The sequence below is a fragment of the Petaurus breviceps genome, unplaced genomic scaffold, assembly GCF_028583685.1.
Source record: "Petaurus breviceps papuanus isolate PSGF00001 unplaced genomic scaffold, PetGlider_PUasm1.0 181, whole genome shotgun sequence".
NCBI classification, from domain to species: domain Eukaryota; kingdom Metazoa; phylum Chordata; class Mammalia; order Diprotodontia; family Petauridae; genus Petaurus; species Petaurus breviceps.
The window spans coordinates 27,407,009-27,479,097 of NW_027185784.1; the positions used below are offsets into that span (position 1 = coordinate 27,407,009).

The following is a 72,089-nucleotide window of genomic DNA, read 5'->3' on the forward strand; positions in this document are numbered from 1 at the left end:
AGCATATGAAAGAAGCACAAAAGAATATTAAAAAATATATATTTGTAACAAGAATATAAATAAGGAAAGAGGATAAGGTCAGTGGCTATGGCTAGAGTGAACTGGTCATTAGAGTTGGAGGTAGAAACTCATGTTAAAGTGAGGACTAGATACTTGGACAAGTCACTTAGGCTCTCTGTGCCTTATCTGAAAAATAAAGGAGTTGAATATGATAGTCTAGGGTCACTATTCATTCTGAGTCCATGATCCTATGACATAATGCGATGTCCTGGGCCTGGAGGCAAGAGGACTCATGTTTCTGAGTTCAAATCTGGCCTCAGACACTTCCTAGTTATGTGATCCTGGGCAAGTCACTTAACCCTGTTTGCCTCAGTTTCCTCATCTGTAAAATGAACTGCAGAAAGAAATGGCAAACTACTCCAGTATCTTTGCCAAGAAAAACCCAAATGGGGTCATTCAAGTCAGACATGATTGAAAAGATTCAGCTACTCAGTTCCAATATTTATTCTCTCATTTCTATCAAGGACAATCTCCAAATTGGAAAATGTAGAACTAGCAGTGTAGTGTAATCAATAAGCATTTAAGTCAGCCCCAGGGAAACAAAGAAGGGGGAGGAAACAACTCCGGCCCTCCAGGAGCTCATATTCTAATGCAGTAGAATGAGTGATAAATTTGAAAGCAGTGAAACCCAGATTTGAATCTTGGTTCTCACAAGCCTCTAAGTTCCAGACTCTATTATTTCTCCTTTTTTTCATCAAGGCAACATTTGTCATTTGACATTGGATGGTACCTCTTCTGTTCTCCACAGTCTTTCAAATATCACTGACAATGGCTCAGAAATGACATTTGTGTTTGATCATTAATCTAAAAATGTAATTCATCTGGGTCAGGTGACTTGAGTTCATTAGAGACAACTGGGTGTTCTCTCAATATCTAATTACTTAATTAGCTGCCTCTTCAAGCTTTTTGCATTATTCTTTTTAGTCCAAAGATAATTTTCCTTAGTAGACATCATAATTTCCATGGTGATTTATCATAATTCCATTCCTTTTCCCCAATAGAGCTTTAAAAACCTCCCCCACCCCCAATATTCTTTGCCCACCACAACTCATTCTGAGCATAGTAAGAGGTGCTAGTTTTGTGTAGATTGTGAGTCAAGCACTCCCTGGGCATCTTTCACTGAAGATGCCAGACTGAACCACCTGTCTACACACCACTTTGGGGGGAGTTGTGTTTGCTGCCCTGAATGGCACAGGTCTGGAGTTCCTTCTCCCTCTGCCCCATCACTCTTCCTTCTCCTTTTTTTTCAATATGGATCATCCTCCCTAAAATTCTATATATTGAACAGTCCCTCCAGCAGCAGGTGAGAGATGCCTTGATCTTTTAAGGTGGTGGGCATTTGACTTTGACACTTGAAGCAAAAGAAGCCCAAGCTGGGGAGAAACTTGTGTCAGACAATATTGTGCCATACAAGCATCTACAGCCTCAGGGATGCTCTCCTGCCTTCCCAACCTGGTAATTATTAAGGGGTTGGTTTTATATCCTTTTAACTTTTTTTTTTTTTTAAGCAATCGGGGTTAAGGAACTTGCTCAAGGTTACACGGCCAGTTATTTCTGGGTGTGGTGCTGAGCGCCTGAGCCTGGGATTCGATCTCCAGGTCGTCCCAACACTGGAGCCAGTGCTCTTACTCGCTGAACCACCTGGTATATCCTTTTAACTTTAAAGTTAACTCTTTTAACCGCTTGTTAACAGCAACTGTTTTATTTGTATTTTATGATTCCCAAGTACCTTATTATATTTTGGCCTCCAATCCTGAATTATTAGACTTATTAAAATTATTGGACTAGATTAGGCCTTACCCAGAATACTGAGCTTTTGTAAGTCTGGCACTATCCTTATAATCCAAGTGTTTCTGGGTTAATACTCAATTCCCTATTGTAGAAATTAGAATTCTACACATTTCTTTTTAAAGTCTAAGTTGGTCTACAACTTCTCAGTTCATCAACATCATAGGATCATAGATCGGGAGATAGAATATCCTAAGAGACCATCTAGTCCAAACGCTCATTTTACAGATGAGGAAACTGAGGCCCAGTAAGATTAAATGACTTGCCCAGGGGCACACAACCAATAAGCCTCAGAGGTGGGATTTAAACCTAGGTCTCCCTGACTTCAAGTATAACATTCTATCCATTGTGCCACACTACCATTCCTTTTCTTTCTTCCTTTCTTTCTCTCCTTCCTTTTTCTTTCTTCCTTCCCCCTCCTTTCCTTCTTTACTTTTTTCTTTCTTTCATTTTCCTTTCTTTTCTTTTTTCTCTTCCTCCCTCCCTCTGTTCTTCCTTTCTTTCTCCCTTCTTCCCTTCCTCCTTCTCTTCCTTCCTCTCTCTCTTCCTTCCCTTCTTTTCGTATCTCCAGTACTCAGCAAAATACCTCGCATATAGTAGGTAATTAATCAGTAATTGTTGGTTGACTAACTACCACACTGTTACTTATAACTATTTTCTGTCCTCATCACAACCTTCAGGAACCGTATCCATCTATGCTTTCCCTGAAAATCATCCCTGCTTTGACCTCAATCTCCTCTTCCCCAAATCTTGATCCTTCAGTTAACTAGTTCAACTTTACAGTGGCCTCTGCACTCGAATCCCTTGTCACATTGTCCTATCAGTCCTTATCCCTTTCCAAATCTCAGTTTTGATCTACTGCCACCATTTGCCTTCCAGAGGTAGTGCGGCACAGTATACAGGGTTGAGTCAAGAAGACATTAGTTTGATTCCCACCCCAGACACTTGAATGTCTGTGCGACTCTAGGTAAGCCAACAATGTCTTTTAGGCTCAGTCCTCTCAGCTGTCAAACAGGAATAACAGCACTTTTCTTACAGAGCTGGTATAAAAATCAAATGAGATAATATATGTATTTTGCAAATGTTAAAGCTATATAAATGTGAGCTGTTATTGCTTCATTCTTCTTCTTTTTGGTTATAATGAAATAAACTCAGCTATTCCCCAGTTCATCTCAGCTATTTCCCAATACCCATTCCCTCCATTTCCAATTCTTTACTACCATGAAAAGAGCTACTATGAATATCTTGGTACATGTAGGTCCTTTCCTTCTTTCTTTGATCTTTTTGGGGCTTAGGCCTAGTAATAATACAGCTGAGACAAAGGACATGCAGTGTAGTGATGTTTGAGGCATGATTCCAAATTGCTTTCCAGAACGGCTAGACCAAGTCATGGCTCCAACAGTGCATCAAAATGCCTATTTTCCCAAAGTCCTACCAACTTTTGTCACTTTTTTTTAAAATTAGCTTTGCCAGTCTGATGAGTGTGAGGAGGAAGATTAGAGCTCCTTTGATTTGAATTTTTCTAACTATTAGTGATTTTGAACATTTTTCCACATAGCTATTAATAATTTGAGTTTCTTTCCTTGAAAACTACCTGTTCATATCCTTTGACCAATTAAGAATTGGGGGATGGCTCACACTCATACATATACAATTCCTTATATATGGAATGGAAATAAAAAATCAGAAATGAGATTTTTTCTGAAAAACTTGCTACAAAGATTTTTTTTACTAGCTAACAATTTCCTTCTAATTTTAGCAATATTGTATAAAAATTTTTTATTTTATGTAATAAAAATCACCCATTTTATCTTTTACAATCCTGTTTATTCCTTGTTTGGTTACGAATTCCTCCCCTTTCCACAGATCTGAAAGGTAACATGTTCCTTGTTTCTCTAAATTGCCTATGATGTGATCTTTTATACCTGAGCTTCATATACATTTGAAGCTTAAATGCTACAAAGAATCTGTATTTCTTTTACTTACCTTCTATTTTTCCCCAATGAGAAAGGGGAGATGGAAAAAAAAATAAATGCTTGATAACTGAAAAAAAAACTTTTTTTAATTATCTTCTGTAGCAGCAAGCACCTTAGCATATCCAGGATGGCTACTAGCACAGATTCTTAGATCTGCTTTTCTAAAGGAAAGCAACTGAAAATGGGTTAACAATCTTACTTTAATCGATCAAACATATATCATTTACCTAGTTCAGGGCAAAAAGTCAGCACCCTGAACTTCAGAGAACAAAAACAAAACATCCATACCTAGTGTTATCAGAGAGGGAAGCATCAACATCTGGGTTTTCAAAGCCAGGGGGCTCAATTGCTCCCCAAGATTCTTATCTGGCCAAATCACACAGCTCTTCCCAAAGTGAGCCCCAAAGAAAAACCTCACATCAGGGTATATATAGCCTTCTCCTGGGTCAGACACCATCAGACCCACTGACCAATCACAAACAAGGTGTGCGCATTCCTGAAAAAACAAGCCTCTCGCCACAGGCTCTATGTAACCACATTCAGCCTATTAGGGGGCAAAGTATATTTTCGAATCAGGGAAGGTTCTCAGATTCACTTAAGCCTATCAAGGGGCCAAGGGGCAGGGAAGATCTTCAGATTCCCATTACATCTTCTTATAAAAAAAAAATAAGTCTACTCTCTTATTATCCTTTAAAATAAAGGATCTCTACCTTCGTTAGCAGACTGTGATAAGGAAAACAGTTTTTTAGGTAGTCGTATTTCACAATAGGGAGGAAAATTGAAGTATCAAAGCAAAGTATAGGGAGAATCTACTTTTCCCCACTCTACCAAAATGTCCTACATAGGAAGGTGGGGAAGGAAGAGATAATGGAAAGGATGGAGGACAACAAGGGAGACACTTGATTGGGAATATGACTAGCTGTGATTTTAAGAAATGAAAAGTACAAAAGACGCTTTTCCATGATGCGGAGTTAACTCACAGTCATAGCTGGAACTAAGGGGAAAAAGAACATTCATCTTGGTTTTAGCTCATGTGGCACAAGGGATCACACAGAGCACAAGGGTTTGTAATCGAATGTGAAGATCTTCCCCATCTGTTAAGAGGCCTATGTGACCACATGAGTTCAATCACAGATCTCTTACTGCTTTAAGCTCCAGCCCAGCTGTGATACATCCTGAGTCACATAGAGCATATTGGAGGAACTTATCTAAAGTGAAACCTGCTTATGGAGAGGCTTGCTTGTAGGAAGACTTTCACTCCTTTTGGTACTAAGCTAATTAGGCACTGAGTCGGGAGGATTGTGATGCCTTCTGGCTTTCAGCCTATTAGCCAAAAGTGTATATATACTGAGGTGAGATTTTTCTTTGAGAGCTCACTCATGAGAAGGACCTTTTGATTCCCTGGAAAGGATTCTGAGTAGCTGTTTGTTAAGAGCCTCTGACCTTTCAGATGTTGGTTCTCTCACGGTCTGGTGGTGAATATAGGTGGTTGTATTACTTTTTTCAGACAGTTGATGCCCTGTCTGTTGGATCCCTATATTAATTTCTCTATGTTTCTCTGCTCGTATTTTCTCTACATTCAGGGTGCTGACCCTTGCCCTGAATTACTGAATGACTTATATATGTTTAATTAAAGTGAGATTCTTGACCCTTTTGAAACTTTCCTTTGGAAAAGCAGATCAAAGAACCTGTGCTAGCAGGCCATCCTGGGTATGTTAGGGTGCTTGCTAATACAGGGTTCAAATAAGCAAACCTTTTACTAAAAAGCATATTTACACACTCTCATGTAAAAGTATTGCCCACAGCAGTTCAGGAAAATAAAAACAGGTGAAGTGTATAAGCAAAGATTCCCTGGGGTTTAAGGAGTTCCCTGACAAAGTCCTAAAAGCTTTTATATTCTTCTTGCCCAAAGTGTTCAAAGTTGGGTCCCAGATCAGTCCACCTTGGGGCAAAATTAATTCCAACTGCCTGAGGTTTGCACTACAATTTCCTAGCTCACAAGAGTCCTGTCTGGTGTTATAGGAGAATGGAGGGTTAATTCATATCTGTCAAACTTCACTAGCATCTTTGCCCACAATGATGTAATTCTATGTGGAGGTAAGGAGATAGGTCAATTAAATTATCTTGGCTTTCATGGTCTTACTTAGCTCAAGAACTCCTTTATTCTAAGAAATAAGGAAGAACAATGTCTCCTCCCTCTGTGGTTTTGTTGCATACACTATTTTTGTTGGCCTATTGACTTTTCCTACAGAAATAGAAAGCTGGTGGCAGGTCCCAAATTGTCAAATGACCTTTGGGGAACCTAATTATTGCCCTCTTTTCCTGTTCTTGTCAGAAATCGTTGCCTAGTACTATAGAATATGCTGCTACTGGCTTCCTCAGTCTCCCTAAAACCAGACAAATGGGTAGACGAGATGCTGAGGACACTAGTAACTAACTCCTAGAGATCTAAATAAACTTCAAAACTTGATTTAGCACAGGGAATCTCCATTCGTGAATGTGTGCATTTTGTTTGTGAATAAATGTCCGGGTACATCCTAAATGACCTGGGACCTAAAGACCTAAAGATGAGGGAAGAAAGTCACTCCAGCTTCCTTCCTACATACCTATACTATGACCCCAAACCACCCCCTCTTTATATTTGCACTGATCTGGGGAAAACAAAAAGAGACAGAGGAAAAATTCATCTTCCACTCCAACAAGTTCTCCTTCCCATCCTGAAGCTCTGATTTCTTATGAGGAAGGTTCATGAACTAGAAGTTAGGGTTAAAGTTGCTTCATGAGACAGTAGTTCAAAGACCCAGATTTGCTTCTCTGATTTCTTTAGAAGAATGGAATTTAACAGGGGGAAGGAGAGTAGGGATCCCATAGACATCTGTCAAGAATAGAAAAATGAGTCTGAAATAATATCCTGCTGCAGTGGATTGATAGAGAAGAAGGAGTTTAAAATTCTGTCTAATTCTATGCAATAATTTGGTCTGAAAGCCAAAAAACCCTTCCCCCCAGATAAACCACAGTTGATATTGGCACCCAAAATATGTAAAAGGCATTTCAAAGTGACCCAGGGAAGTTCCATGTAAATAAGGAACACTTTTTATTCAAGACTTACCCTCATCAATGGGTAGTTCTGAAAATCATAAGGATGCAGGTGGAGAATATCTTAAAACCAAGGGTGCAAAACAGTCTTGTTCGGGCAGTAACTGGTTAATGTGTGGCTATGTTAGTGTGTCAGAGGCCCTGAGCACTGAGTGCAGCACTTTGGGGATGTGGGACCAGCATGGCAGGGCACAAATGTGTATCTGCCACTAGAATTAAGGGATCAAGCAAAAGCTATAGAGTATCATAGATTTAGAGCCCAGAGAGGACATAGAAGTTATTTAGTCTAATTTCTTCATTTTACAGATGAGGAAAGTTCTTTTTTTGCCAGAATCCACATAAGGTCATCATGGTCCTCTGAACCATATTTACTCATAATCCCCCAAAGCCTAGAAAGACAGGGTTTAAAAACAAACAAAACAAAACAAAATGAAGAATGAAACAGACAGATATTCTATGTTTCTGTCCTCAAAAAAGGACAGGCCTCTCTCTGACTCTGCTTCTCTGTCTCTATGCCTTTGTCTGTCTGTCTATCTGTCTGTCTGTCTATCTGTCTGTCTGTCTGTATGTCTCTATGTCTCTCTGACTTTGTCTTTCTGCCTCTGTCTTTCTCTGTGTCTGTCTCTCTGTTTCTATCTGTGTACTCTGTCTATATCTGGCTCTGTCTATCTCTGTCTTTGTTTTTCTCTGTCTCTCTCATTCTGTCACTCTTTCTCTCTCCCTCTTTTCCCCCTTTCTCTCTTCTTCCTGATATCCATCCTCTATCACTATCTCCAAAGATAAAAGAACAGGTAAAAAAGCAAATGAATGAAGGATAACATGGAGAGAATACCCTCTCCTCTTGCTCTTTGTCAGTGCTGTTCCTAATTCCCCCAATTAACATTCAATTTAAAATGAGGTGAAAATGAACATTAGGAGCAGCCTTCTAAGGAGATATGTCATCAAATGATACCATGTAGCTCCAGGGAAATGTGCAGAAGAGCTGAATCTGGGGGTTTGGGGGGCACCTCCTTCCTCCCTGGCTGTCTCAAAGTCACTGTCCAGTCAACTGATTCCCATAATGGGGTGGAGCTTCCAAAGATAGGGGAATAAGTAGCCATTCCTAGAAATGGTTCCATGTTGGGCAATCTGCCACCCGAGATATATGCAAAAGAGTCTGGCATGTAGAGTTGCTAAAGAGATTGAACCCAGAGATGCAAAACATCAGCTCATTTCCCATGGTCACTGCCTTTAAAAGTATGAAATGTCCCCGTCATCCTCCCAAGAACAACAAATAAAACATTAGTTAGCTTCTATTTACTTTTATCTATGCTAAGCATGGGGAATAGAAGGATAAAAATGAAAGAGTGTCTACCTTAGGGAACTTAAGTATACTCAGGAGCCATAGCATGTCCAGAAATAATACAAGGAGAACTGAGGAGAGAGAACGCACCCAAACAAGTAAAGAATCAGGGAAGGCTCCAGAGGAGGGGCCGCCTGACTTGAGTCTTGGTTCAAGGCAAGTATTCCAAGAAGCAAAAATGATGATGTGATGCTTTCCAGACATGGAGAAATTATTTGTGAAACTGAACAAAGCCAAGAGAGGGAATATTGAGCTAAGGGAATAGTTCACAGACCATTTTCATTAAAAGGTAGATTTGGTAAAGAAGAGTAACATAAGGTAAGACTTGAAGGGGGAAGGGGAGCCTTCCTACTGTTTTTGTTCAGGTGTTTTAGTCATGTCTGACTCTGTGACCCCATTTGGGGTTTTCTTGGCAAATATACTGAAGTGATTTGTTGTTTCCTTCTTTAGCTCATTTCACAGAGGAGGAACTAAACAAGGTGAAGTGACTTGCCCAGGGTCACCCAGCTAGTAAGTATCTGAGACTGGATTTGAACTCAGGAAGATGAGTCTTCCTAGCTTCAGGTCTGGTATTCTATCCACTGTGCTGCCCTCTATGGAGGGATTTAAATGCTAATCTAAGAAGTTAAAATTTTATCCTGTAGTTAATAAGGAGCCACTGAAGAATTTTGAGTATGTGAATGACATGGTGAAATCTGTATTTATGAAGATTATTTGGCAACCGGTAGAGGATGGATTGGAGAGTGGTGGGATTTGAAAGAGGAAGACCAGTAAGGAGATGATTACATTAGTGCCAGTGAGAACCCTGAACCCGAGAAATGGCGACATGAGAGGAAAGAAGGAGATAGATGAGAGGACCTGTTGGAGATAGAACTGAGAAGCCTTGATGATGATGAATATGACTTTTTATATCAAAGGAAATCCAGAAGGAATGGTCAGTCAGGTAGAAGTAAAACCAGGAGAAAGTAATTTCATGCAGGGCAAAGGAGAAAAAAGTATCCAAGAGGAAGGGTAGTCAATAGTATCCAAAGCTCCAAGGAGTCAGGGAGTATGAGGACTGAGGACTACACACACACACACACACACACCAATATAAAGCCTAACGTGACAAGGACTTTAAAATAGCAGACAATATGTTTAAATAAATGGGTTATCAACATTGTCTTATGTTGTATAGTGGTCAAAGAAAACAAAATCTAAGAAAAAGCTATGGGATCATCAAGTTAGAAACCTATTGGTGACCTTTGAAAAGGCAACTACAGTTGAGTTGTCAAGGCAAATTATGAGGGGTTGCAGAGTGGAGAAGTTAATATACTTTATGCCCTCCAGAATTCATCAATCAGAAAATGGCTAAACAAATAATGAGAAATTGATATAACAGAAGATTACTATGCCATGAGGAACTGTGAATATGAAGAATTCAGAAGAGCATAGCAAGACATATTAACTGATAGAGAGTGAAGTAGGCAAAACCTGAGATAACTATATATGCAGTGACTAAAACAATGTTAGTGGAAAGGACAAAAATATTATGCTAGATGCTTTCTAATTATAATGTCCAAGCTTTCCCACATCCCAGGAAAAGATGAGAAAATTCATCTCATTCCTTTACAAAGGTAGGTATAGAACAATGAAGAGGACACTGGATTTGAAGTCAGAAAACTTGAGTTGAAATCTCATCTCTTACACTTACTAGCTAAGTAACCCTGGAAAAAGTCACTTAACTGCTCTGTGACTCAGTCTCTTCAACTGTCATATTTGGTCTTTTTTTTAATTTTGTGGAACTGTTTTTTCCCTCTTTTGTGGGGGTTAGGAAAGAGGGAAAATATATTTTGAAGCAAAGGTAATATAAAAAGAGAAGAAGAAGAATTAAATGTAATAATAATTAAAACAAAGAATAACGTTTGGGGTTTTTTTTTAAGGAAGTAAGGGATGGATGGGTGGGTATATTGAATCCTTTCAGCATTGTATAAAAAGACTTACCTGCATAGATTTCAGTTTGGACTGAGACATATAAAGACTTTCATATAAATTAGAGGCACAAAGAAGAAAATTAATTTCCCCTTCTACCTTAAGAATATGACAAATCTGAGTTCCAGAATACCAAGTGAAATATTACCACCCTAACCTAAAACCTGTCTTTTTTAACTAACTCCCATGTTCTGAATCATTGCTTCATTCCATCCTTACAGCTGGTCCACTATGCAGTCATTAGTCAGTCTATTACAAGGGATGGAGGCATTCAGAACAGAAAATCAGGCACTAAAATTGCTCAATTTATCCAGCTGATGAATGAAAACACAGCTTCTTCAATGAATTTGTGAACTCATCAACACAGATTACAAACCATTCATGCCTTCTCCTCTATGATTTTTGTCCATGTTCTTCAGATCTTCCACAGAAGCTCCAACTTCCTCTTGGCCTTTTTACATTTCCTGGGTACAAGTGCAGATGCTATCTATCTGTTTTCAATCATTCTTGTCATGTGACTGACCCACTTACTTCTCCAATCACATAGTTTTCTGTGATATAACTCACATCACCCCTTGTTCATTGTTTGTCCTTCATTTTTTTCATCACAGGGAGATGTCTTGGCTTGCAAGTGAATTGGATTTAAGGGAGGCAGAGTTGGTTAAGTTATCAGTCTCATTCTCTCTTCTGGAGTCATTGAAGTGCAGTCACAAGACAAAAGTCAAGATAACCGATGATGGCTCAGGATGCAGTGGATGACCTTGGCATCTTCAATGTCTGACCAAGCTCTAAGCATTCACAGTGCCTGTTTCAGTCACTTTCATGGCCATTGAAAAAAAATTCATTCTCATCTGCCCATTCCACTAGAAAAGTTTTTACATGCTTGATCTTGCTTGTAGGTCATCATTGGATATGTTCTGCAGTCTTTGGGAGCCTTCCATATTTCTCTATATTGCTCTTTAGGTCTCCTGAAATCTTGATTCATCAAATGCCACAGTAATCCAAAGTATGAACCATACAACCTTGCCTGGAGAGTTTTTCTGTTCAAAAGATGTCAGGTAATAGTAATCAAACATAGTAATAACATAGTAATTTAAGAAGAAACTCTACCAAAATCTTTTGTAGCATTGCAAACTTTGTGCTTCCACTATTTAGTGATAATGAATGACAGTGTACCAAGAAAAATTTGAGGGAGATGCAATGACATCTTTTAGCTTCCTGGTCAAGAGTAAGGAGAAATTTAATCAAAATATTTCATATCTCTGCCAAAGAACTGCATCCATAATTGACTGTGGCAGTTCCTTCTGACTTTATTTATTATAAAACTTCTGTTAGGGACATAGTGTTGAATACTGCAGAGGGCACAGGACTTAGAGCCAGGAAAATCTGGGTTCAAATCCCACTCATACATTTACTAACTACATAAACCTGGGAAAGTCACTTAACTTCACTGTAACTAAGCTTTTTCATATACAAATTGAGAAGATTGAAGTCAATGGCTTCCAAGATCTCTGCCACTCCTAAAGCTATGGTGTCTTTATCATTTCTTCCTCTTTCATCAGTAAAATCTTTTTTTTTTACTTTTTATTGGTGCTTTTTGGCTTTTATACCAATCCTATTTCAGTATTACCCTTCCTACTCCTCTACCATATATACCAATTAAACATTCCCTTGTAACAAAGAAACACAGTTAAGCAAAATCAACTATGATGACAGAGTATGTCACATTTCAATTCCATGGTCCCTTATCTCTCTCTCTCTCTCTCTCGAAGAGTTACTCCAAAAAGAATGATGATGGAAAGAGATATTCACATCCAGAGGAAGAGCTGTGGAGTCTGAATGCAGATTTAAACAAACTACTTGCTCTGTTTCTTTTTCTCATTTTGTTTTGTTTCTTCTTTCCCACTGATCATTCCATCGGTTATAATCCTTTTTTACAACCTGACTAATGATCAATGTGAAGGTATTTGTAGATCCTGTATTTGATTGCATACTGCCGGGGCGGGGGGGGGGGGGGGAAGGGGGGGGGGGGAGAAAAATTTGAAACTCAAGGGACTGTGGAACTGAATGTTATAAACTAAAAGTAAATACACAAATTATTTTTTTAAAAAAGAGAAGAGAGTTATGTATCATCAGTATCTTGTTGCCCCCAAAGACTGGGCATTCACCCATGGTTTTAGCATATTCCTTACATCTCTCCTTATATTTTATAGGACTATGGAACTGGAATTGGAAGTGAATTTGGAAATCATCTTGTCCAACCCTATCATTGTATAACTGAGGAAAGAGAAGCCCAGACAGGTAGGATCACTGAGGTAGTAAGTGTCAGAGGCAGGATTTCAGTTCTGGTCATCTGACTCCAAAGCCAGTTCTCTGCCTACTATGCCACACTTTCTAGGACCATGATTGACAATTACAATTGTTCAACTGCTCCTAGTTCCTGTTGAGCAGTCCTCTCCAGGTCACTCTTACTGACCAATCTGATCTCATCTCTCCCCACCTTCTTGCATACTCCATCTCTCCACAGAGCTTTTCTTTTTACCTATGTGGTTTCTCTGTGGAAGGAAGTTCTTTTCCCAGGTCAAAAAACTTAAGAAATACTGGTTAAAATGTATAGGAATAAACACTCCTGCTGAATCATCTGCATGGCAACATTCATATGGGAAGAGTTAAAATAAGAATGATGTAAGTATTTTAATGGGTAGCTAGGTGTTACAGTGAAAAGAATGCTGGGCCTGAAGTCAGGAAGACTCATCTCCCTGTTCAAATCTGGCCTCAGACACTTACTAGTTGTGTGACCTTGGACAAGTCATTCCACCCTGTTTGCCTCAGTTTCTCATCTGTAAAATGAGTTAGAGAAGGAAATGGCAAACCACTCCAATATCTATGCCAAATGGGATAACAAAGAATCAGATGTGACTGAAATGACTGAACAATGCTTCACCCCATTTTTATTTTGTGTGTCTTTATTTTTAAGATAAACTTATCTACAGAAAAAAAAATATAGGGTTTTGTTTTCTCACCCATTCTAAATTCTCCTTCTTTTTATTGGAGACTTTTACATTTAAATTTATAATTCAATTCTTTTGTATTATTTCTCCCTATCCCTCTTCTTTAAAAAAATATAGCACTTGATTTCTTTGATTATCTGTGTTTATACTAATTTCATGCCATTCTTCTCCCATAGGCACTTTCCATGCTGGAAAGCATGAAATCCCTGCTAGGGTCAGAGGGTAGGGGATCGTTACTATTTTTTTATAAGCCTAAGAAAATATAGTGGACTTTACTCAGGTGCGTGGGATGGAGGATGGAGAGGGAATCTCCTCTCTAAAGCCCTATAATGATAACGGAATTGGAAAATCTTCCCTGCCCCTTAATGGGCCTCACTTGGAGCCCAGCAAGAGAAGCTTGCTTAGGAGAGGCTTGTTTTTAGGGAAGGCCCAATTTTTGCTAATTTGTAATTAGGCAGTGGGTCACAATAGTTGTAATGTCTTCTGATACTGGTGCTTCTCTCTCTGGAAACTATGTAGGTATGCGATGGTAAGATAGCCAGAAGCCGTGTCTATTGGTCTGCTGAATTTTGTTATTTTTTCTATCTGTATTTTTTTGTCTGCTTGTAACTTCTATTTGTATTTCCTCTGAAGTTCAGGGTGCTGATTTTTTCCCTTGAACTAGGTAAATGATATATGATTGATTAAAGTAAGATTGTTAACCCTTTTTGAGTTGCTTTCCTTTAGAAAAGCAGATCAAAGAACCTGTGCTAGTAGCCATCCTGGGTATGCTAGGGTGCTTGCTGTTACAAGCCCTAAACTGAGGAGCCTAAGAAACTTCCCACTGTTGTGAGAGGGTGCTAATTGGCAGCAGCAGGAATTCTACTTGACTTTGTTCAGGCTCTAAGGTGGGTGTTGAGCCAAGGGTGCTGGTTAGACATGGAGCTGGGAAGATGACTCACTTCCTCTCAGATAGAGAATTTCAGAGGTGCTCTCCAGGCTATAATCAGCATGGAATTGGTTGAAGGGCTCAGCAGGATCTACGCCACAAGTAGGATGTAACAGTAAATCTGTTTTTAGTGACTCTAAGCCTGATAAGCCTAAGCCAATGTAAGGGATGGTGGAACAATAATGCAATGAAAAGAGCCCTGACTCTGGAGCCAAAGCACTTGGCTTCACATCTCACCCCTGATGCCTACTACCTGTGTGGCCTTAGGCTGTAGTTTCCTCATCTACAAATAGGGAGGAAAGGGGGGAAAGGGCTGGCCTCAGAAATCCTTTGCAGCTCTAGATCAATTATCTATCAATGATCATGAGAGACAAGACAAGGGAAAGTCTTGGCAGCTCATGGACCCAACCCCAGACAGGCAGAAAGATAAAAAGTGAGAGGTCTTAGTTGGGTTGCCGAAGTGGGGTAACACATTAGGGCAAGAGGTGGCAGGGTTATAGAAATTCAAGGACTCTGGTGTAGCATGAGTGTACCTCTATTTGCAACAGCTACAGGCAGCATACCTTTCCTTTTTGGATTGAATTCTCCATTTATTTTCACTTTTTTTGGTGAAAGAAGGAAGAGAGAGTGGGAGTAGGAAGAAGCGAAGTGGTAATATTTCTGTTTTGTTCAGGGCATCTGGGCAGAGCTATTTCTCCTATCTGCTTTCTACTCTGTCATCTTAAATCTCACTTTACAGGTGAAGAAATTGAGGCCAATAGAGTTAAAGGAACAGACAGCCAGTGAGTGACGGAGCCAAGACTAGCATTCAGATTTCCTAACTTGCAGTCTAGCACCCAATCTGCTACCCCACATCTACTCTAGACTTTGATGTCAACAAGAAGACAGCCCCGCTTATGTGCGCTAAGTGAGGAAACATTCTATTCTTTTATCTTTATTTTATTTTCTTTTATTCTTTAATCGCTTTTAGCTTGAACACTCTCCAATGGTGCAAAATAAAGAACTGCTCAACTCCTCCCCCTTCAGAGCACTGCCATTTCACATGTGCTGAATGCTGGCATGTTTGTATACAAAAACAAACCTACTGGAGACAAGCATAGATCAGCAGGAGCCAAAGTACAAGTCTGATTCTGATTGGCTAGTTGTCTGCCCAGCATCTAGGTATAAATAGAGGGTTGTAGGTTAGCACCCTAATTCTCTTGGATATCATTTTCTGTGTCTTTCAAGATGTACTGTCTCCAGACCCTGAGTTCTAGCATCACTGTCATCTTCCTGGGACTCTGCCTACAAACACTGACCACCAGTGAAGCTGCAGACATGTAAGCCACCCTTTCCCCAATCACTGTCTCTCTAGTCTGCCAGAAAGGGTTCATCTTGCACCCAGGGACCCCACTGCCCATCCCACCCTATGTTCCCATCCTCCAATAACAAGATGCCATACTTTCTACCTAAAAATCTCTCTTCTCCTCTGATAGGGGAAGACTTACCCCTTCCCTAACAACTCTCCCCCCCCCAATTCCTGGTGACCAGAACTAGACCTTTAGAGAAAGAGAGAGAGGATTGAATCTAACATTGACCCCTGACCCTACCCTGAGTCTTCTTCTTTTTCTGTACTTTGATTTTCCTCTTTGTAAATCTCTACTGGAGGGAGAAAATAGCAAAGCTATGGGCTGAAGAGATGACTCTGAAACTGTGGCAAGAAAGGTACTCAAGGCACTAGTTACTATACTGGGATATCTGACCTAATTTTTCCAATAACATACTGACATAGGTCCTAAAATTGGGAAGAAACAATGTACTTTTAGCCAACTTGTATTCCTTTCACATGCACTAAGCTGAGAGACCCAACTTAGATCTCCCATCTGGGTCAAGTGCATGAGGCAGGTAGAAACAAGGACCAAAGAGCCTTGTGCTGTACCTCCCTACCTTCATCCTGTCCTTCTTCCTGGGGAGATACAGACAGATAGATAGATGGATGGATGGATAGATGGATAGATGTATTGGATGGATAGATATTTTTAGTAGAACACTCTCTGGCACTTTAGACTGATAGCACCTCATATCTTGCCCTCTGAGTCTCAGCCTCTCCTTTCTGGAAGAAAAGTGGGGCTTAAAAATAGAAAGTCCTTGGAAATGAAACATATGGAAAAATGGCTATCTAGACCACATGATCACATTTCTCCTACAAGCCTCACCCCCGTTCCTTTTCAGTTCACTCCTACCCTCAACTCACAACCTACTTGTTTCTTGATCTATCTCTAATGAAGAATAGGGGAATTCTTTATTTCTCTCCTTTCCTTACCAGACAAAAGCTGCTTGAAGTGAATGTGATCCCAATGGGGCCTGCAAAACCAGGAGAAAAAATCGAATTGGCATGTTCTGTTCAATCATATTGGACAAATTGTGCTCCGGTAAGTGGGAGATAGACTTTGATGACAGGGGAGAGAGTAGAGGAAATATGGAGGTGAAAGAAAGAAGGGAGAAGGATAGCAAAGGCTCATCAGGGCAGTTAGGTCATTCATTTGATTGGGAACTTCCTTCAATCAATTCTTTATAGAAAAAAGAAAAGAAGAGAGGAGAATAATGAGGGGAAATGAAACAGGGCAGTCACAAGACTGCAAGAGGGAGTATGGGAATTGAGTGAGTTATTCTAGGACTCGACTCCTCCCCATCCATTCCTATAACTTGTAGCCATTACTAAGAGTAGGGGAGGAAAGGATGTGAAGAAAAGAGTCATCCTCTTTTTCACAGAATCAGTAAGTAGAGGCAGATGAGTGGAGAAGTATATAAATTGGGAGGAAGAAAGTGTTCAAACAATGTGTCCCCTTGGAGGAGCGTATCTCCTATTCTATGTCATCGTCTCCTTCTTCCTAGAGTTAGGTAACCCACCAACAATCAGCAAACACAATGGCACCCAGGACAAAGCCTAAGTGGAAAAAATCTAAAGTTGATCAAGTTTGTAACTTCGAATCATCCTTTTTTGGCGAATTTTCCCTTTCAACTATAATGCATTTCATCCATTATGAGTATCCCTATAAGCCTGTCCTCACAGGTTTGGGGACTTTTTTTTTTTGCCATTTTCACTACTCCTTAGGGGTCCCAGTAGAATGATCAACCTAAAGTTGTTATGCCTGGGTGCCTCATGGCCAATCTCTCCTCTCCCAGAATTTATTACTACCATGCACTCAACACGCCTCACTCACAATTACCTGGCCAGTATTCCATTCCCCCATGGATCTTTTTTTCTGTGTTTTCAAATTTAGCATCTGGAACAGTGCCTTTTCCATGAGGGCACCATGAAAAACTATCCAAGATAGAGTAGATCAAAACCAAAACTCATGAGCCCCAACAGCTGTTCAAGAAGAAACTTTTGTTTAAATAAAAAGCATTTAGTCAGAGGCAACATAGAAAATAAAATTGCAAGAAAGGATGTGTGTTCCCTGTACAGGAAGATTTCTTCACAAAACTCAGTCCCTTCGTGGGAGATCTCCTAACATCAAGCAGACATGAAGTCATTTGTTTCAGTTAATTGGAATAGTGGATAGAGGGCAGGACTTGGAGTCAAGAGGATCTTAATTTGAATCCCCCCTCAGACATTGATTAGCTGTGTGATCCTGGACAAGTTACTTAACCCCTCTTGCCTCAATTTCCTCATCTTCAAAATGGGGATAATAATACCATCTACCTCCTAGGGTTGTTGTGAGGTTAAAATGGATTGGCATATGTAAAATGCTTTGCAAACTTTAAAATGCAATATAAATATTAGTGATGATGATGATGATGATGTTAACTTTTCTAAGATGAAGCCCCAGCTCAACAGAAGGTCTCTTTCAGCTGATCTGTCAGCGAAGAGAAACTGGTTCCTTATTTCTTTTCTTTTCCTTTTTTTTGGGGGGGAGCTTTTCCATCTCTTTAGCCTCCAAAGAACAAGTCAATGGGGAAAGGCTCTGTCCCAAACATTAACAGATATGGGATGGAGCCAGAAACATCTTTCTTGATAACAAGCATACATGTATGCATGCAATAGAAATGCTACACATTGATTCCACTGAGCCTTTTGCTCAGATTAGGGCCACAACATGATCAAGAGTTTGTGACTAAAACAGTCAAGTTGAATGCAGTATTGTGATGGTGGTCTAGGAGCCTTGATTCCTGCAGCTAACTTAAGGAGTTTGCTTTCAAAGTCTCAACTTTGGTCAGAATAGAGCCTGGAAGAAAAGTCATATACAGAGAAATGCTTTCTTCCACAACATTTTATAAACAGTAAAAGTTTTATTACTGACTAGATATGTCTATGTCTCTGTATGCCAGGTGGAATACTACATCCCACTAGTATGCTACTTATTCTTTCGCCATTTCATTCCAAAGGTACTGTCTATATGCACAAACATCAAAAGCTTTCTAGTATGTATAGTCTCTAAATATGCCCCTGATGTACTAGCACTTTCTTTCGAACACATTGAGCCCAAGTCTCATTTAGGGTAAACATAAAATGTTTCCTGCTAACTTAAGTGTTCTCTTGTGATCCAAGTATCCAAAATTAATGTCTACTACTTTATATGCCATAGAGGTAAAAGTCTTGGGTAGCACCACATACTTCTAAGTACCATGTGGGGGAATCAGTTACTGTCTCTCATAGAATCTAGTGCGTAACTCCCACTTCAGCTATTCTCCGCAGTATGATGTTTTGATGAACAAAACTTTTGTCCCAAAGGGGCATTTTTTCACTGCTTGACTTCTATTCACTTTTCATGGTTCTTCATCCTGACATTCTTCTCTACTCTAGTAATATAAGGACAAAAAAAGCAAAGAGGATTGGTTCAATGCAATAAGCTTTATTACTGCTATAGCTTCGGTGTCAATCACGTGACCCATGGAAGTAACATCTAATGCTATATGTTTCCCATAGCTAACTTGTAGTTAATTGGTGACCCTATTTATCTCTCTCAAGTAGTATCCAACTTAGTGATGGTAAAATGGTCACAAAAATAGTCACAACTTTCCATTGATAGTCCCCTTCAACACCAAGAGTTCCAGGAGTATATGGGATAATAAGCCTCACTGTTAATAAGAACTCTGTTAGAAAATACAATAATTTTCTGATGACTCTCATTCTTTTGCTATAATACTGGTCCTAAACCTCCAGTGTTTGCCCAGCACAAAAGGTTTGCTTGGTCTACATAAATCAACACTGGTACCTGTGTGAGACAAAAGACCACATTTTTAGATATATTGTCATAATTCTCAATACATGATCTCCAAACAATGTTTAGCAATCAGTCAGTCAACAAGCATATATTAAGTGTCTACTATGTGCCAAATACTGTGCTAAGTACTGGGGATACATAGAAAGGCAAAAAAAAATAAAAACAAAAACCTATTCCTGCTCTCAAAGAGATCACAATCTAATGGAGGAAATGCCATGAAAACAACTATGTACAAACAAAATATAGAGAGGTTAAATCAGAGATAATCAACAGAGGGAAAGCACTAACATTAAGGGAGACCAGAAAAGACTTCTTGTAGAAGGCAAGATTTTAGCTGGATCTTGAAAGAAGTCAGGAAACTGAGGAGGAGAGATGAAGAGGGCAGAGTATTCCAGGCATGGAAGAGTTAGACCAGGCTAATCGTTATTTTCCTTCTATTTCTATCTCTTCTCAACCACATCTGCATTAATGAGATCACTGCTAAGTGTTAATGTTAATCCTTCACATATTTTTTATAGTAGCCACAAAAATCATAGAAAAGTATTTCTCAAAAAATCCTTTGGGTGTTGCTGGCTTATGGGCACTTCTATCTTCTTTGAATAAGTATGGACTTATTCCTTGTTCAGACACTACATAACCCACTGATTAAACTGTTAAGCTGGCTGGAAGATACTAATATGAAGTTGTCCATTGATGGTGACTTTGAAGAACTGGCACATGTCAATGGACAATTTTAGACCAGCACATTCTAGTCAACCTACTAGTTTCTGGTGTTTTTACAATTGTCTGAAGATGATGAGATCATCAAAATACAACACACCTCCACGGATGTTATGTTTCCAGTGGCCTTCTCTGTAAGTCTTTGAAACGTGGTAAGAACCCCCAAGATACCCTGTTACTTGAGTCCATATTCTTATAACATTTCTGGGAAGGTGAAGGCTATCTTCTTTTGTCTTCACCTATCGTATATCACAATATACTATATTTATTGTACAGTTCTAATACTGAAACCACTAGCTACCTATCAGGACATCTTAAATTTATGACACTGTGTATTGTTCTGATTTAGACCTCCTATTTAAAATCTAGTTTGTATATTCTTTTTATAATTTTTTTGTAGTTTATTTTTTTATTTTTTAGTTTACATCATTCATTTCCACAAGATTTTGAGTTACAAATTTTCTCCCCGTTTTTCCCCTACCCACCACCCAAAAACAGCGATCCCACTGAATATTCCCTCCGCCAATATGCTCTCTTCCATATCTTTCCCCATTCCCCCCTCTAACTTTCCAGTAGGGCATGGTGGATCTCTGTGCCCCAGTGCCTGTATATATTATTTCCCAGTTACATGTAAAATAATAATAATAATATATATTTTTAAACCTTTGATTTTAAACCTTTGAATTCCAGATTTTTTCCCTACCTCCCTAGTCACCCACCCTTACTGGGAAGATAAGCAATTCAATATAGGTTGTACATGTGTAGCTATGTAAAACATTTCCATAGTGGATGTATTGTAAAAGACTGACTATATTTCCCTCCTTCCTATCCCACCTCCTACTTGTTCTATTCTCTACTTTGATCCTGTCCCTTTTCAAAAGTAGGTGCTTCCAACTTCCCTCCCCCCAAGCCTGCCCTCCCTTCCATCATCTCCCCTCTCATCCCCTTCCCCCCTGTATATTCTTAGTATAGATCTTGAGTTAGGGAGATGTCTACCCCAAGCATGTGAAGACTTCCCCCAATGGAATGGACAGTTGACAATAGTCTGTTCCAGTGGCCATGAAGGTGGCTGAAGCAGGTACTGTGGGGCACTTAGAGCTCAGTCAAACATCGAGGACATCCAAGGCCATCCACTTTATCCTGGGCCATCGTCAGTCATCTTGACTTTTGTCTTGCTACTATACTTTGATGACTAGAAGAGAGAGTAAGACTTTGTGCAACTCCACCTTATGCAAATCCAACTCACAGGCAAGTCAAGACATCACTGTGTGATGTTATTGGTTCTCTTTTAAAATAAAAGAGAAGCGCAACCTCTAATATGGCCATTACATGTGGACTGCTGGGCAATTTGATAATGTCATTGACAACAGTTCTTTCAGAGAGTTTCTGAGCTCTTCTATATCAGACAGGGCAATCTTCTCTTGAAATGACCAGGAATCATTGAGGCAGATTGTGTGCACAGTCCCACAGGCACACCCTTCTTTTTCATTTAATGGGGAAAAAACTTCATTATTTGTACTGATTTTCTTCCTCATTTGATCCTTCCATGAGTCTGTGACGTCATAAAAGTGGGACTTCTCTGGCTCCATTCTCCAAGCGGAGGATTCAGTGTTTCTTTGATGCTTCTGCCACCATTGGCTTCTATCTCCCTGTAAGTTTCTTCATATGCATAGATTACCAAAGTATTCAGCCAGAGAGCCTTAGCTCAGTGTCCGTGATATTCTGCCTCTGCTTTGTACAGACTGGAGTTGGTGCCAAACAATGGCGACCCAACAAAGCTGTTCCCCAGTGCTCCCTTTCTCATATACGCCCACTCCTTCCTTAGAGAACATAAAACTCACATTAATGCATTTCAATAGGTACTGTCATTCTCCCCCAGAGGGTGGATGTTAGTATACCTTGTACCTATACCCTTTATAGAGATCTGATTACACCATTCCCCAGCAATGTTCTAGTGCCTAAAGAGACATGCCATTCACAGCATGTAGAAGTAGATAGAGAACCTGGGCTTTGAGTCAGGAAGGCTTGCATTCAAATTTTGACTCAGACACTTAGTAGATGAAAGGCCCTGAATGAGTCACTTAATGTCTATGTACCTCAGTCTCCTCTTGCATAAAATGAAAATTTAATAGCATCCAAAGGACCTTCTAACTCTAAATCTATGATCCTATAAATACACCATTGGCTTAACAGTTTACATAGCACAGCAGTGTTTGGTTCTTTCTGTGCTATGGAAAACGCTTCATGCTTCCAAAGTTGTCTACAGATCCATAGCTCACACTCTCAATATCCTTGTCTCACTGTGTTAGGTGCGCCTGATATAAATAGTCCTCTTCGTGAATCCATTTTCATTATTTCCCAATAATATCTCAATGCCCAGGCAAAAATGGTGTGAATGTTATCTAAAGTTATACACAGCAGTACAACTCTAAAATTTGACTGCAAAATCACTTAATAATTTTGTAAAATAACTGGTCTGACCTATAAAATTTATAATAATCATCTGTTTTTATTATAACCTAGGAAAGGGGGAATATATACATATGTGTATATACACATAAGTAGATATATGTGTTTACATTTTCATACATATACACATATATATGTATGTATGTCTATGATGTGCATTTCATCATCAGTTCTCTCGATGAGCCTATGCTTCCTTGTGGAGCCCCTCTACCCTATGTCTGTTTTTGTGGATAGGGATTCAGTTTAGGGGAATCTCAATGAAGACTTAAGACACAAGATCCTCATGTTAGTTCTACTAGCTTGCTAAGTGATTTGGGTTAAATAATCTAATCTCTCCTGTGCCTTCATTTCTCCATTTGCCAGATGTAGGAACGATCTCTACTCTCATTCCCTCACAAGACCTCCTTTGTGAAAGTGCTTTGAAGGAAGCCTAGAAAGTCACATCTCAGAGCCTTGCAAGTTGTGGGTGTTCGAGGGAAAAATTTTTAAAATGAGACAGAGGCAGAGAAATGTGATATGTTTATTCTCCATTTGAAACTGGTCTCAGATGCTCAGAGTTAGTTCTGGGGCCAGAGGTAACAGAATGATTGAATGGGGGGAAGGGGGAGAGAGAGCCTAAGGATTATAGCTCAGTTGGTTACTTTCAAGGTCTTCATACTAACAACATATCTTCTTTTGTTCTGGGGAGGAATTGAATTTTGGCCCTCAGGCCAGACACCATCTAGAAAGAAAGCAACTCTACATCTTCTATTCAGTCTTCCTCACATATGCTCCCCCCCCCCAAAAAAAAAATCAATGTTGACATGCTAAAGAGATTTACCAAGTCTGGATACCCTTGAGTCATGGTATCTACACTTCATGTTGACAACCAATACTTTCTTAGAGAAATTCAAATTCATATTGATATAGTTCCTATGTGGGTGATCTCTCTCATTCATCCCACAGGGGCCTATCCCATACATTTAGCCTATCTGCCCAGATGGTTTGCTGGGTTTGGGCCACTTGCATGCTACAACTTCTTGGAGTCACAGGTGAGAGGTGGGTGAAGGTGAAAACAAAAGATGGGTGAGAAGCCCTGAAAAGGGTTTGGCAAGCCCTCACTTCCAAGATGCTAGGCCTCCCTGAACACCCCATACATACATCTGGTAAACTATGCTGGCAGACAGGCTAAACCCAGATGAGGGTAAAACAACAGGCCTTACACCTGACAGTGAGTTAGGGTAATGCCTGCCTCCAAGCATGAGAAGACCTTCCCTGGCAGAATGGGCAGATGAGGATAATTTGTTCCTATGGCCATGAAAGCAACTAAAGCAGTCATTGTGGAGCACTATAGCTTGGTCAGGTATAGAAGACGCCAAGGTCATCACTGCATCCTGGACTATCACCAGTCATCCTGACCTTTGCCTTGCCACTGGACTTTGATGACTCTGGAAAAGAAAGTGAGGCTGACAACTCTGTGCAACTCTGCCTCACTTAAATCCAATTCAAACACGAGTCAGGACATTCCCCTATGAGGTCATTGGTCCTCTTTGAAAATGAAGGACAAACAAAATCAATATTCCACACGTCGCCTCAGAAAGTATATTTTGCAAATGTCTTTCATAAAATAACTGGAACACAATTGTCAGCTTATCTAGTATTGTAGCCCAGGTTCTGGCAGTTTTGTGAGTCAACACGCACTCAAAAGATGCCCAAGTAGTGTATTTACATTTACAAGTCAGCCAGAGGACACAGTAGTTCAAACAAATGCACTGAATAAAACAGTAAAGTAAATAAAATGACAAGAAAAGATCTCCCACACACACACAGATGATAGATAATCCTCTAAGCTACCACAAGTTTAACTGGGAGACGGCCCAGTTAAAAACCACATGTGACCAGAGCACATGCATGGAAGGCACATATTTAGGGGCAGGCTTAACCAGGCATATACATGCCCAGTGGAATTCATGCCTACAATGTTGTAGGGGTTCTTATGCCCTGTGATGATGACAATGTTCCCTTTTGATTTCCAGTTAGCTAAACTCATAGTCACTGAGCTTTTTTCTGATAACTGTCTTCTGGGTTCCAGCTCTTCAGAGCTACCTTCTAGGCTCCCATCTGTTAAGGTGAAATGACTAGAAAGCCTCTTCATAACAATCGACTAATAATTCAATTTCATATCTAAGGATACTAGTTACCTCACCTCACTAAGAACAGCCAACAAAAGTCAGCCAGGTTTTTTAAACTATGATCAAAACTATTTTTTTAATTTCCTGTTTTTGGCACTGATTTGAAATCTGTATTCATAGGCAACTATTTGATTTGGAGTTAGAAAACTCTTTGTAATATACATTTAATCCATAAAGGAGATCCTGTGCTCTTAAAATGTATTTGAAGAACTTTGAGGAAAACAAACAAACAAATAAACAGGAGTTTATTGGCCTACAAATGTATTTGAAGAACAAATTTTAACAAGTAAGCATAGAAGAAAAGTTTTTGCCCTCTACTCTCATGGCCCATATTCCTGACTTGATGACATTAAGCATATCAGTAGCAACAACAAAACCCTGAATTTTGTACTATATTCTGGTCAGTGCGAAGGATAGTGTCTCCTATTAAAATAGTGACTAGCCCAAAAGGCAAATATGTAAAAATATGAAAAAACTAAGCCCCAGAAAATGTGCACTTTTTTTAAATTTGGGAAACCCTCCTTAGGATAACCTGCTCTTGTATAACATACTAGTAATATTAGCAATAGTAAACATTTACTAAGTGCCTACTATATGCATGGGAGGCAGGATGAAGCAGTGGATGGAGAGTTGACCTTGATGCCAGAAAGACTTGGGTTCAAGTCCTGCCTCTAATATCTACTGACTTGTGTGACCATAGACAAGTCACTTCAATGCAAAAGGCAATTCTTTAAAACCATCAGTCGCAAAGATGCTAACACATCCTGGAGAGATGTAGTTTCTTCCTCTCAAAGTTCCCTATACCAGTGAAATCACAGGACCAGTCCTTCTCCCTACAACAACCCTGGGAGGTAGGTACTATTATTGTCCCCTTTTTACAAATGAGGAGACTGAGGTAGACAGAAGTTAAGTGACTTGTCCAGGGTCACACAGCTAAGTAAATATCTGAGGCCAGAGTTAAACTCAAGTCTTTCTGATTCTAGGTCCAAGAATTGTGCTAGATATTGGGGATATAAGGACAAAAATGCAACAGTCCCCAACCTCAAAGAGTTTACTTTTTACTTTGAAGTATATGTGTGCAGAAAAATAAATGTATAATGAAAATTAGAAAGGTACTAAGAACTGAGAGGATCAAGGAAGACTTCACGGAGGAGGTGTAATTTGAGTTGAACCTCAAAGGAAGAAAATGCTTCCGAGAATTAGAGTTGCAGTGTGGGGGTGGGAAGTGCTTTTGTAAGTATGGGAATGGCTCGTGGGGTAGGAGAACAGTGCTAGATCAGAGTCAGAAGGCACGGGTCCGAATCCTAAAGCTGCTACTTACTATTCGAGTTATTCTTCGCCTCTTTGAGAGAAGTTTCTTCGTCTAGAAAATAAGGGAGTTGAATTAGACTTTGTCTCAAATCTCCACCACCACCCCTCCCCCCCAGCCCTAAACCTTAGGAATTTCTCAAACAAGTAAAAAGGAAAATCACTTTCATGCTCTGGTAAATGAGAATTTTTGTTTTGTTTTTTGTTTGTTTGTTTGGGGGTTTTTCTTTTTTTCGAGGGGGAAGGCAGGGCAATTGGGGTTAAGTGACTTGCCCAAGGTCACACAGCTAGTAAGTGTTAAGTGTCTGAGGCCACATTTGAACTCAGGTCCTCCTGACTCCAGGGCTGGTGCTCTATTTACTGCACTACCTAGCCGCCCCTGTTTGTTTTTTAATAGCTCCTCAAATTGTGCCATATTTTTACATTCACTGATTAGCACAATACTTGATACATAGTAAGGACTTAATAAATGCTTCTTGTTCATGCATTTATCCTTTCTCTGTCTCTCCCCCTCCCTCCCTCCCTTCCTCCTTCCCTCCCTCCCTACATATAATGTGTGTCTATGTGGTAGTCTAATTATTCTGGTATATGGGTCACTTCCCTATTCTCTAACCTTCCATCATTTCCTCCATTATTTACCAGTCTGTGATATTTCTTCATTGTTTCTCTACCCCTCTCTTCCTTTCCTGTCCTCTACCTCTCACACTCTTCCACAAAATACAAAGTGCTCGCCCTGGTGCATTATTCCCACCTCCTTCATCTTAGGTAAAAGTCTCCACCCTGAGCAACCCACCTATCGACTTCCCTTTTGGGAATTTGAATTATACTTACTGTGCATGTCCTGGCGAAGCTAAGACCTTCTACTGGACCATCCGAAGCAGTAGTAAGTGAGGGGCCACCAGGGCTGGGCCCGGGGGGGATAGAGAGGGCATCCATGGCAACAGGGCTGAATGGAAATGGGGAGATCAAAGGCAACAGATGACCAAAAGGAAAGAGAAGTCGGGCATGGCGTGAGGTCGGCTGAGATGAAAGAAGGGAAAAGCAGTAGTTTGGGGCTGAGTCTGAAGGATAGAAGCAGTGCTGTGGACTGAGTTGGAGGAGTCTGCCCACAAGGGTTGTGAGGTTATTAAAGGACATTGAACTACCCCTCTCTCTCCAGGGACTGCGAACATAGGATGTAGAGCTGCTTTCCTTCTAGATGATGTTTGCCCTAAGGGTCAAAATTTAATTCCTCCCCAGAACAAAGGAAGATATGCTAATATGAAGACCTTGAAAATAATCAACTGAACTATAACCTTTTGCTCTCTGTTTTCCACCCACCATTTAACCATCCTGTTACCTCTGGCCCCAGAACTAACTGAGCATCTCAGAACGATTTCAAATGTAGAATAAACATATCCCACTTCTCTGCCTGCCTGTGTCTCATTTAAAAAAATTTTTTCTCAAACACCTACACCTTGCAAGGCTCCATGATTCTGTGACTTTCTAGACTATTCTTCTTTCAAAGTACTTTTATATAGGAGGTCTTGTGAGGGAATGAGAGGAGAGATCATTCCTACATTTGGCAAATGAAGAAATGAAGGCACAAGAGAGATTAAATTATTTACCCCAAATCACTTAGCAAGCTGGTAGAACCAAGATGAGGATCTTGTGTCTTAACTCTTCACTGAGATGCCCCCAAAATTGAATCCCTATCCACAAAAACAGGCACAGTGGCTCCACAATGAAACATGGGCTCTTCCAGAGAACTGATGATGAAATGCTATCATTCCTCTCTTTAGAGATGTGGGGAACTATGGGTGTGGAAAGGGGGATATATTGTCAGAGATGCTCAATGTGTCAGACTGTTTTGCTTGACCATCCTTTTTGTTAGAAAGAAGAGTTCTATTGGCAAGGAGGGAAGGTTGTTGTAAAGTAGCAATGATTTTTTAAAATTCCCCCAAAGTACTAACAATAATAACAATAGACCTGGTGTTTATATAGCACCTTAAGATTTATAAAACATTTTACAAATATTTCATTTGATCATCACAACAATCCTGGGAGGTAGTTATTATTATCCTGACTTTACAGATGAGAAAACTAAGGGAGAAAGAAGTTAAGTGATTTTCCCAGGGTCACAGAACTAGTGTCTGAAGCCAGATTTGAACTCGTCTTCCTGATTCCAGGTTCAGCTAGTGCTCTATCAACTACATCAATAAAATAAATTTATAAATGATATGAGAGAAAAAATAAAAGAAAGAATTTAGAATATAATCTCCCAGTGTCACATAGTCTCAGTTGGAGGAATCTTCTCTGAATTGCTCCCAGAAACACTGCTCTCAAAAGACGTTTTCCCAAAGTAGTAGGGCTCCAAGGTACACTGTAGAAACTACTGCTTTCTGCTGACCTCTAGGTGACACAGTGGATAGATTACTGGACCTGGGGTTAAGAAGACATGAGTTCAAAGCTTGCTTCAGACATTTACTAGTTGTTTGACCCTAGAAAAATCACTTAACTTTTGTCTGTCTCAGGTTCTTCCCCTATAAAGTAGAGATGCTAATAATAACACCTACCTCCTAGGATTGTTGTGATGATCAAATGAAATATTTGTAAAGCACCTTGCAAGTCTTAAGTGCCATATAAAGATAAGTAAACTTATCTTTTTTATTATTACTTTCTCGACTTTCTTTTACACTATCCTCAATTGGCTTCTCTCTATACAAATGCACAAGGTGCTGAAATTTTTTTTAAAAACCTAAATGTTCCCCTCCTAATTAAGCCAGAAGTTGCAAATTTCTTCCTAGACTTTTATCTCTGTGAATAAGGTTGCAGAACATGGATTTTCCTTTACTCTTCACTGAGATTCCCCTAAACTGAATCCCTATCCACAAAAACAGGCACAGTGGCTCCACAAAGAGGCTTCTCTCTTTTGGCTTGGAGTTTAACCGTCTCTGCATAGATACAAGAAGGCTTACCAAGGAGAAAGGCTTCAGCAACAAAAACTCCTTTAACTGACACAGTCCAAGTTGCTCCTCACACCCCTTTCCCTCTTCTACATGAAAGCCAAGTAGGGCTAACCCTCTTCCCAGAGAGGGTGATTAAAAATCTCACCCCAATCCTAAAGATATTCTTAGTTCTCAATATTAAGTTTCAACATTCCTCCCAGAAAATACCCTAACTTGACCCTAATTTGCTCTCTTAGGGTATGGGATGGAATTATTCTATTTTAAATAAGCATTTATTAAACACCTACTAAATAGTAAGCCATTGGGCTAGCTTCTGGGAAGACACAAAGGCAAAAATGAAACAGTCCCTCTCCCTAGGGAGGTTACATTCTCCTGACACTCACACTCCAAACCCAATGGTGTCATTGTCCATAAAAGGAGTCCAGCAAGTAAGAAGAGGTATGACCTTTCTGAGAGCCATACAGAACTTATTTTTATCCCAGAGTGCCTCCATTGTTGGGTGGAGCACATGACTTCTGAAGTCAACAAGAGATGGACAGCACTTGGCTCTAAAAGAAAAATGCATTTTGCTTGACCCCGACTTCTCTATTTCTCCTCCTTTCATCCTCACTGCTGCTTTCTACCTTATCCGCCAACCTGAAACAAATTATTCCTCAGGTTCTCATTTCTTCAGAAGATTCTTTTCTACCAAGTACAGGAAACTTTCCTTTTGATATCAAAAGTCATTGATACCAAGATAAACTATAAATAGAAGTGCTCATACAGGAAAGACTTCTAGGGGATATAATTGTCAGAAAATATTTGAAGGGTTATTATAGATGGGAGAGGTGAATAAGATATATTTCATGTGGCTCCATGTGGCAACACTGTGGTCAATGGGTAAAAATCAGAGGCACATAGATTTTGCCACAATATAAGGAAGAACTACTTAATACTCAGAGTGGGTCAAAAAATGGAATGCTGTCTCTTTAGATACTGGAATTGTCCTAGCTATAGCTGGATAAGTATTGTCGTGAATATTTTGTTTATGTGTTTTTTCTATTGTTCTTATATCATAGAATCATCTTTTGTCCTCTGTTACAATTTGTCAGCTGGTAGACCAGATGAAATACTGGAACAAAGTTTAATAACAGGGAAGCTGAATTTTATCTGTAATATTTTGGGCTGCCGCTAGAGGGTAGTAAACGCACAGATATCACTCGTTCTTTTTTCCTTCTATTGCGATAGCCTGGGACAGCTAGGCAGTACAGTGAATAGAAGTCTGGGCCTGCCTGGAGTCAAGTTACACTCATCTTCTTGAGTTCAAATCCGGGCTCAGATGCGGACTATCTGTGTGACCCTGGGCATGTCATTTAACCTTGTTTGCCTCCGTTTTCTCATCTGTAAAATGAGCAGGAGATGGAAATGGCAAACCACTCCAGGATCTCTGCTAAGAAAATCTCAAATGAGATCATGAAGAGTTGGACACGACTGAACAACAACAATGATGTCGTTCTAGCTTGTTGCATTATTTTTTTAATCTTGATTCTCATCCATTGTGACAACGATGCCCTTAAGTGTCTGTCACCTACAAATTTGATAAGCTGGTTGTATCTCCACATTTGTCCAAAGTATTGATAAATAATGGGAGACATGATGGGGTCAAATACTGACATATAAGATCTTCCATTAGAGATTTCCCTCCTAGTTAACACAGATGTACATTTAGTCACTCAGTCAATTCGATTCAATCAACACTTATTAAATGCCAATATTTATAAGACTCCATTGTCTTGAAGGAACTTACTGTATAGCAGAAACTAAGTTCTGTTGTCCTTTTAAAACTATGTGCACTGGAAGTGCTGACCTTGACGCAGGTGATCTAGGTACCATTTATGTCATTTAATATGGATACATTAAGCATCTGTTATATACCAAGCACTGTTCTGGGCAGTGAGAATATAAAGCAAAAATGAAACAGTCTTATCCTCAAGGCATTTATATTTTGTTGGAGGAAAACAGCTTGGTCGCATAAAATTAAATACAAGGCATAGAAAAGTGATTTCTGGGGTGGTAGAGACCAAAGTAATTGGGGCATGGTGGGATAAAATTAGACTTCCTGTGGGATGTGACATATGAATTGAGCTTTGGAGGAAGACTGTGTCCAAAATCTTTCAATAGCTTTTTATTGCCTGTAGGATAAAGTTCACACTTCTCATATTCAGAGCCTTCCAAACTATGACTGTCAAGTTCCTGTTCTCTCCCACTCCAATCCATTCTCTATTCAGCCACCAAAATAATTTTCCTAAAGCATAGGTCCAACCATGTCGCTCCTTTACTCAATAAACTCCAGTTACCTCCAGGATTATATATAAAATCTTGTTTGTCATTCAAAGCCCTTCATAATATGGACCCCTTCTACCTTTCCAGTCTTTTTATACCTTAATTCTCACTAAGTATTCTTTGATTCACTGACACTGCCCTTCTTCCTGCTCCTCAAACAAGACTCTCCATCCTTCAGTTCTGGACATTTTTTCTGGCTGTCTGCTATGCCTATATATGCTCTCTCTCCTCATCTCCATCTCCTGGCTGCCCTGGCTTCTTTCATGTCCAAACTAAAATCTCATTTTCTTTAAGAAGTCCTTCCCAAACCCTTTTAATTCTAATGCCTTCTGTCCCTTAATTATTTCCTATTTATCCTGTACACAACTCATTTGTACATATTTTTTTGCTTGCTGTCTACCCCATTGAATTGTGGGCTTTTTAAGGCCAGGGACTGTCTTCCGCCTCTTTTTTATTCTTGCTGCTTAGCGCAGTGCCTGGTACATCATAGGCTTACTGACTGAGACCAGCCATGCGAACTCCTATTATTCCTCTCAGCATTTTGCTCTTGTCTCTCTGGACCTCCTTCTCCATCGCATACTCACTTCAAGTATCTGTCCCACCCCCATCACAAATATCTGTCATACACTATTTAAAATTCTACCATTTAGACATTCTTTTCAGTTTATAACTAATTACTCCTGGGAGTTGTGAGGAATAGGAAAAAGAGAAAGGGAATGAATATTTATGTACTTTACTAACATTATTTCATTTGATCTTCACAACAACCTTTCAATGAAGGTGTTATAATTTTTCCCATTTTGCAGTTAAGATAACTGAGGCAAATAGAGTTTAAGTGACTTGCCCGGGATCACAAGTTAGTAAATGTCTGAGGCTGGATTTGAATTCAGGACTTCCTGACTCCAGGCCCAATGCCCTAACCACTGCACTGCATTGCTGATTAATAACAGATGCTTAAGAAAATAAACTAATTAAGTTAATCCTTCATATGAATGAGGAAAGAGAGTATTGATGTCAGGGAAGAAACAAAATTATGGAGCATGTGTTACCATTCAGAAAATCTAGATAATGAAGGAGGAAGCAGGTCTGAATGGGCAGCTACAATGTGGACCTTCAGATGGCCAAAGGGCAGTATGTGGTCCTTAAACATGTTGGGAGATGGGGATAGAGGGAATTATGATCTAAACTCAATCATTTATGTCCTTATATATCTCTTTCATTGATTTTCTAATGAGGGAGAAGAATAAACAATTTCTCTATTTTAGAAATTAAAATTTCCTGTTCCATCACCATATTTCCCATGCTCAAATGGTATGCAGGGGGCAACAGTCTCTCCCCTTTTTACCACATCCTTACCCATTCCTTATCCAATTTCTGAACCAACTTGAGAATTATCTCTCATCTCTTTTTCTAGGCTCCATGAACTGGCTTCATACAGAAACCTGAAGACACATCCCAGGGCCACACCAAAAAATAAAAGGCTCATGGCGTTGCTGAGTTGTTTCAATTGTGTCCAACTCTCTGTTACTACATTTGGTATTCTCTTAGCAAAGATACTGGAGTGGTTTGCCATTTCCTTCTCTAGCTCATTTTACATATGAGGAAACTGAGGCAGAGTTTTGACTTGCCCAAGGTCACACAGTAAGTATCTGAGGTTGGATTCGAATTCAGGTCCTCCTGACTCCAGAGAGAGGACTCTATCCACTGTGCCATCTAGCTGCTCCAAAAGAAAAGACTATGGTCTCCCAAGAGATGGTGGGCTCTGGGTTGCTTTCATTGTATCTGTTACAGGCACAGCCAAACAGGAACTACTACTGAAAATGAATGACAGGAAAGGGAATTAAGATATAATATGCCTGTGGTCAGTGTGAAAGAAGAAATCAAATCAGATGTTTGAGACTTCCATTTTGTTGTTGTTATTGCTTTATTGATGTCCTTGGGCAACTAGGTGACATAGTGCATAGAACTCTGTGCCTGGAGTCTGGAAGACTCCTCTTCCTAAGCTCAAATCTGGCCTCAGACACTTACTAGTTGTTTGACCCTGGGCAAGTCACTTAACTCTGCCTCAGTTCCTTATCTGTAAAATGAACTAGAGAAGGAGAAGGCAAACCACTCCAGTATCTTTGCCAAGAAAACCCCAAATGGAGTTGCAAAGAGTTGGGCATGACTAAAAACAACTGAACAATAAATTATGACCTTTGTTTTTTATACCACAATTTGCTCCTCATATCCCCCCCAAAACACACATACACATACACACACACCCCTCCTTTGTTTCAAAGAAAAACATATTAAAAAAAATTAAAAGAAAAAGAAAAAAAGAAAAAAAAAGAAAAACATTTTAAAAGATACATAAAACTAAGAATTTATTGTAATGGTGATGAAATTTGAAAATCCCTTTGTATTGGAAAACTGACAGATGCTTAGCACCAAGTTTCAAATTAAGCCTCTGTAAAGAAACAAGGAGGTATGAACCCCTGTTGCTGACATAACAGGAAGGGGCTGAACAGGGAGGAGCTAATACCTATATAAGGAAGGGCACAAGATGGACAGACAGAATTTCCTGGGATAAGCATCGTGGTGTCAGGGCAGCTGCTGCTGGAGAGAGAGAGAATTTTTCTTAGCAAGCATCTGGAGGCTGGGCTGTAACTGCTGAACTGAACTGAGAATTGAGAAGAACTGAAAAGAGAAATGAGAACTGAGAACTGACATAGAAGTTGGACTTGTGGTGACAAAACTGAAACTTGTGGTGGCAAGACTTCCAAGGGCCAGCTGGAGCTGCCAAAGACTGAGGAAGCATGACTGTGGTGCCAGTACTTTGTACAAATGTGGTCGTGGCTTTGTTGTTAATGTGTATGAATGTTATTGTGGCTTGTCTTGTCTTCAGAGACTGTGAAGGATTTGAGATGGACTGGACACTGTGAGCTCCAATGTGGAGCTGCAGGAACTGCATGGAGAGCAGGACAAGGAACTGGGAGCTGTCTGCCTTTGAACCCAGGTAACAGATTGGTGGATTCAGATAGGAGCCACCTGCCTTGAGTCAAGATGAAAAGACCTGTCTGTGGATACTGAGTAGTGACTGATGAAATTGTGATTTACTTATGACCTAGGGGTGGATGGCTTTTGTACTTTCTACTACCCCTTAAGAGGGTACTGAGTAGTGACTGATTAAATTGTAATTTAATTACATCCCATGGGTGGAGGGCTTTGACTTTTGTACTTTGTGACCCTTAAGGAGGCTAAGGATGATTGAATGATTGGGTTACTAAATGATTGTACTTTGTTGAAAACTATGTGACCACTTTGGTGAAAACTGTGTGGCCATTTTAGTGATAAGTTGTTGAGTTGTGACATGGTGAATGCTGTATTATGATTTTCTGTGATAAGTTGTAACATTGTGAATGCTGTACCCTGATTTTCTGTGAGTTTTGCTCTGATTTGTTATTGAATAAATAGAGAGTTTATTATACTATTTAACCAGCTTTCAAGAAAGCTGTTCACAGCAGCAGTCCTCTGGAAAGCTATTCATCCATGTCTTTACATTTATCTGGCATAGTATGCAAGGGAGCACCCATCATCCCTCAAATAAGAGAAGTATGGTTCAGAACTTGTTTTGGGGAAATAGAATAGTCAATGCCTTTCATCTGAGTTCACCTGTGTTTTAGTACCATTTTCTTTTCATTATTATAATCATTGTACATGCTCTTTTACTGACTTTTCCATTACTCTATGTCAGTTCATGCAAGCTGTCATCCACTTATCAAGAACTTTCCCAAGCCTAGTACAGGATTTGAGATTAGGAAGGAAGTTGGTTCACTGCCTCTAGGTTCCTATTGCCAAAGCCCAGCTCAGGAAATCAATTTAGTAAGAAAAAAATACATCAAACAGATGAGTTTCAGTTCATATCAGGAACTCATTACACCCTCTTCTCCAGTTCATAGTTCACTTCAAAGTTCTCACATACACACTGAGCTCCCTGGAATCCAAATGGCATCTCAACAAACAAAATTGATGGAATTGGAGCCAAGAAGAAAAGCTGAACCCCAAAGACCAGGGAAGCTACCTATTAAACTTGCCTTCAACATTTCTAAGAGAATTAGAACTCAAGACTCTTTGGTGGTTACAATGATTATGACAAAGAACTAGTTAGAAACTGTACTTTCAGTCATTCAGTCACATTCTATTCTTCATGACCCCATGGACCATACTGTTCATGAGGTTTTCTTGGCAAGGATACTGGAGTAGTTTACTATTTTATTTTCTAGTGGATTAAGGCAAACAGAAAAGTAAAGTGACTTTCCCAAGATCACATAGCTAGTAGTTGTCTGAGATCAGATTTGAACTCAGGTCATCCTGATGCCAAGTCCAGTGCTCTATCCATTAATCCATCTAGCTGCCTTTCTGGACCTTAGGGATCATCTAATTCAATCCACTCATTTACAGATTTAAAAACTTAGGCTCAGAAAGAAGTGAAGAGCCCAAGGGGGAACAAGAACCAAGATCTCCTTAATGTCTGGGTCAGGGGTGGGTAACCTACAGCCTTGAGGCCACATGGGAACCTCTAGGTCCTCAAGTGTGACCTTTTGACTGGCACAAAACTTCACAGAACAAATCTTTTTATTAAGAAACCAGGCCCGTTTTCTTCTCACCATACCATACTACCTCTTTTATATATACTGGGTTGTTTTATTTTGTTTTGTTTTGTTTTCTGAATTTTTCCTCTGTGGCAGGCATGGATGTATTGCAATCTGCATCACTGGAGAGAATGCTCATTTTGATAATGTGACATGACAACTTTGTGAAGTGTGTGGTGCACCTTGATATAAACCCCAACAACATCATAGAATATATCAATAAACACCCTTCTCATAATATATACTCAAACCTACTCTCTCCCTGGATTGGCCTACTCGCTCCAACCTACTCTCACAGTAAGACTCTAGCAAGTCTGGCTTTCCAAAGATATACCACCAACACACAGTGGCATTGAAACAGTCTCTGGGGTCTAGAGATAACCCCCTTGAGAGAAAATGCATCCCCTCCCGCTCCCCACTGGAGCTCTTGAGCCCCTAGCCCATGCATTTTCTATCTACCCAACCAGCGGGTAGCATTTATTTATACAAGAAAGTAACTTATTATAGTAACACTATATCTTAAATGTGACCATTCACTAAATTAAAAAAAACAACAATAATCTCAGATACTAATACATTAAAGTCAATGCATAAATACCAAAATATATAACAACACACACATAAACCTGGAACAAAATCTCCCACCAATACCGTCAATATCTGCTATGAAGAGTAAGTACATACCATTTATAGGAATCTGGTAGCGAAGGACACGAGAAAGGAATTTAGGGTAACTCACAATTCTGACTATAGACTTCAATGTTATGGGTCCATTCAAGAACATCTACACACAAAAAAAAATGTGAGATTGTTCACTACTCAAAGGGAGCTGGTTGCTCAGTGGATAGAACACTGGACCTGGAATCTGAAAGACCTGAGTTCAGATCCCACCTCAGACACTTACTAGTTGTGTGACCCTGGGCAAGTTATTGTAAATTTCAATTGTAAAATGGGAAGAATGGTAGCACCTACCTAAGGGGTTATTGTGAGAATCAAATGAGATAATATTTGGGAAAAGTACTTAGCACATAGTAGGTAGTATGTTATTACCTATTCATTTCCCTTGCTCTCCCCCCCTCAGGAACATCTACTTGGTATACTGCTCACTACTTGACTATTAACTTTTCTCTACTTGAACACAGCATTTATAAGCTCTTTCACTGTATCATCATAAAGCTTATACACTGTGTAAGCTTTCAATGTATCATCATACTTAAAGGACATTTAGAAAGTGTTAGATCTTAAAGGGAATAGCTGCCCTCTTTAAGTTAGATAATTGTAGATAACTACAATGCTTATCAAACTGGAATAACTCTGGGCTATGCAGACTAGCCTAGTCAGTCTTGCATTATCTAATCACAACAGAATTCACAGCAACACAGATAAGTTTTAATCTTTAAATCAGCTCCAAAGGACACTGAAGTAGTTTCAAAGCCTCCTTTCCTTTTTCTTCTCAAGCCTGAGGAGTACCAGAAGAGATCAACAAGCTCTTATAAGATGCTCTACCTCTCTCCAAATCTAGGTGGTGCTGAAAGCAACAGCTGTTAGTGCAGCTCTTGATCAAGAAAGTGAATTATCTCTCCATAGATAAAAAAAAAACACTTAGTTGATGCCTTCTGTCAGATAACTATACAGGCACACTTTTTTTTTGCACTTTGCTTTATTGTACTTCAAAGATACTGCATTTTGAAAAAATAAAGATTTGTGACAACACTGGATCACACCATTTTTCCAACAGCATCTGCTCAGGTAGTGTCTCTCTGTTACATTTTGGTAATTTTCATATTTCAAACTTTTTAGAACTTATATTATTATGTTATAGTATTTTATTTATGTTATTATATGTTCTGTGATCAGTGATCTTTGGTGTTGCCATCATAATTATTTTGGGATGCCATAAACCACACCCACATAAAATAGTGAACATAATCAATAAATGTTGTGTGTGTTCTGAATGTTCCATCAACTGGCCATTCCCTCATCTCTCCCTCTCCTCAAACCTCCCTATTCCCTGGGATACAACAACATTTAAATTAAGGTAATTAATTACCCTACAATGACTTCTAGGAATTCAAGTGAAAGAGTCAGTTGATGTGGCAAATTTCATTATTGTTTTAAGATATTGCCACAGCCACCCCAGCTTTCAGCAACCACCACCCTGATCAATCAGCAGTCATCAACACTGAGGCAAGACACTCCACCAGCAAAAAGATTACAACTCACTGAAGGCTCCGATGACAGTAATTTTTAGCAATAAAATATTTTTAAAGTATGTGCATTTTTAGACATAATGCTACTGCACTCTTAGCAGACTACAGTATAATATAAACAATTTTTATATGTACTGGGAAAGCAAAAAATTCATGTTGACACTTTATTTTGATATCTGCTTTACTGTGGCAGTCTGGAACCAAAATTACAATAACCCCAAAGTACTCCTGTAATTGCTATGATCCATAAGAGAAACTTTTCAATCCTCCCACTCCCTTCAATGCTGCTACTGAGGTTCCTGTACTCAGTATGGCTCAAATGAGAATGATTTTGAGAATTTGAGAAAATGCTCAAAACCTAAATGGCTCAAATGAGAACCTCCTGACTCTCAGCATCATCTCGCCTTTCACTGGAAATCAAAACTAGAGTCCTGAATCATACCTTAGTCTTCAAATGTTTATATAATCTAATTTTTAGTTTTGTCTTCTTTCGCCTTATATTATCTATATGCAAATTAGTTTAGATATCTTAATGCTTTGTAACTCTGAAGACTTGAACACCATTCACCTTATCTTTGGTGCACTTGACACTATTTCTTTATACTCCTATTTCTCTGGTTTTAATAAAAGAGCTTGCTCTACTGTTTAAAATACTCAATTGGACCCACACAAGCAAGATTATCACTCTACATTGTTCAAAAGGAGTTTTGAGTCTTTATATTTATACCACAGATGATTTTCTGTCCAAAATCTATATTTCTCCATGTACATATATTAGCAGTTTTAAAAAATTAAAACAAATTCTTGTTCTGTTCCTTTTATTTACCAAAGTGTTCAACCATAACAATGGCAATAGCTTACATGTTTTGAAAATGAATTTAAATCTTTTTCCTTAAAACAAAAAATATTTTGCTGCCCTTTTCATTACTAGACTATTGTCTATGAAAAGGGTCTTAAAGGGACAGCAAGTCTTATACTGAAATCCCAGATCCATGCAGTATTGAAATATGACCCATCTACCTTCTTCAGATTTCCATTAGCTTTCTTAGATAAACTCTTTGGCATGTGGTAGAAAAATGTTGCCTTCCGTGCACTATATATTGAATAAATATTTAAAATATGCTAATTACCATAGTTCCGTCATAATAGTGGCATGGTTGGATCAAAAAATATCTAGTACAATATGAACATTTAATATAATGAGGCCCAGAAAATTGCTATACCTAAAGCTGAACAGAGAACCAGATACGCCCATAGTTTTCTCAGTAACGAGAAAAGTCCATAAGAAATCAGTTAGGACTCACTGGAGAGAGGCTGAAAATAAAAAGATAACAAAACCAAGGAGAGACTGGTCTGGGCTGAAAGTAAACTGGACTTGGGTGGCAAACAGAGTCAAAGAGGAAAGAACTATAGATACGTTTTTTTCTCATAGTCTTAAGATTCATTGCTTTGATTTCCTTGCCTATCACTCTGTAATGGGAATGGGAATTTGAAGATCTTCCTTGCCCCTTAATAGACCAATGGGGAGTTTGAAGTCCTTCCCTGCTGTGAAGATAAACTCTGCCCCCTGATAGGCTGAATGTAATCACACGGAGCCTATGGTGAGAGGAGTTTGCTGAAGGGAAGCAGAGCCCACAGGAAGCTAGTTCACAACTAGCCAGATGGTGGGGGAAAGAGGAGCTCAGGCAAGGAGTTAGAGAGTTTTGTGAGTAAATATTGATCTTGTATTGATTTGTGGGAAGGCTGAAGGATGCTGTGGCTCTTGTTATTACGGCTTCTGAATATATTTGGTATTATGATGGAATCGGCTTCCTGGTTTGGGGATTTGGTTTTCTGGTGTCGAAATAAATGTTTCAGTTCTATCCTCTCTCTGGAGAGTTTGGCATATTTTGAGATCAAAACTTATAGTCACAGTCTTTATCTTGATTGTGGGCACTGTAAATATTGCATTGGCACTACACCCTCACTTCTCAATATTTTGCAATCTGACTTCCAAATGCACCACTTAACTGAATTCCTGTCTCCAAGTTCAATAAGGATCTCTTAATTACTAACCTGGTGGTCTTTTCTGAATCAATTTTCTTGACCTCTCTGCAGCTTTTGACATTGCTGACCACTCCTTTTTTCCTGTATCCTCTCTTCTCCTTTGGTTTTCATGATCCTATGATGATTCATTTCCTACTTCTCTGACCACTCATTCTCAATATTCTTGGCTAAAATATAATCTCTTCCCCATCCTTAACAAGCATAGCTCCTAAGGTTCTGTCCCAGGATTCTCATCTCCTTTCCCTCTTCATCTTCTCTCTTGAGAAACTCATCAATTCCCATAGGTTTAATTACCATCTCCCTGCAGATGACTCCCAAATCAATATTTCTAGCCTTAATCACTCACCTGAGTTCCAATTCCATATCACCAATTCCCTATTGGATATCTCTACCTAACTGTTCTATAAGTACCTCAGATTCAAAAGCAGAAATTATTACATTTCTCCCTAAATATTATCTTCCCCCAAATGTCCCTATTTCTGTTGAGGTCACCATCACCCTTTCATTTATCCAATCTCTCCACCTGTAAGTCATTCTTGATTCTTCACACTTCCTTACCCTCGATTAGTTGTCAAAAGAAAGGAAACACAATATATCATGGCAAGAGTGTTGGACTTTAGTCAAATACTGATTATGCCACTCAGTTTGATTGTCAATTTCTTCATCTGTGAAATGGAAATAATGATATTACTTCACAAGATTTTCGTGAAAAAAAAACTGTTTTGTAAACTCACACAATTTGTCACATTGAGGCACTATCATTATGAAACGGGAGTTTGGGTGTCTTATGATGATTGGTTTAGACCTAGAAGGACCACTAAAAGTTATCTAATCTGACTCTTTCATGTTACATGCATGGAAACTGAGGGCCAGACAGGTTAAGTGACTTGCTCAGAGTCAGATAGGTAGTAAATAACCAAACCAGTACCCAAGTATCTATTCCTAAGGCTCTTCCTTGTCTATTACACTCCTCAAAAATTCCAGTGGGAGGTAGGCTAGTTTTCAGGCACTAGAGGGAGAATTCAATAAGTCAAAGGGACCCCACAGCAGAGAAAGATTCAGGAAGTGGACACTGAATGACACTTCCTATCTCCATTACCCATCCCTTTTGGGCATCTCTAACCTTGATATCACATGTGACCAGTATGAAAAAGGGGTAGTGGTTCTAAAGCCATTATCCCTGGCCATTATAAGACATCAAAGCCCTTATTCTGAGCCCTGAGTTGGGTTTCTGGAACCAGGCTGAGTATAAGAGGCAACATAAAAAGCAGTGGAATTAGGATCAGGAGACTGAGTTTGAGATCGATCTTTGCCAGTATCTATATGAACTTAGCTAAATCTTGATAAACCTTGGATTGACCTTGATTAAGCTCTGTTTTCTCATTTGTATTTGAAAGCCAACATAACTTAGGGGCTAATGAACTGGCCTGGAAGTCAAGAAGACCGATGTTAAACCTGGGAAATATATTAGCTGTGTGTTCCTGGGCAAATCAGTTAACTCTCTAAGACTATAAGTTATGAAGAAGGACCCAGTATATCCGTAGTGTTAGAAGTGCTCAGGAGCTCCCCAGATCAATAATATCACCAATAAAATATGCATGTCTGTATAAAATACCTGCATTAGATCATTAAGAGAATCAGATTAGATAATGCATATAAAGTATGACATAAGTGTTTATTCTTATTACATCTATCCCTAACCATCATTTCAGCATCTCCATGGGATCTTTTTTTATATATTATTTTTGGAGGGGGGAAGGTAGGGTAATTGGGGTTAAGTGACTTGCCCAAAGTCACACAGCTAGTTTTTGTGTTAAATGTCTGAGGCTGGATTTGAACTCAGGTCCTCCTGATTCCAGGGCCGGCACTCTGTGCCACCTAGCCACCCCTATCTCCATGGGATCTTTATAGCATCCATCCATGCCCAGGACCTCTCCTGGTATTTATCCCAGGATCTGGGTGGTATTCATCTCCTTGGCTTCCTTTTTTATTAAGGCACAGCTCTATTTAAACCCTAGTGGTTTTGTCCTGACCCCTAAATAGCTGTGCATGAGAACAAAGGGGACCTTTGAGACGCTTAATATATGGACTAAGTAGCTGACTTTTCCAAATTTTTAACATATTCAGCACAAGTGAATAGAAATAAATGTTAATGAAAGGTAGTGGAATACTCATGAGCTCTGTTGGTGACCAGTTAAACTGTGCAACAGTGGGTGGAGAAAGATAAAAGAAGACATGATTCCATAGAAAGTAAGACATATACAAAAATTGCTACTTATATTTACAGAGACTTTCTTCATAACAACCCTGTGATATAGACAGTGTAAGCCTTTTATTCCCATTTTACAGATGAGGAAACTGAAGCCTAGAGAGAATTGATGTCTATGGACACAGCGAACAGGTGATAGTGTTGGGACTCAAATCCAGATTGTTCTTTCTATTATATCAAGCTACCTATTCAAGTTCCCAGTGGATAGCCAAGAAAAAAATGTTGGCTTTACTCTATCCCCTGCTTCCATCACTTCTCTGTTTCTGTCCTGCATATTCTCAAGGTTTCTTCATGTTTCAGAAAGCAGCCTGAACACCAGCCTGTTCCCCCCCCGCCCCAACTGTTCCTATTTCTTCACAGCACATAAGCACAAAATTTGAGTTGAAAGTACCTCAGTGGCTATTTGATCAAACCCAGACAGAAAAATGATCTCCACTATATGCCATATAAGTGGTTGTACAGCCACTGCCTAAGGACCTCCAAGAAAGGGAAACCTATTGTGTGCCGTCTCTTTCACACTTCTGGCCAGCTCTAACTGTTAGATAGCTTCTCTTCACTTAAAATTTATATTTGCTTCATTTAAATCCTCATATAAGATGGAATCAAGGCCCTTCACCATCCTAGTTGCCCTTCTCTGGACACCATCCAACTTACCAATGTCCCTTGTAAACAACACCAAACACAATACTCTGGATGAAGTCTTATTAGGGTAGAGTATAGTCAGAGGTGTGCTGGAACCAGATCAAACCAGCCTGTGAAAGCCAATTGCTAAATTTTCAGTGTAAGCATCTACACCCAGGAAATCAGCAAAGGCCATAAACCATGGCTTGACATTTTTTGTTGTCTAGAATTTTAAAAAGGTAGAGAAAATGTTTATAATACAGATGAAATTTAAAAGTGTGTTATATATATACATTTTCCTCCCCAAAAACTAATTGTTAAACATTTAACAGCACACTCCTGAGTCCAGTAAAATTAACATCTCTCTATTCTTGGAAGCTGTGTCCCTCTCAATGCATGCCAAGGCTTCTTTAGGTCTTCTGGACTGCCACATCACAATTCTGGCTCATCCTCTGCTTGCAGGAAACTAAAACTACTAGATCTTTTTCAGAGCAACCTCTGCCTATCCATGACTCCCCCATCTTATACTCATGAAGATGATTTTTTTTGTACGTAAGTACAAGACTTTACATTTATTACTATTGAATTTATCTTGCCTTTAAAGATCCTTTCCTATCCAGACTCTGTCATCCATTGTGTTGTTCAGCTTAGTGTTTTCTGCAAATCTGATGAGCATATCATCTATCCCTTTATCTAAGACAAGCTAGATTTCAAGAATTTGCTTTTTAATATATGTTTTGATAGTTATTTCAATATAATTTAATTCGTTGGTATCCTATGTATTTTGTTTTATGAATTTTAAAACATTATTCTGTGAATATTCTGTTAATGCTACTCTCCATTTTGCATCTGCTGCTGTATCTGGTTTAAACTCCAGTGAATAAGATGCCCTCCCAGCATAAGCTCGTCACTTCCAAACTTACCACCTTGCTGCTAACTCCAGCCTTGATTATCACCACCTCCCTCAGCTTCCTCTCCCTTCTGACTGAAGGACTGAAGGTAGAGTGCTAAACCCCTTCCCAATGCTTCCTTTAGAAGGCAGAACCTGGACTCTCAGATCATTCCACTTTGCATTTGCTGCTATTTCAGCTCGATGGAACAAGACGCCCCTGTTCTAGGTACCCCCCGGCATTCTCCTCCTGCTTTCCTGCCTCCTTTTGTATATTGTCTCTCCATATTCAATTTAGGCTCCTTGAAGATGGACGCTGTCTTTTTTTAACTGTATCCCAGTGTTTAGCACAATGCTGACACATAGGTACTTAATAAATGTTTATTGGACTAGATTGGATTGAATTGAAGGGATTCATAGGATTCTCCAGACTGCCAAAGAGGTCCATGACACAATTGCCTGATCTAGGCATTGATGAAAATACCAAGCCCTGGGTGAAGCCTAGATCTCTGGGGCACTATACTGCAGACTTCCTGCCAACTTGACATTGAAAATTTAACTCTTCCAATTTGGCCAGCCAACTAGTTACAAATCCATCTGCTATAGCTGTCTAATCTGTATGTCTCCATCTTCTCCACAAGAACAGTAGTGGATATTTTATGAAAAGCTTTGCTAAATAGGTGAATTATATTCATAGAATTCTTGTCTGCTACTTTAGTAGTCTTGTCAAAAAATGAAGAAGAAAAATATAAAATAAAATTTTTAAAATGAAATAAGAATAGTCTGTCATGACCTGCTCCTGGTGAAGACATGATGGATCTTTATAATAACCATTTCACTTTCAAGATGTTTGCCAATCATCTCTATTAATGGTCTGTTCTAGAATCAGCCTAAGAGAAGCTAAGTTCACTTGTTTATAGTTTTCAGGCTTTATTTTTTTTTAATTGGGACATTTGTACTTCCCCAGTCTTATAGTACCTCTCCTGTTTCCCACGATCTTTCAGATGTCACTGACAGTGGCTCAGTAACCACATCTGCCATATTTTTCAAGAACTAAGGTTGTGGTTCATTTGGGTTAAGTGCCTTGAATTCATCAAAGACAACTAGGTACTCTTTTACCATGCCTTCATCTTCGGTCATTTTTGTTAGATCATTTTGAGTTTTTCTTTAATGTCATAAAGGAAACAATGAAAAAAATGCTCACTTTTTACAGAAGAGTTCACAAATGATGTCAGTCTTCCCCAAACAGCTGGGGTTCATCTCATCTCAGGATATCCCTGATATGCCTAGCAAGGAACTTAAGAAAATGTCCAGAAATAAGTATGCTGATAGCAGTTCTGCTCTCTTGTCCTCCCTTGCCATCAATCCTAAGGAGGATTCAGGACTGATACTCCTGACTTTAATGAGCCCATATCACGACCCAGTCTAGAGAAAGTCACAGAAAGAAACTTAAACTTCTTCCCACCTAGGGCCAATTAGTATATTCAACTTTGAAAAAAATATCTTATTTAAAGGGAAGAATAATTTATTATTGTAGTTTTATTCCAGGAAATGACAAAGGTGAGGCCTCCTCAATTTCAGTGCCACCCTCTTTCCAAGTCCAAAGATGGGTTCTTAGGAGCAAGTACTGAGAAACAAGAAATAGGGGACTTCTTGTTTTTTCTAAATTAAGTATACCTACTTTTCAGAATATTGAGAGTATGATGGTAGGACATAATCAAGGGGGATAAATGGCCAATATAAACCCAAGAAGTAGGATATTCCAAAACATAGGCCCCAGAACATCTCCCAAACCAGAGGATTCCCGAACCCTGCCCTGCTCCTTCTTCTCTGGCAGATTTGTTGCTGCCATCCGCATGCCAGGGCTGATTTCTCCTCCAGAGGGGATGAAGACCTATTATCTCCTGTAGTAGATTATATGTACTTAGTAATTTTGGGGGTATACAGAGTATTTCACTGTCAGAAAATCTTGGAGCACAAAGTACATACAAAACGGATAAATTACAGTAATATAATTCCATATTAATCAATAAAGTCAACTTGAATTAAAGCATTAATCAGTCTCTTTTCAGTCATTCATGAACCCCACACATGCTTTATCCAACATCCTTTGGGTCACTATACTTCCCAAGTGAATTTGTCCTCAACTTCTAAATCCAATCCAAAGCTGAGATAATTCTTTTTACTCTCTTTGATCATTGGAGAAACGGGGTTTGAACCTTCTGTCCTAAAGCTAATTAAATAATGATCCAGCAGAGTTCCTTAAATAGTGAATTGGCTCTACCCAGAGCCTATCTGGCAGCTTTTGATGGTGATTTTGAATGAATGAATGAATAAAACATTAATTAAATGCTTACTATAAAACACTATACTAAGCCAGAAAAGTAATGTGATCTCTGATCTCAATCAACTCTTTCTAATGGGGGAGATTAACACATACAAAAAGTTTCAACTGCAAGTGAGATGGAAAAGTCCCATGACCCTTAGAGTACAAAGCAGATAAGGTCTCTTCTTTAGGCCATTCCCATTGATAAAACGGGATTCGTTTCTGATGCATTGGCTAGGGCCGAGGGCTTGGAGGATGTGCACTTTCTTTTCTGCGTCTTCAGTAGCTGTGACCGTAGCACCTGCTGGAGCACTGAGTTACCAAGCCACATCTCCATAGGGCTTGCTTCCCAGGATGATGGCTTGAGGGCAAGGGGCTGGAAGCGCTGCTATTCCCATCAGACTCTTGAGAGGAGATGGCAGTCAAAGTGAAAATGGTGCTTTGATTTGCCTGGCACATTCTGTCTCCTTTCTTTTCCTTGAGGCCCCTTGCTGCTCCTGCTGAACTGATTTTTCTGCCCTATGGGTGGCATATGGTTGGCAGTTAGTGTTCATGACTGACCCCTTCTCTTCAGGAAATGCTTTTCTAGATGATAGTTGTGAGGGCTGGACTGGAAGCAGGTTTGCAGTTGGAGGGGAGGTACTTTGATGATGTCTCAGACCATGGACTGACTGGAAGTGTGGCTATTCCCATTAGTTTCTAAAAGGAGATGATGGTCAAGGTCATGGTGGTTGCTTGACTTGTCTGGCACAGACTGCCTTCTGTCCCTCCTTCATGGTACCTTTTTTCCTCCACCCTTCTTATGTGTTGTTCCTTTTAAATGCTGTCCTATCAAATTGATTTTATTTTTTCTTGTTTTATTAATAAAGAAACCATTAAAATTAAGATACAAAAACATAAACATAATATAAAAGTATGATTTATGAAATATGCACAAAACCTTAAATTCCATAGTCTATTTTTAAAACTTTGTATTAACTCTAACATGATAGTAACAATTGTCTTGGGACAGATAGGTGGCAGAAAGGATAGAGTACATGGCCTGGAGTCAGAAAGACTTATCTTCCTGAGTTCAAATCTGGTATCAGATACTTGCCAGCTGTATGAACCTGAGCAAGTCACTTAACTATATTTGCCTCAGTTTCCTCACATATAAAATGAGCTGGAGGAGGAAATGGCAAACCACTACAGTATCTTTGCCAAGAAAATGCTGAATGGGGGCAGCTAGGTGGTATAGTAGATACAGCACCAATCTTGAAGTCAGGAGGACCTGAGTTCAAATCTGGCCTCAGACACTTTCCAGCTGTGTGACCCTGGGCAAGTCACTTAACCCCAATTTCTTTCAAAAGAAAGAAAACCCCAAATGTGGTCATGAAGAGTTGGACATGACTGAAATGACTGAACAACAACAAAAACAAGGGTCTTGTATGTTTCTATAATCCATATAGTCCTTTCTTCCTTCAGTGTACTTTTTTGTATTTCATTGCTGGTGTTGTTTTTACATAAGTGTAACCACGTGAAGGCACTGGGTAGTGAACAAAGAAATTACCTCAGAAGAGACAATAGTTGATGTTCCACCTCTGACTCTGGAATTCCAAGCATGTGCTACCTTCTGAGTACCTCAGACAGTTCCCAAAGTGTAAATTGCCCATTTGCTTTGATAAAGGAAATTCCTCACCAGGACCTTCAAAATTTTATCCTCACCCTTACCCACAATCAGAGTGCATAATTTTTTTACTTCTCCTAAGTCTTTAATTTTCTTAGAGCTGTCATTCCACAACTTTTAATTGGTTTTTTTTTTAAGAAATCGGGGTTAAGTAACTTGCTCAAGGTTACATGGCCAGGTGTTTCTGGGTGGGTGCTAAGTGTCTGAGCCTGGATTCGATCCCCAGGTCATCCCGACACTGGAGCCAGTGCTCTTACTCTCTGTGCTACCTGGCCACCCCAAATTTTCTTTTTAAAGCAATCAGGGTTAAGTAACTTGCTCAAAGTTACACAGCCAGTTATTTCTGGGTGTGGTGCTAAGTATCTGAGCCTAGATTTGATCCCCAGGTTATCCCAACACTGGAGCTGGTAATCTTACTCGCTGAGCCACCTGGCTGCCCCTCACAACTTTTAATTGTTGACACTGGCCTAAAAAAAGTCACCCCTTATACTTTTTATAAAATAATTTTTAAAATAATTTTCTTAACTCACATTTTATTCAAATTAAACTAAGAATTTATTACAATTTTCAAGAATCACATGGACAAATCCAAAGTGTAAATTAAAATCGAATGAGATTAGACTGTTCTCCTTTGCCCCAGAGGGCAGAACTAGAAGCAGCAAATGTGGAAGTTGCAAAGAGGAGAATTTGGGCTTAATGTCAGGGAAAACACCCTAAGAATTAGAGCTGTTCAGAGTGGAATGGGCTGCCTTGAAAGGTAATAGTTTCCCCTAAGATCAGTTGCATGCCTGATGGCCGTTAAAAAAGCAAGTTTGCCAGATCTGAAGGATAATCAAGACAAAAATTTTGTGGATAACCCCTGCTAGCACATTTGTGAAAGGAAGAACCCAGTTCTTGAGAGAAGATCATTCTCTATCTTTTCTTTTGTAGCGTTATCAGAGGGAAGTGGGAGAAAGGGGATTTCTCCCTCCACCTTCAACCTTCACTGGTCATGGTAACATCACAGGAGCTACTCTCCCAGTAGAAGATGTTGCCCCCAGCAAAGAGCAGGCCTATGGATTCAAGAAGGTAGTCAGTGAATATAACTCTGAGAACAGCGACCCTGAGGAGCCACAAAAAAAAATCAACTATTCAACGATTCAAGAGAGAATCAGCCCTGAAAGTAAGGAGTTAAGCTTCAAAGACGAAGAGTTATTCCTGACAGTCAGGAGTTGAGCAAAAAGGAACAGGTCCAGGAAGATTAGCTGAGTGACCTGCTCATCAAAGCTGCTGCACCCAATAGATAGCAACATGAGGATTCTATGAGATGAGAAAAGATGTCTAGACACTGCAGTGCCAAAGGCACATGTTACCTTAGTCATATGTATTCTCTATGTGTGTATTTGTGGGAAATTGTTCCTCAGTGTCATTGGAAGAATTTTGTGTAACTACTGACCTTATTATCCAATATCAGTAAATATTTTTTTTCTTTTGCTTTGAGGTAATTGTGTCTACTGGCTGACTCTTAAAGACAAGAATACTAGCGGTGGTTCATGAGCTACAATTTTAGGAAAAAAGACCCACAGAATATCTTGAGCCTTAGAGGTAGTTACCTTCAGGGAAACTTGACCTGCAAGGACAAAGTAATGCCCTCAGAGGATGCTACATTTGAAATTGGGAGGACACAGCTATGTATAGGCTACTATACACACACACATTATAAATATATACACATATATATACACACACACACATATTTACATTTACATACGCCCAGGCTCATTCATAAATGTGTGTGAGGTGAATTTATTATCTATATCCCTTTTTCATAAATGCAGTTATTTTATCTTTTTGAATCAGAGTATAAATGTGAATACCATGTAGTGACTTATTTAGATTATTCAATTTTTTTAATATTCATAAAATTTATAAGTTTGTCATAAAATGAATTTTTCAATTTAATTATTATAACTAATAAAAATGGAAATGTCTTCTCTTAAATCAAACACCCTTCAAAGTACTTTTCCCCTTTTCCTTCCCTACCCCCACTAGGTAGATGTACAATGGTGAGTGGAGGTTGATGGATCAGGGGATAGTATATGTTTCTATAAGCCTATGTAGTTATATATATGTATTTATATATATACCATAGGTAGGACACTTTCAATTAAGCTAAATGGATATGCCTAGAATCATGCTAGAAACCTATCATGATTCGCAATAATATATGTGTCTAATGGTCTGCTTCCATCATACAATTTTACAAATAGCCCTATTTTAATATGTATTTTACAATGCTGATTAATCTTTAACAATTTGAAAATTAACAGTTAACAAAAGTACATGTCACTCACCCACCTATCACTCACAATCTTTGAGAAAAGTGATTGTATATGAAGCATTCAATGTATCCAATTTTCAAGAGGCATAATATTTGTACCAGTGCTTGTATACCTGAATTTCGTTCTAATGTCAATTGATCTTTGTCAGTGTAGAATTCAAAATATTTTCCTATATAATATGTTTTTATTTTTACATTTACATTTTAATTTTTTTACCAGTCCATCAAGCTTATTGAAAATTCTCTTGATTTGTCTTTGCCAGATACAAATTTTTGTCATCTATTTGAGTAAAAGTCTTCCCTCTGCTTAGCTATCCCAGTCACACACATGCAGCCTCTCTTGATTAATCTTAGTTGGACATTATGAAAATATAATTTACATGAAAATGTTTTCATAGCAACCTCCCCAGTTTCATCTATTCTCTTACTAAGATGGCTGCTTTTTAAAGAAACCTAGCCTCTTTCTAGCTACAATTTTAAAAGACACTTTATTGTATTTAATGAGCTATTTAATTTATTTTCAAGATTAATTTTGACAATTCATGTTGCTGGTTGGCTTTAGAACCTCATCTCACCATAAGATGGAACTGCACTACACATAATTTCCCAATTATGCCTGCTCTCTGCCTCCTATTCAATTCAGCACCCAGCTCATGGGTCATCTGCAGAAAAACATGAACAAATAATTATAATAAAATAAAACATGATAGGCATATAATAGACAAGCAATGATGCATTTCATAGTTTGTAAAGAGAGAAAGCAATCGTAAACTTGGTGAATTAAGAAGAAAAGTTATCGTTAGAGAGCTAGAAGGAGAATGAGGAAGGAGTTGGTGTCTGTAAAACTAAGGGAGAACAGTGTCTAGTATGAGGATGTGCTCAGTAGTGTCAAATGCTGCAAAGAGGTCCAGAAGGATGAGAATGGAAAAGGGCCATTAGATTCAGAAATTAGGATGTCTTTTGTGACTTGTGAAAAAGTACTTAGAGTACAGTAGTAAGGACAGAGGATAGATTGTAAGAGGTTACAAAGAGTGTAGGTGAAAAGATGGCATCAAGTACAGATAATTTGTCAAGAAGTCTAGCCATTAAGGGCAAGAAAGGGAAGGGTCTATTCTAGCCATTTTTGTCCCCCAAGTCCTTTTCTGTGACAGTTGTTAACAACTCGTAAGAAGTTGCTAAAGTAATTAACCCCCTGAGATTGAGTCATTCAGGGAATCCCCCCATAGTTAGAATCCTGGAGTTCCATTCTAGCTTTCCCCCTGGAGGGATAGGACTAGGTAGATGGTGAGTAGGAAAGATGGGTTCACTTAAAAAGTAATGTACACATATTCTGCTCCAGGTACAAGTAGAAAAGCCTGGGGGGCTAAAATGCATGCTGAGGCATATCCATTTAGCTTAATTGAAAGCGTCCTACCTATGGTATACATATATAAATACACATGTATAGCTACATAGGCTTATAGAAACATATACTATCCCCTGATCCTTCAACCTCCACTCACCATTGTACATCTACCTAGTGGGGGTAGGGAAGGAAACGGGCAAAAGCAGTTTCTGAGCACTCTACTAAGTTTGATTAAGAACATAGCCCCAATGGAGTCCTCCTCTAGCACTCTTAAATAAGCCAACAATGCTGAAACCTAGAGCTGGCTGCAGTCTTGATATTTTTTGCTAGCTTCTTCCTACCTTCCAAACTGATCTCTTGGACATTTGGCCTTTCTGTTAGTTTAGGTGATAGGCAACAACTTTCTCCAAACCCCAAAGGAGCCCCCAGCTTCTTCCACCCAGCCCCACAGAGAATTCATTGAAAGAGTCAATATAGTTCTATCCAACTCTCTGCTAATGAGTGGTAAGTAATTGGGAGTTTTCAAACACTAGTAGACACAAAGCATCCAAGAAAAAGGAGAGGCAGCTGTGGCCAGAAGTGGAAACAGAACCTGAGCTCAAAGAGCAGCATCTCTCTTGCAGCCATCCACATCTGGCCTCCTACAGGACTGCACTTCCTCTTCCAGGAACCCATGAATGCCACCTCGAGACTGAAGGGAGAGGAAATGAGCCTTTCTTCAAAGAGCCCACCATTAGGATTTGAAACATTTTAACTGGGAGTCAGGGTAAGGAGTCAGATTCTTCACTCCATGGGCTTCAACTCCCTCTTGCCCAGCTCTCGGGGAAGCAAATTCATTCTCTGATCTCTGCCCTGCTGAAGACTAAGGCTTAGACTCAGAGCAATGAACCTCCCAACTCAGAACCTCCCAACACAGTGAGCCATTCCAGTGGCACCAAAGGTAAGTCTTCCACTAAAAGCATATTGTACAGAAGGCACGAAGCTGAGGGATAGAAAGAGATTTAGCCAGGGATATGGACATTGGAATCTAAGCTTCAGGGGAATCAGTCTACTTAAATGGATCGTCATCTTTTACCCTATTTCCCCACAAAGCCAAGACTACGTGTTCCAAGAACTCCATGGTAGGGCTGATTGGCAAACTCAAGGGTCTACCTCTCTAGAATGTTAAATGAAATGGTTCAATTCAATTTTCATTATTTCACTGGACCTAAGGATTTCCATTGTCTTCAAACTGGCAAGTTTTATCCCAGAACTTTGGGGTCTCTCTTCCCCCTACCAGGAATTCTCTTATCTATGATTGATAATCTAATAATATCGTCTATTGTATAGCACCTTATATTATAGTTTACAAAACAAAGTATCTTCATATATATCATCTAATCTGAACCTCACGACAATGTTAGGTACCAGGAAAGACAGGTATTATCCCCATTTTACGGAAGAGGAAACTGAAGTTCATTTTCACAGACTTCTAAGAGCAGAAGGAACTTTGGAGAAAATCTAGTTCAATACCTTCATTTTACTTCTAGGAAAACAGAGATTGAAAATGGTAAAGTGACTTGCCCAAAGCAACAGAGTAAGTGTCAGAGACAGAAGTTTCATCCAGATCTTGTGACTTTGTGGTTCTAAAGTGCTGCTCTTGGAATCAGGAAGATTAAGATTCAAGTCCTGCTTCTGACAATTACTAGCCCAGTGATCAGAGGCAAGTTACTAACCCTTTCTAAACCTCAGTTTCCTTATGTCAAGGAGGGAAAATGGTACTTTTAGTATCTGCTTAACAGAGTTATTGTGGGGATCAGAGAAGAAGTGGTGCACAAAGCACTTAGCTATCATTAAGGCACTATATTAATGTTATTATTAATAATAATAGATAGTATTTCTCTAACACTTTAAAGTTCACAAAATTCTTTACATGTTATCTCATCTGATTCTAATAACAACCCTGCAATGTAGGCACTACTATAATCTCCATTTTCAGATAAGAAAACTGAGCCTGGGAGAGGAAGCAAAGAATGAAACAAGCATTTATTAAGTGCCTACTAGCTGTGAGGCACTGTGCTTAAACACTTTGCAAAATATTATCTCATTCAATCCTCACAACAATCCTGGGAGCCCAAGGCTATTATTATCCCCATTTTATAGTTGAGGAAACTAAGGCAGACAGAGGTTCAAGGACTTGTTCAGGGTCATACATCTAGTAAGTGACTGAGGAAGGATTCAAACTCGTTTTTCTGTCTCCAAGATCAGGGCGCAATGAATGGTGCCTATAATTTTCATCACTCTTTCCACTATATACTGATGTGTCTCTCTAAAGCATCTGTGTGTCTTTGAGTCTGTCTTAGAGTTTTTCATTGGTAGTCTCTCATCAATCAAATGCATTCTTGCTGGTACACTTGCTTCTTTGTTGAACTCTCCCAGTCAGCAAGAAAAGCCTCTATATTATCAAGAATGTTGATGACTTTCTAAGCAGAATCCACATTCTCTTGTCAATATCACAAGCACATATAAAATTGTTTTAAATACCAGGGGGCTCAGACTGAGGTTTTCTCAGATGATATCAGCACGATTCAATTGAGTTCAATTTAACAAGCAGCTTACTCTTACGTTCTATTTTTATATGAGACATGGTAAGAAATTACTTTGTTATAACTAAGGCCAGCAGGGAACTCAATCTCCCTGAATTCAACTCAATTCAACACTATTGTCGTGTCCCTTCTGTCAAGGCAGCTTAGTGTCATTAACAGAGTAGGAGTAGGTATACTATTGATTAGAGCCACCAAAATATATGGTATATGTATCTCAGGAGGTCTTCAAAGTAAGCCTACCCACCCTCTGATCTGTGCTGTATAGAAGCCTCCCTAGTCCAGGGAAATAACCATTGGATGTTCTTTCTACCCTCAGCTTCTAAAAACAGATAGCAGAGGGTCCAGTTACCCCTAAGTCAGAAGCTGTAGTGAATTTGGGAGTTAACTGACAAGAAACAGAAATAAATTTCCCAACACAAAAACAAAGGCATATCAGAGAGCACAGCAGGTTGACAATAATCCCTAAGCTTAATTCAAACACACAGGATACTTGAAAAACCTCTCTGTGTCTCCCTACTGTCCTCTCTCTTCTCTTTGTTTACATGTTTCTCTTTTTTCTCCCATCACTCTATTCTGCTTTCTCTATTTCTGTGTTTATTTTTCTTTCTATATTTGTGTTTCTCGTTTTCTGCCTATATGTTTCTCTCGCTCTATCTCTATCTTTGTCTCTATTTCTCTGCCTCTCTCTCCTCTCCCCACCTTCTCCCTCTCCCTCCCTCCTTCCCTCTCTCTGTCTCTCTCTGTGTGTCTGTCACTGTCTCTCTGTCTCTGTCTCTCTATCTGTCTGTATGTCTCTCTGTCTGTCTCTCTCTGTCTGTCTGTCTCTCTGTCTGTCTGTCTCTCTGTCTGTCTCTCTCTCTCTCCCTCCCTCCCTCCCTCCCTCTCCTTTTCCCTCTCCCTTTCTTTCTCTCTCTCTCATCTTTCCTTCCAGGTGACCCTGGCGTAAGAATATGGCCAATCTGAGCCACCCGTCTGAATTTATCCTTTTGGGCTTCTCAGCTTTTGGGCAGCTGCAGCTGGCACTATATGGACCCTTCCTAGTACTTTATCTTCTGGCCTTCATGGGAAATATAATCATCATTGCCATGGTCTTGGCCAGTGCCCAGCTACACACACCCATGTACTTCTTCCTGGGAAATTTTGCCCTGCTGGAGATTTTGGTCACCGTGACTGTAGTGCCCAAGATGCTTTCAGACCTCCATGCCTCCACCAAGACAATTTCCTTTTCTGGCTGCATGGTCCAATTCTATTTCTACTTTTCTTTTGGTTCTACCACCTTCCTGATCTTGGCAGATATGGCCCTGGACCGCTTCATGGCTATTTGCCACCCACTTCGTTATGGAACCCTTATGAGCTCAGTAGTATGTGTCTGTCTGGCAGGAGCAGCCTGGGCAGCGCCCTTCCTGGCCATGGTGCCCACTGTCATCTCCCGGGTGCAGCTCTCCTATTGCCATGGAAACATCATTAACCACTTTTTCTGTGACAATGCCCCGCTGCTGCAGCTAGCCTGCTCAAATACATCTCTGCTAGAGTTCTGGGACTTTATGATGTCCTTGGCTTTTGTCCTCAGCTCTTTCCTGGTAACACTTGTCTCCTATGGCTACATCATGACCACCGTGTTGCGAATCCCATCTGCCAGTGGCCGCCAAAAGGCCTTTTCTACATGCGGCTCCCATCTAACAACTCTGGTTTTTATTGGCTATAGCAGCACAATCTTTGTCTATGTTCAACCTGGTAAGGCACATTCTGTGGAGCTCAACAAGTTTGTGGTCTTAGTCACTTCTATCCTGACCCCTGTCCTCAACCCTTTTATTTTTACCCTTCGCAATGAGACAGTGAAGACCATTATCCGAGGACAGGTACAAAGACTAAAGACCTAATGAGTTAGAGAGAAAGAGCCAAAGTGAATTAGATTGAGACAAAGGATGAAAGCATTATGAGGCATAAAACATTAGGAGGCAACTGTAAAGGGGAGGGACATTCTACAGCATTCAATTGGAGGGCAAGGTACCTGACTGAATGACAGGACCTCTAAGTGAAATATTGGGCTTCTACACTTCCTCTTTCCATGATCCCCGCACTACTGTGGTCCATATTTCCCACCTGTAATTGAGGCCACCTATAGAACTTAGAGTCTGAGTGTATACTGTAAATGGAGGGGGTGGAGCAGGCAGCAAAGGGAAGTACGATGTGGTACAGTGGAAAGAACACTTAATTTGGAGGTAGGACAAGCTGAATGTGTGCACGGGGCATGCCAAATATCTTTGTATACACTGTGGACATGCATTTGTAGTAGTTACTGTGCATACATGTATTATGTATGTCTGTATGTCCTATGTGTGTTTGCATAGGTGTGTCAATCAACAAGGATTTACAAAATGCTAGTCATGAGCTAGGCATTGTGCTAAGTGTTGGAGATATGAAGAAAGACAAAAAACAGTCCCTGCCACTAAGGATCTCACACTAAATGTGTGTTTATGTTAGCTGACTGAGGGCTCCAGGAGAGGATTGGAGGAGATAATGAAAAATGATTCCTAGAAACTCTCTTCTCAGGAATAGAGCTCTCTTTTCTATGTTCATTTAATAGTCATCTATTAAGTGTATACATATATATATATATGAACAGATATATCAGCATGTTTATGCTCATTCATTAATCTACCATGAATGACAATGTAATCACAATGTAAACACTGATGTTCTATATGACAACACAGAAGAAAACAGGGAGAGTATCAGTGCCAGGTCAAGTACATATACCGTGTTTCCCCAATAATAAGACCTATCCCAAAAATAAGCCCTCCCCTTACTGTGTAAGATTCCTCTAAAATAAGCCCTCCCCTGAAAATAAGCCCTATTGAGATTGCTACTGTAGTGAAGGTGATCCCCTACGCTACACGCTACATTACAGTACCCTCTGTATGCACCCTCCCCCCCCCCCCGGTGAAACGCACGCCACGCTCCGAGCTGCATCCAATCAGAGCTGCAGCAGTGAGCACGTCATCCTGTTCTTTATTGAATTCATTATTGAATAAAGGTACATTTTTTTGTTCACATTTACCTGTTTATTAAAATTGCTGTAATGTTCATTAAAATAAGCCCTCCCCTGAAAATAAGCCCTCTGGTGTTTTTCTGTCCAAAAAAATAATAAGACAGTGTCTTATTATCGGGGAAACACGGTAGAAAAAAAATCTGTGTTGGCAGCAACATAATTTTTAAAGCATCCAGATCATTTCTCAAAATATCTCAAAGAGGGAAAGATACCAAGAAATTGAACAAAAAAAAATATAGGTCAAGAAAAGGATATTGAGAGACATTAAATAATAATCCATGTGCCTTCTTTCTGTTTTCTATAAAATCTTTGTGAGAAAAAATGCAAGTTAAGGTCATACTTGATGGAAATATGAGAAGAGAACAGATGGGATTTTACAAATTATTTTCCATAGCAAAAATCTTCATAATCAACAGTTAATTAAAATGTGTAGAAAATGCAAAGTCTTGCTGTCTGTTATTTATTTTAATACTTCACATGGGAGAACAAAATGTAGCCCTAAAGGCTGTCTTCCAAGATGTTGTTTTATGTGCTCATGTTAAAATTACACAAGATTTTTGATAAGTGCATTGGTTAAGATAACTGTTCAATGTTTCTCTGGTTATCAATGTAACCTGCAGCTCAAAGTCCATTTGCAAAAGACTCTCCTCACTGGTAGAAATGCATTACTCAATGCTGCTTGCCTCTTTGAGGGGTTGAGTTAGCAAGAGTTTTGGAGAAGGGAGATCTTTTGGATCTGGAAACTAGAAGACCAGGATCTTGGAGAAATGGATTTATTTGCTATTGTGAAACTGGCATTTGGTGGGAAGAGAGTCAAGCCACGCATATATAACCTAAGGCACTCCTTGACTGCTAAATCACAGGGATCAGGAAGGAGCTCAGCTTGAGACTGAAAAGTATCTCCCCAGACCAAAATATTTAGTGTTAGATAATTAGACAGTTATTATTATCTAGTTATCCAACTGCCCTTGTCATAACATGTTTTAGGATCTCAGCAGATATAAAAGCCAAGGTCACTGGCCTATATATTCTCTTTTTTTTTTTTTTTGAAAATCAGGAACATATTTGCCTCTCTCTACTCCTATCCCACCTCACTTATACTCTGTGATTATAAAAAGATCACTAATAGTAATATCATTGATCACATCTGCCCAGGCTTTCTGTACTGTGCAATGTATCAAGGTCCCCTTACTTTTGAGTGCCATAGTGCCCCATTCTCTTTCCAGGCAAACCAAGAAAAACTGAGAAGGCCTCAAGAGGCACTGTCAAAGATGCAGCCCCTACTGAAGTGTTACATTGCACCATCCCTACCCAAAACCTATGGTTTATGTTGTGCCCATAATCACACAGCTAGTAAATGAAATGAAATTTAAACATAGATTTGATTTTGAGTCAGCATTCTATCCATTATGAAATACTGTCTCAAATAAAACACAAACACAAAGATTGCCATTATATGTAAAAAACTCATTCATTGTGGCTCACTGAGATTTATAACAATAATATAATATTAAGAAACAATTATCAAAATAAATAACATTATCAGACCAACAAAAACCATGTAATCCAATAAGATATAAAGTCTTTTATAAACTATAGCATTATCATATATTAAAGACACCAAAAGTCACAAGCCTGAAAGGACATTTCTATAATATGCTTTTTTCAAAATCTATTGAAGACAAATAATAAACATCATTTGTAACAGAAAACACTAATAGATTCTCCAATAATATCAAGGCAAAATAATAATGCCTACTTTCACCACTTTTATTTAACCTGATGTCAGAGGTACTGATTAGGGGAATAAAATAAAGATAAGAAATTAGGGGAATACATACTGCTAAAGAGGAAGCAAATATATGCAACGATGATTTATTTAGAAAACCATAGTGAATTAATGACAAGCAATTAATGCTTCATAAGTGAGAGACAAAACAAATACTGAGCCCTAATTGATTCTCTGTTCCAATCTCCACAGTAGTTACTACAAATATTCTCTTCTCTCATCAAAATACTCACACAACCATTCCCTTTCCCCTCACAGCTGAAAACTTTAACTCATATACTTTATGGAAAAAGTACAGTTCATTTGCTCTGAACTCCCTCTTCTCCCCTTATCTTTCTGTCACAATCTCTTAACATAATTTCCTATTCACTTCTTTACTACAGGCTCTAATGTAGAGGCAGGCCTTCTCCTTGCCATGTCAATCCTCTTCCTGTACCCTTGATGTTCTCGTTTCTGCATCCCCATCACCTTACTTCTTTCTTTATCTGCTGATTTCTTTCTTGCTGCCTACAAATACACCAACATCTCCCCCACCTTTAAAAAAAATCCTTTCACTATACCCTGTCATCTCCTCAACTTAACTTTTGATATTTCTCCTCTATTCCTCTGGAAAACTTTGTGAAAATACCTTTTATAGGTGTTGCTTTCGTTTCTTTTCTTCTTATTTCTTCTAATTCATCTACAATTTGGCTTTCAATCTCATGACTGAACTGAAACCATTCTTTCCAAAGTCAACAATAATTTCTTAACTGCTACATCTTATTTTTTTATTCTTATTCTTCTTGATCTCTCAGAAATATTTAATATTTTTTTAAAATTCTTTGGGATACAGATCTAGTAGTGCTATCAAAAACTTTACACAGATACATAGCCTTTTGGGAATAGTTCCAAATTGCTCTCCAGAATGGTTGGATCAGTTCACAATTCCACCAACAGTGCATGAGTGTCCCAATTTTCCCACACCCTCTCCAAAATTTATTGTTTTCTTTTTCTGTCATAATTAACCAATCTGATAGGTATGAGGTGATATCTTAGAATGGTTTTAATTTGCATTTCTCCAGTAGATTTCGAGTATTTTTTTTCATGACTATAGATAGCTTTAATTTCTTCATCAGAAATCTGCCTGTTTATATCCTTTGACCGTTAATCAGTTGGGAAATGACTCATATTCTTATTTTTTTTTAAAGCAATTGGGGTTAAGTAACTTGCTCAAGGTTATACGGTCAGCTGTTTCTGGGTGAGTGCTAAGTGTCTGAGCCCAGATTTGATCCCCAGGTCATCCCGACACTGGAGCCAGTGCTCTTACTCGCTGAGCCACCTGGCTGCCCCTAACTCATATTCTTATAAATTTGATTCAGTTCTGTATATTTTGAGAAATGAGGCCTTTATCAGAGACACTTGCTATAAAAAATTTTCCTGGCTTTCTGCTTTCCTTCTAATCTTGTCTACATTGGTTTTGTTTGTGCAAAAACTTTTAAATGTAATATAATCAAAATCACCCATTTTACATCTCATAAAACCATCTCTTATTTAGTCATAAATTCTTCCCTTTTATGGTCATTCTTCAAGTTACCCAGTTGTGCAACCTGAAATCCTCAATCTCCCCTACTTCCACAATACCTTCTTGAATCTGTCCCCTTCTCTTCACTTACACGGTAATCACCCTACTTCAGCCCCTTATGACATTTTGCCTGGCCTTTTGCCATAGCCTTCTACCTCAAGCATCTCCCAACTCCAAACCATCTTTCTCTACAGCTGCTAAAGGGATTTTCCTAAAGCCCAAATCTGACTACTTTTTGTCAATTCTCTGGCAACTTTTACATAACACACAAACCCCATCTATGGATATACAAAGCTCTGTCTTTCTCCCAGGCCTCAGTCAATAACTCCTAGTTAACCCCTAGTCTACTATCCTAGTCAGTCAAATACAGTGGCTTCCTATTAAGTCAAAGATCAATATAAACTTCCCTTCTGGCATCCAATGACTTTTATAATCTGGCCTCAATTTTTCTTTCCAGCCTACATATGCTGCGCTCCAGCAAAACTTGACTTTTTACTGTTTCTCAAACACGTATTCCATTTTCCATATCTTTGTATACATGGCTATCTCTCATGCCAAGAATGCAACCACTGCTCACCAGCATCTTTCAAAATGCCAGTTTTTCTTAAAAACTCAGCTCAAAAACTCCTATCTACATAAGATCTTTCCTTATTACTCAGATATGAGTTTCTTCCTTACCAAATAATTTTATATCCTCTCTGTCTATTCTTATAATTGTCTGTGTTGTCTCCTTCAGTTATCATATAAATTCCATGATGGCAAAAATATTTTTAGCTATTGTCTTTCTAGCCCCAATTTCTACAACAGTGTCCAGCACATAGTAGGCACTTAATAAGTACTTGCTCAGTGATTTATTGACTAACAATCAAAACATTAGCATATCTCTATGTTTAAAAATAGGGAAAATGGATAAAAAAAAAATCCCTTACAAAATAACAACAAAATTGATTATATATCTGGGGATTCAACTATCAAAGATAAGAGACTTGTCATTTGTAGTTAAGAAAACATAAAACAGGGGTGGCTAGGTGGCACAGTTAATAGAACACCGGCCCCAGAATCAGGAGGAGCTGAGTTCAAATCCAGCCTCAGACACTTAATACTTACTAGCCCTGTGACCTTGGACAAGTCACTTAACCCTAATTGCCCTGCCCTCCAAAAGGGAAAAAAAATAAAACATAAAATACTAGATAAGTACAACTATTTAATTATTTGTATAAAATAAGGGATTATAGAACTAGGGAGGTCTTCTAGCATAACCTCTTCATTTTACGAACGAATAAAACCCAAGGGCATATAAGTTTGACTTACTTGAGAGCTGTTTTGAACCCATGCTCTCTGACTTCAAATCCATGCATCTGAATTGGTTCCATACTGCCAATCTCAATAAAATATGCCATGCTGATATAGCAAAGATAAAAGTATAATACAAACTAACCTAAAGATTTAATGGTGTACTAATCAAATTGTCAAGAGAACACTTTTAGAATAAAAAAATTAAAAGTTCTTAGAGAAGAGCAAAAGTTGTAGAAAGTCAACAGAAACAATGAGGAAAATAAGTCAACAAGCATTTATTAATGTGTGCTATGTGCCATGAACTATATTAAATGTTGTTAAGGAGGACAGAGGAATAACATTAGACGGTCTCAACATCCATTATAAAGCAATAATCATCAAAATTCTCTAGAGTTGTATTAATAAAAGGTGCAAAAGTAGCATATTATTCTGTTTAAGAAGCAACAAGTATGAAAGCAATATGGGAAGACTCATATGAACTGTCTCAGAATGAAGAAAGCACATTTAAAAGAACAGCAACTTTCTAACCACATCTATGTAAATAAAAAGATTAAATAGAAACAAAACATCGGCTAATTAGAAGACATATACCTTCTTATTAAAAGGACAGCACACAGTTTTCATTCTTTCAAAAATGACAAATTTAAAAAATGTATGGTTATATGTTCTACCAGGTGAAAATACAATTTTATATTGTTTTCCTTTATGGGAGAAAGACACTTTGTTTTTGTTTCTACTTGTTTATCTTTATTGGCTGTATTAAAATAAAATTTAACATTTTTAAAAGAAAACTTGCAGCTTTATTTTGGCTCAATGTCTATCATTGCCTTGGAAAAAGAAATATATGCCAAGCTTGTCAAATTTTCAGAAAGCATGAACCTTTAAGGGACAGGTAACATATTGTTTGACAGAGAGTGCTATGACCTGAAAAGATCTCAACAACCTCAAGGCAGTTAAATGATATAATGGATAGAGCACTGAGTAGGTACCTAGGGGTTGGGGGGTGGAGAAGAGTAAATGAAGAGCTTAAGGGAACAAGTTTGGGTGCTATTCCTTACTGTCTGGGGTAATTTCTATTATCAGCGTAATAATCGTACCAATGTCATTGCCACCACCACTCCAACCCACCCCCAACGCCAGAGGGCATTTAAGAGTATCAGCCAAATTGTTTATTCTTCTTGGTAAGATTCTCAGGTCAGCTAATTCTAAATCACCCCATAATTCTGCTCCCCAGCTGGACTTGCCAAGGTCTGGCTAGGCTAATGTCAGCATCTACCAATCAAATCACTTGGTTCTGGCCTTCATGTCCTGACCACTCCCATTCTGTCCCTGTATGTCCTTAAATTGCCTTTACCAACCTCATAACTTTAGGAAAACAACTTATCATGGAGGTAAAATAAACATAGATGTTCTAACATCAAAGAGAAGCTATGTGTATTACAAATGACCACTATTTCATTCAAACTTCACTCTGACAGCTCCAGTGGGGAAAGACTGTTTAGAATGGCTTCCCTTTCCCCAGCTCTAGCCACATTCCCCTAGGGCAAGGTCTAGGTCAAAAGACAGTAAGGAATCAGTATCTGGTCATAAAGGCCCTGGCTCCCAGTAAATTAAGCTAGACAGCTCATGCATGGTTTAAAAAAATATTATAGAATTATTAAGTTCTTTTCATGTATGTAGTTGTATAGGCAAATAGGAGAGCAGAATGGCACTTGATAAACTCAGGAATATTACTCCCTATGACCTAGAAATCTTAATGGACATTGCTTTGGCCCTGCAATGCTGCCATAGAAATGGGGTGCTGATAAAATGCTGCAGAGGCTGCACCCACACAAGGCAGCTGGATTGCCACCTTTGCAGTGTCAAGTTTCCGGGCTCCATTAAGTCCTCAGTTCTCAAATCTCCTGACTCTGTGTCACCACCTCTTCTTGGATTGGGTGTGCCCACTAGAGAGTGATGCACTTACTATATTGATACTTAAGGTGAGAGAAGACAAAAAGATGGTAAATGGCAGCATGAGGGCTTGAGATCAGATATAAGGAAGGCTAGTGAAGGTGGTGAAATATTTGCACAAGCACTTTTGCCCTATAGGCAAGAGGATAAATGAAATAATCTTTGTGAGGAAGAAATCAATCCCTTTCCCAAGGGGCATGATGAGTTGATGTGTGCTCATCCTGACTAGAATTAAGGAAACTGAATGAAATGCAAATGGATCCAAAGGAATTTCTTTAACACATTAAGCATGTTGTGACCTCCATGGTCGACCAGGAAGCCTAGTAGGATGTTGTTACTGTTGTTGTTGTTGCTGAATTGTTTTCAGTTGTATCCAACTCTTCTGATCCCATTTTGGGGTTTTCTTGTTAAAGATACTGAAGTGGTTTGCCATTTCCTTCTCTAGCTAGTTTTATAGATGAGGAACTGAGGCAAACAGGGTTAAGTGATTTGCCCAAGGTCAAACAATTACTAAGTGTCTGAGGCCAGGCTTTAAACTCAGGTCTTAAACACAAGATTCCAGGCCTGGTGCTCTAATCACTGCATCATAAGGTTATGAATAAAAATAGAAGGATTATTTTTAGCTTCCTTTTTCCTAGACAGAGGGTTCAGAAAAGAGCAAAATGAAACCCAAGATGAACTGAACAATAGTGAAAGGCTTGTAGTCATGGGTCTGTTAGAAAAATATTAAAGGGCAGGTGAAGGAGAATGACAGGTGGCGAGTTGAGCTAAAGAATGTCAGGACCTTACTGAGAGCTACTGAACCAGCACACAGAACGAGACACACACATTGTTTGATAGGGTCAGTATGAGAATTTTTTTTGTTTGACTATGCTTATGTGTTACAAGGATTTTGTTTTGTTTTTCCTCGTGGGGAGAAAGAAAGCAAGAGAAAATGAAGGCTTGATAACGTAAAAAATAAGAATTTTTAAAATGCTGAAAACAATTAAGAGAACTGAATGCCTACAACCAAACCGAAAGCAAGTCAAAAAATTCCACTGGAATCAAATGAGATATTTATAAAGCACTAAGTACAGTGCTTGGCACTTTGGAAGTGTTTAATAAATGAGTATTCACTTCTCCCTTCCCTTTCCTAAGGCACAGCTGCTGAAGTGGCAGTTCACGTGACTCTAAGATTACTATTATCATAGTAATATCATATTATAGAATGTAGAGTGGTGGTCATTACTTTCTCAAGATCCTGCAAGTAATAAGAAACAGTCAGAATTTGAACCCAGGTCTTTGGACTCCAAATCCAATGTTCTTTTTGCTGCACTGAAGTTTCCAGTCAAAAGTTTAAGGGGATATACTTGAAACCCAAATAACAAAAGTCTCATGTTCTCCAGAAATTGAGGAAGTTGAGAGTAAACAGTACAAATCTGACCCACAGGTATAAACAGAAATGTTCAATTATTTTTCAGTTGTGTCTGACTCCTCATGACCCTGCTTGGGATTTTTTAACAAAGATACTGGAATGGTTTTCCATTTCCTTCTCCAGCTCATTTTACAGATAAGCAAACTGAGGCAAACAGGGTTAAGTGACTTGCACAGGGTCACACAGCTAGTTCACATCTAAGCCCGGATTTGATCCCACAAAGCTGAGTATTCCTGATTCTAGGTCTAGGGTTCTATCCACTGCTCTACCAAACTGTCAAATGAGCTAAAGAATGAAATGGCAACCACTCCAGTATCTTTGCCAAGAAAACCCCAAATGTGGTTATGAAGAGTTAGATACGGTCGAAATGACTGAACGATGACAACCAAGAGTGCTGTAAACTATCAAGAAAAGGCTCCAGTGTTAGAGCAAGAGGAGGGACCTATTGCCTGAAAGAGAGGGACAAGGGAGACTTGAGAGAGACTGCTTAATGCCTTAACCCTTATTATTAAGTCATTAACTTATTATTATTATTTTAGTACTATTAACAACTCAAACTCTGTACTTATCTATGTATTGGGTAGCATTTAAATAGTGCTTTAAACTTTGCAAAGTGCTTTACAAATATGATTTCACTTGATCCTCACAATGACCCTGGGAGGAAGGTGTTATCATCATCCCCATTTTACAGTTGAGTCAACCGAGGCAGAAGGACATTAAGTAACTTACACCAAGCAAGTTACATTCCTTTACCCAATACAATGAATTAGTTTTTTGTTGGTTTGGTTTGTTTTGGTATCTGGACAGATTTTGAGAATGCTATACAACAGTGGGCACATTGGCAGAAGAAACTCACTAGATTTTTTTTTAATGCAAGGAAAGTCATGAACTTGGGGGCACAGTCTTTGGAATAAAAAGCCTACCATTTTATATTCCCCTAGGCAACAGCAGAAGATGCCCAAAGTAAGTAGTAAAAGGAATTTAAGCATTCGAAAGTGTGCTGGGTCAGGATATCCTGCTAAGAGCCACAGGACTGGGAAGTGGAATAATTCTGACCCATGGGAGAACATGGAAGCAGAAAAGACAGTTTCTTTAAACTATGCATAGTTTCTCTCCTGTCCCCCATGGGGCTAATTAGCCTTCCTAATCCTTTTGAAACAGAAATAAGATAGTAAACACAACTTTACTTAGCTCCTCCTCTAAAGAATAAACATTCTTTATTCCCCTAAACTATTCTTACCTACTTATCCCTTACCTCTATCCTTGGGTACCAGAATCTTTGACACATAGACTGGTCATAGCCCAAGACTGGTTATCAGAATAGGGTTCCATCACCCACCCCATTATAAAACAACAACAAACCTAGAATTCTTTGTTAACTCACATGAGGTATAAATTTCTCACCCTAGCATTTGAAGGCCCTACAGTGATGATCCCTACCTCCCCCTCCACCTGTCCTTCCCTTGATACTCTAGACTCATGTCTTATTTCCCATCACCCAGACCTTCTCTTCAATCATTTATTAAAGACTTACTATTGCCAGGCACTGTTCTAAATGCATGTCATGCTCATATCAATCAATAAATATTCATAAACATATGCTAGGTAATGTGCTAAATTCAGGGGATACAAAAATAGGCAAAAGGCAGTCCCTGCCCTCAAGGAACTAATAATCTAATGGATTAATAGCCTTATGAACCCCTGAATAACATGCATTTTGCCTCCACACCTTTGCTCCTGACATTCCTCCCAAAGACTTAGTTTTCCAATGCCTATCCTATCCCTCATCTTCAAAATCTGCCTCAAAACTTAACTTTCTAACCTTGTGTTTGTGCTCAGCCCCTCATTGCCTACAGAATCAGTTTACACAAAAGTTGATCTCTTTTACAGAAACTGTGGGAAAACAATGTAAAACAAAACAAAACAAAACAGGAAAACATCAATTGTAGGAAAAGAACAAATTAGTTAGGGTCTTTTTATTCCTTAATTATAGTGATTTTAAAATCTCATTTTTATTATTTTCTAAAATCATCATTATAGCTTCTCTTCATTTCAGGAAACAAGAGGCAAATTATCACAGTTTCCTCATCAGCTTAGCTGATGTATCACTTAGTATTAATCTCTAAAGGGGTTAAACAAACATTATCACTGTTAGTAAGCAGCTAAATAGTATTGCTACAGGGGAACCATGTATCTCCAAGGATACATACATATTTAACACTCAAGAACAGTTTGGCTTGGAACCTTTACTATATCTCTGTTTTGCATCCTAAATACTGAAAGCATCATATAGATCAAAGGATACAAACAGTTTTCTAAAGAAGAAATGGCAATGTCCTCATGAAAGAATGCTCCAAGTCACCAAAAATAAGAAAAATAAACATTCAAACAACTATGAGATATTTCAACTTTAAATGAGAAAAAAAATGGGTTTTAAAAAAGGATAAGAATGGTCAATGTGAGGAGAATTGTAGGAAGATCTATATATAAGCATACATACCGTGGGTACAGATATGAACTGATCTAACCATTATGTAAAACAATTTTAATACTTGATAATTATTTTAAAAGTAACTGAACTTTTCAGTCCTTTTGACTCAGTGATCTCACTATTTGGCGTATACACCAATGAAGTCAATAACAGAAAGATTGCATATTTACCAAAATTTTCATAACAGTATTTTTTGTAATAGCAAATAAAAATTAAAAATAAAGTAGATATCCATCAATTAAAGAATGGCTGAACAAACTGTACTACATGAATATAATGGAATATTTCACAATAGGAAATGACAAATATGGGGAATTCATAGAAAATAAGAAGGCATATGAACTTAGGAAGAGTGAAGAAGAGAGAATAATACTTGCAATGACTACAAAAACATCCCTGAAAATAATACTCAGACAACGTAATTCAATTAAGTTCAATGACCAATGTTGGTTTCAGAAAACTCATATTGGAATGAATTTTATTCTTCTTTGTAGGTAGGTGTTAGACAGGATGGTACATACTTTTGTCAGTTGTAAACATATTATTAGATGATTTTTGAGGCAGTTAGGTAGCAAAATGAATAGACCTCTGAGTCTAGAGTTAGAAGACCTGAGTTCAAACACTGCCTCAGATACTTACTACAATTATCCCTTCCACATGGTGACTTTCATCAACATGGTTTAGATATATAGCAGGTTGGTCTGCCTCCTATCACTAGGGGCATGACTCTGCACATTCACCTCCTCCTCTGGGGCACTTTTAATTTTCATATTTATTTCATACTTTTAAATTTATTTTTCATATGGTATTTTTCCTTGACATTGACCTACATATAGCCTATGACCAAATACTCAGCCCAAATTTTACAATGAGTTACTATCACCACCTCGTAAAAGAAAAAAGAAAAAATTCAAACTTCTCTGGCATGAAGGGAGGGCCAAAAATTTTTGCATGAATTTTCCAGACTGCAGGATGCCAAGCCCCTAACCCTGTGATGTGGACTGTGTGTGACTCTGGGCAATTTACTTAACTTCTGTCTACCTTCAGTCAGAAAATGGGGATAATAACAGCACCTACCTCTTAGTGTTGTTGTAAAGATCAAATGAGATAATAATTGTAAAGCATTTAGCAGAGGATCTGGCACATAGTAGGTGGTTAATAAATACTTGTTCCCTTACGCCTTTGCTTAACTGTTAGTTTTTCTGGTCTCTTTACCCAAGAAAAAGTGCTACTTATACTGAAATTTATTGGAAAGTAATTGTCCTGTAAAAACAAGATACACTGGGGCGGCTAGGTGGTGCAGTGAGTGAAGCGCCAGCCCTGGAGTCAGGAGGACCCAAGAGTTCGGTTCCGGCCTCAGACACTCAACACCCACATAAAAAAACTAGCGGTGTAACCTTGGGCAAGTTACTTAACCCCAATTGCCCTCCAAAAGGAAAAAAAAGACAAGATACACCAATAGAACATTTTTAAACTATTTGGAAAGACCCCTCAAGTGAGGACCTTGCTGCTGTTGAGGATCCCATGTGCTATTTAAATACAACTGTTATCCTCCCACTAAGCAATCAATACAATTTCAGTAGGAAGGTCTTCTAGTACTTATTGTCTTTGGGATAAAGACCCTTTCTCTCCCCCTCCTTTTATTCTCCCCCCCCCACGTTACTTTCCATTGTAGTTGCACTAAGGGACCCTACCCTACTTCCCCTCTACATGGGAGCCAATGTATCCTTCTCTGAACTTGGAGCTTGGACCTCTGGTACTAGACAGAGTTGTCTTGTCTGTCAAATGCTTCTGAGAAATGAGTGAAAACAGCCCTGTTGGGAGCAGCATTTGCTTTGAACCACTGTTGCTGCATTTACTTTGCTTTTCTTGCAGTGGCCCTACTAGAACCACTGCTCCAGACAATGCCCATGTTTCAGAAGCTTCTGTCATCCAAGGTGGAGCTTCTTCCTCCTCCATTTCCATTTCAATTCTTTCTTCCTTTCTACTGTCCTTTCTCCCGTGTCCTTGGCAGAACCTCTCAGTGTGCTGTATACTGGGCAACAACTCCAGTGGTTTGTGCTGGACTGGTCCTTTAAAGGGTCAAGTAGGCAATTTGGCTGCCTTTCTACATAAGTTTAAAAAAGACACAGCCAAATGCTAATTGGCATCGGAAACTGAATTACATTAATATCTATTCGACCACAGCCCCTAATTCCTTGTGTCTGACCTAGCTTTAGGTATTATATCTTGCTAATTACATCAATATTAAAGTACCAGGTCTAACCTAGGTCAGGCCAGTCATTTAAACTCAGGGGTTAAAATGCAATGCAGCACTCACAGACCATATAATATGATAAAAGCAAACTTTACTAATCAGAGGTTGAAAACAGACAACTTCAGAGTTTAAAGGACATAAAAAACCATGCTTCTCTGCCTTCATGGATAAATGTAGCAATTGGCTATGTCAAAAAGACCAGAACCTCTAATAAAACATCTAACTAGAGAGTGATCACCAAAAATTCCAGTCCCTTCCTCACTCACAGCTGGATAACCACCCCAGCTGGGGGTGGGGTTGGGAGGTAATACAAGGGAAAGGAAAAAGGAATGTTTCTTCATTGAACATACTGCAAAAAATGCATAAATGGGAGTAGGTGAGCTAAGAAAAGGCATTTGGAGAATCATATCCTTTTAACTAGAAATGATACTCAGTCTATTAAAATAAATTGCCTGTGGTTACAAGCAAAAAATATTTTTGTATCCAATAGTATGCAGAACATATTATGTCAAAGTATAATAGGAAAGTAATTTTTACCAAGATTACTTCTACATGATCTCCATCAAACAAGATTTGAAGACTAAGAATAATATTAATAATGGACCAAAGATATGAATACCTATGTACCAACCAACATTATAATGAAATTGAAAACAGATTCTACCAGTTTTAAGCAAGGACTCATTGTATTTTTTTGTCAGTGGCATTCCAGCTCCAGTTCATTTAACAATGTTTTGTCCATTGGAACAAGCTATCTATAATGAAAAAAGATTATCCCTAAGCCTAAATTATATAAAATTTAAAAATAATAATAAAAACAAGGAGTTAGTAAAACAAAAAGAGGGAAAAGTGAAGAGCTTGAAGTCATTAAAAAATCTTCACTTAATGAAAACTATAGAAATAATTAAATAAATGTCAAAAAAAATGCAGGTATCTCAGATTATCTTCAAAAAAAAGGGATGTACTTGGACAGGAATTTTGAAAAGCACTTTTTGATCTCATGGCATGAATCCAACTAGCAGACTAACTATACCAAAACAGAGTAATTTTTTAAAAGTTGATTTTTTGGTAACAATCATAAACAACTTCATCTTGCCACAATATTTGATGGAAAGTATAAAACATTTCAGGAGCTGACCATAGAGTTAAAGACTTCAAACTTGACTACAGAGTTCAAATTGAAAAACTGGAGTCAATATTTAAAATACGTTTTTCCTTATATAGGCTAGACACATTGAGCATAAAACTATCATGAAGAAAGCTATGAATAAATATATTAACAAACTTTATTGCCAACCTGAAATCAGAAACCCGATAGAAAGTACATATTCAAAGCAACTAATACCTATATTATGAACATAACAGTATATATGGCAGATGGTACTACAGAAGGATCCATAAAAGGACTACTCCTAGGGATAGGCATCAAATACCACCCAAGCAGAAGTAATTTAGGAGGCCTATTTAAGATGTGTGGAAAGGTATTAGAAGACTACATCAATATCTAGGTGGTATATGCAGCAGAAAATATGAATGATGTATTGCTCAGTTAGAAACAGAAAAGAGAAACTTTTAGCATAATCCAGAAAATAAAAGTATGACAAAAGTCCTAGATCCCTTGAATAAGCAATTAAAACCAAAAGTTAATAGGCTAAAATCTAACTAATCGAAGCAGTGTGCAGAACAAAATAATTCAAACACCAGTCAAAAACTTTAATATAGAGATTCCCAAAGCAAAGAAATCAGGAAAGAAGGAGGATGTAGGAAATTTCTGGACATCTACATTATTGAAGCCCAACACAATGAAAATGCAAGTCAGGCCAAAGAAGAAACAGAAAGCTTGTACTTCGTTAATATAATGAATAATAAGACATGAGTCAAAGGAGGTGATTCAGACTTTAGCTTCTTTGCATAAATGAAAAGCAGTAAAACCAGGTTAGGATTCAGAATTATTATTGGATCAGGTGCTTCACAGTGGCACATGAATTACTAGCAAATAAATTTGCTGTCTTCCCCTCAGAAATAAATCTAATCTCAACTTTCTAAAC

The 72,089-nt window shown here is 38.8% G+C and overlaps 2 protein-coding genes across 2 annotated transcripts; both read left to right on the forward strand.

Annotated features, from left to right (window-relative positions):
• Positions 1 to 15,399: 15,399 nt before the first annotated feature.
• PIP (prolactin induced protein) lies at positions 15,400 to 27,334 on the forward strand. The gene is made up of 4 exons (XM_069087055.1): positions 15,400 to 15,491; positions 16,478 to 16,583; positions 26,813 to 26,930; positions 27,207 to 27,334. The coding sequence occupies exons 1-4, from the start codon at positions 15,400 to 15,402 to the stop codon at positions 27,332 to 27,334; spliced, it is 444 nt and encodes a 147-aa protein (XP_068943156.1).
• Positions 27,335 to 55,178: 27,844 nt separating this feature from the next.
• Positions 55,179 to 56,108, forward strand: LOC138160403 (olfactory receptor 6V1-like). The gene has a single exon (XM_069087005.1). It carries the CDS (start codon positions 55,179 to 55,181, stop codon positions 56,106 to 56,108), a length of 930 nt encoding a protein of 309 aa, XP_068943106.1.
• Positions 56,109 to 72,089: the final 15,981 nt, after the last annotated feature.

Excerpts from the sequence above, each read along its gene's own strand:
- PIP (XM_069087055.1), top strand. The coding sequence starts at position 15,400 with ATGTACTGTCTCCAGACCCTGAGTTCTAGCATCACTGTCATCTTCCTG. Across the intron at positions 15,492-16,477 it reads ACCAGTGAAGCTGCAGACAT|ACAAAAGCTGCTTGAAGTGA; the intron begins GTAAGCCACCCT and ends TTTCCTTACCAG. Across the intron at positions 16,584-26,812 it reads ATTGGACAAATTGTGCTCCG|GTAAAAGTCTCCACCCTGAG; the intron begins GTAAGTGGGAGA and ends CCTTCATCTTAG.
- LOC138160403 (XM_069087005.1), top strand. The coding sequence starts at position 55,179 with ATGGCCAATCTGAGCCACCCGTCTGAATTTATCCTTTTGGGCTTCTCA.